Source organism: Lolium perenne, chromosome 2, assembly GCF_019359855.2.
Source record: "Lolium perenne isolate Kyuss_39 chromosome 2, Kyuss_2.0, whole genome shotgun sequence".
NCBI classification, from domain to species: domain Eukaryota; kingdom Viridiplantae; phylum Streptophyta; class Magnoliopsida; order Poales; family Poaceae; genus Lolium; species Lolium perenne.
Genome location: NC_067245.2, coordinates 229,235,669 through 229,306,715, shown reverse-complemented (window position 1 = coordinate 229,306,715; position 71,047 = coordinate 229,235,669). Strand labels below are relative to the sequence as shown.

Below are 71,047 nucleotides of genomic sequence, written 5' to 3'. Positions count from 1 at the left end.
ATGATAAGGTTCTTGGTGATGTAAGGGCAAAGGTTTCCACAAGAAGGCAATTGGCTAACTTTAGCAATCATCATGCCTATATCTCCTTAGTGGAACCCAAGAAAGTATTTGAAGCCCTTGAAGATTCGGATTGGTTGGAAGCTATGCATGAAGAACTCAACAACTTCAAGCGCAACAAAGTATGGACCTTAGTAAAGAAGCCAAAGGAGTGCCGCAATGTTATAGGCACTAATTAAATGGATTTTCAAGAACAAGCAAGATGAGTTTGGAAATGTTGTGAGGAACAAGGCAAGATTGGTGGCTCAAGGGTTCTCTCAAGTTGAGGGAATTGACTTTGGAGAAACCTATGCTCCCGTGGCTCGCCTTGAGTCCATCCGTATCCTTCTTGCTTATGCTTCGCATCATAACTTTAAGTTACAACAAATGGATGTGAAAAGTGCATTTCTTAATGGTCCTTTGCATGAAGAGGTTTATGTTAAGCAACCCCCGGGGTTCGAGGATCTCAACTTCCCTAACCATGTCTACAAGCTTGATAAAGCTCTTTATGGTCTCAAACAAGCTCCTAGAGCTTGGTATGAGTACCTTAAGGAATTATTGGTAGATCGTGGGTTTGATGTTGGCTAATCGATCCCACTCTTTTTACTAAGAGAGTCAATGGGGAGCTTTTCGTTTGCCAATTATATGTTGATGATATTATCTTTGGCTCTACTAACAAAGCTTTCAATGATGAATTCTCAAATCTTATGACCGATAGGTTTGAGATGTCTATGATGGGAGAGATGAAGTTCTTCCTTGATTTTGAGATCAAGCAATTGAGGGAAGGGGCCTTCATCAACTGACATAGGCATCCCAAATGGGCCTGCCGAAGATAGTACCCAGGGTTTACTGAAGGCCCACTACCCGAAGAATAAGAAGGTTCGGAAGCCCAAGATATTATTAAGGAAAGCTAGAGTTGTAATAGGAAGCATTATTTGTAATCTTGCGGGATGGGTTAGAAACCCTCCTGGACTCTGTAACTTGTACAATACGAATCCCTCGGCTCCGCCTCCTATATAAGGGGGAGTCGAGGGACAAAGAAAGCATCGAATCATTGTCTCTCAAACCCTAGTTTTTATAATCGTCGAGTACTTTTCGGCTGAAACCTTCGAGATCTACTTGCCCTCTACTTCCAACTAAACCCTAGTCTACAACCCGTAGGCATTGACAAGTTAATACCTTGTCAATTGGCGCCGTCTGTGGGAACTAGAGGCGTCAAGGATACGATTTTGATGGCACGTTCAAGATCGTCGACTTCATCAACCGCAAGCAACGCGATGGATCGAGGTAAATAGATCGCAACTGGTCTTGTCGATTTTGTTCCTCACCCGCCCTCCCGTTTGGATGCATATGCGTATCTGGAGGAGCCTATGGAGATGACGTTCGGAAGATTTCACTTTCGCGTCGAGAAAGAGGGATCGTATCGTGTCGAAATTCCGATTTCGTCGGGATCGTCGGCGGTCGATTCTGATTTTTCAAGCTATACATCGTCAACAGAATCAGGAGAGGAAGAAACTTCGTCGTCACGCTTCATCAGCACCAGGCCAAGAGAAAAACTTGCCAAGATCTTCAGCGACATGTCGTTTGAGTCATCTGCGGACTCCTATATAAGCGATGGCTCAAGCAGTGTCGACAGCTACAACTTCATCGACAAATCTACTATAGTGGGCAAGGTCTTCGCCAATCTTCATGATGGTGTCACCAAACCCAACATAGATCTGAATACAAAGTATCATCAGATTTATGTCATTGGAGAGCCAAGTCGTGATCAGGAGGAAACATCTGAGGCTTTCGACGATTTGGGAAATCCATACGTCGATCCCTCTGATTTGCGACGAGGCCTAGGCAAAAAATATATCGGGCCACAGCCGCGAGACAGAGTCCAACTTCCGCAAACAGCATGGGATAGAGCCGCAAGGGCCATGGATGGCTCAGAACCAATAGCCACCACAGCCACGCCAGAAGAATTACAAGCATATCAATATAGGCTCGCACGAGCTGCAAGGGAATTGGAAAAACAGACAGCTGAGCTAAACAGAAGAAAGGAGGCAGCCTCTGCATCAAGTAGGCGAAGGGCAGAGCTGAGTCGACAATCTAGAACTTCGGGTGATAGCCACAGAGAAGCTCGGAACAGAGCAAGATCAAGGTTGCAAAACGTACCTGAAGGAGAAAGAGAGCAATTGGTTCAAAACCTCGACATGTCTTTTATGTCAATAGACACGAGAGGAAACATCATCCCCAAGACACCAGAAGCTGGGTATATGGCGACACAAGCTTTCATCCTTGCATCCAGACCACCCCCAGGAGATCCAAGGGAGGCATTGTATAACATGGCAATGGCAGGAGTTGGAGCCATGGGGACGGCGTTTGTATCAACACCTCCCGAAGGAACAGCAAGGCAAAATAGTCCACGACCTGCGGCAGCAACAGCAGCAGCTCCCGAAGGACCAAGTGTAGCAAGAGACACGGCAGCACAAGCAAGGGTCGACAGAGCGCGACAAAGCAGAAGGGAACATCGGTAGTCCCCAGAGCTAAACGACGAAGATATGTGCGGGTTGCCATGCTTCACAAGGAGAGTTTGAAAAACTCGAGTCCCTTCAGGATTCAAGTTACCCGATAACTTCAAGAAATTCGACGACCTTCAAGATCCAGAGGATTGGCTAGTTGATTATCTCGAGACAGTGAAGCTCACAGGAGGAATCAGAGCAACAGCTATGCAAAGCATCCAGGTACATTTGAGTGGAGCCGCACGATCTTGGATAAAGAAACTTCCCCCAGGATCTATCGACAGCTGGGAAACCTTCGAGGACGTGTTCATCAAGGACTTCCGGTCCACATGTAAAAAACCTGCGTCATTAGAGGAACTAAGAGCGTGCCGACAAAAGCCAGACGAGCCTATGAGAAAATATATCCAAAGGTGGAATATCATCAAAAACTCGGCAGCAAACATATCTGACGAGAGAGCAATAAATGCGTTTGTCGCAGGGATAAGGCGTGGAGATTTTGTCGAGGATTTGTGGAGGACCAATCCAAAGACAGTATCCGTGTTAATGGAAATAGCAAATAGATGGGTAGATGGAGAAGATGCTGTTCACAACAAACGGCATAGGTCGCCAGAGGAAGAACGCGGTAGAAATTATCAACCAAGGCGACGATTTCCTCGGCAGTACTCGAGCTATAATGCTCCAGGACAAATCTCGGCTGGTTTCCGAGCAAGCGCAGGAGGAAACAACAGAGATGAGTACCAAAGAAGCAATGAGCAACGAGGCAACAATAGAGATGACTCTCGAAATAATAGGCAAAATAGCGGGCCAAGGTTCCAGAGGCCCTTCGTGTCTCTCGAAGAGATGATGAACGGGCCGTGTCAGATGCACTTTTTCCTCGACATCAACGGAAAAAGACAGTCAGGACATCTGCAGAAGGATTGTCGCAATTTTCAGGCAATGCTAAGGTATGCAGGGCATGCGAATGCTCAGGCAGCACAGAGAAATCCTCGAGAACCCAGGAGTGAGATTCACTTGCCACCTCCTCCTGCGGTTACAGACGACAATCGACATCAGCTCAGAATAGTGGAAGCACCTCCACCACCGCCTTACGTTGATCCTAATTCTAATGGAGCGGTCTCGATGATTCAGAAGGGAAGGCCATCCAATAGAGCTCAGAAAGTAATCTCGCGACAGGTGTTCATGGCAGAAAAAATGCCTCCACCAACTGTCGAGTATCTTAATTGGTCAGGGCAAGATATTGGCTTCACCATAGCAGATCATCCACAACAAGTTCCTCGACCAGGGCAGTCAGCACTCGTACTACCAGCGGTCATCGCAGGATTTGACGTATCTCGCGTGTTTATAGATGGCGGCAGCAGCTTAAACCTTATGTACGCAGATACATTAAGGAAGATGAACATGTCCCTAGCAAACCTGAAGCCAACAGACACGAGATTCCACGGTATCACACCAGAGAAGCCAAGCTATCCGCTGGGGAAGATTAATCTCCACGTTCAGTTTGGGACCCGAGAAAATTACAGAATCGAGAAGCTGGAGTTCGAAGTCGTCGATTTTCCGTCACAGTACCACGCTCTGTTGGGTCGACCAGCATATGCTAGATTTATGGCGGTACCACATTACACGTACCTGTTGTGGAGGATGCCTGGACCCAAGGGGCCAATCACAGTCAAAGGAAGCTTCGCCCTAGCCGATAAATGTGATAAGGATTTTCATCGAATATCAGAAACCTTCGGGATGCAAGCTGAATATTTGGCGTCAAGGCTCATGACTGACTATGACGTGCTGCCAGACGTGGGAAGACCAAATAAAGAATCAACTTTCAATACTGAGAAAAATTCTAAAGAGGTGCAGATTCACCCGACAGACCCGAAAAAGACGACATCCATCGCAAACAACATGGACCTCGCATAGGAAAGCGCGCTCATCGAGTTCCTCCGTGAGAACTGGAAAATCTTCGCATGGTGTCCAGCTGACATGCCAGGAGTACCCAGGGAACTTGCCGAGCACCACCTAAACTTGGATCCACTAGCGAGACCAATCAAACAACCTTTGCGACGTTTTTCGGAACCAAATCGCAAGGCTATGCTGTCAGAAATTGATCGACTAAGAGAAGCTGGTTTTATTAAGGAGCTGCACACAGAGGCCACATGGGTAGCAAATCCAGTGTTGGTGCCGAAGAAAAACACTAAGGTCCTTCGCATGTGCGTCGACTTTACGTGTCTCAATAAACATTGTCCAAAGGATCACTTTCCCCTCCCAAGGATCGACCAAATTATCGACTCCACGGCAGGATGTGAACGTCTTTCCTTTTTGGACGCATATTCTGGTTATAACCAGATCAGGTTAAAAGAAGAAGATGAAGTAAAAATAGCGTTCATCACACCTTACGACGTGTTTTGCTACAGAACAATGCCCTTTGGTCTGAAAAACGCGGGAGCAACATATCAGAGGATGATGCAGAAGTGTTTGGCGACACAGATTGGGAAAAATGTGCAAGTGTACATTGACGATGTCGTCATAACGTCAAAAAAGGGGACGACGTTGATCGAGGATCTCAAGGAAACCTTTGACAACCTCGACAAGTTCTGCCTCAAGCTTAACCCGACGAAGTGTTCCTTCGGAGTCCCAGCAGGAGAACTTCTTGGGTTTCTAGTCTCACCAAGAGGGATTGAAGCAAATCCCGACAAAATACAAGCTATCGTAACAATGAGGAAACCAACAAAGTTTAAAGAAATACATCAATTAACTGGGCGAGTCGCAGCTTTAAGCAGATTCGTCGCCAGGCTGGGAGAAAAAGCGTTACCGTTTTACGCTTTAATAAAGCAAGGGGAGAAATTCCAGTGGAACGAAGAAGCTGATAGAGCTTTCGAGGATTTGAAACGCACAATCTCGACACCACCAATCTTGGTGGCGCCGAAGGAAAAGGAACCTCTCCTGCTGTACATTGCAGCCACACCCCAGGTGGTTAGCACAGTGCTAGTCGTCGAAAGAGAAGAAGAAGGGAAACTCCATGGAGTGCAAAGGCCGGTATATTTCATCAGTGAAGTTTTATCGCCTTCCAAACAGCGGTACCCGCAGTACCAGAAACTAGCATATGGAGTGATTACAATGGCAAGAAAGTTGCGCCATTATTTTTCGGCACACCCGATAATAGTAGTCAATGAAGCATCTCTCTCAAATATACTGAACAATCCAGAAGCCACAGGGCGTGTCTCCCTTTGGGGAATAGAACTTTCCCCTCGGGACATCACGTATGAAAAAAGAAAGGCAATCAAGTCGCAAGTTTTGCCAGATTTCATTGCAGAGTGGATGGAGCTGCAAAACACAGGACCCCCAGATTTGTCGAGAACTTGGACCATGAACTTTGATGGATCCAAGAGAGTAGAAGGAGCTGGCGCAGGAGTGATACTTATATCACCTGAAGGCGACAAGCTAAAATATGTCCTACGGATGACGTTCCCAAACGCATCCAACAATGAAGCAGAATATGAAGCCCTCTTACACGGGATGAAGATGGCGAAAGCTTGCGGCACAACTCGACTAAAAATCTTTGGCGACTCACAATTGGTGGCTCAGCAAGTTATGAACCAATGTGATGCAGTCAATGACAGCATGATAGCATACAAGGAGGTGTACAACGAGCTTGAGAGGCTGTTTGATGGATGCGAGGTAAATCACATCAGTAGGTTGAGCAATGATGAAGCCGACGTTCTCGCAAACATCGGGTCGCAGTGCCTTCCAATTCCGCCAGGTGTATTTTGGGAAGAAATAGCGGAGAGATCCACAAAGCCGAAGAAGGCGCAGAAAAAAGTAAAGGAAGAAAAAACTTCGGCGCCCCAGAAAGAAGCCGTGGAGGACGAAGAAGACCAAGAACTTGTGATGATGGTAGAAGTTCCTTGGATGCAAGCATACATATCGTATATCCTTCGGAAAGAAATACCCGACGATCCAGTTGTGGCAAGGCGAATTATTCGGCGATCCAAAGCTTTCACAGTGGTTAAAGGGGAGTTATACAAGCGAAGTATTTCAGGCGTCCTGCAAAGGTGTGTCACACCCGAAGAAGGAAGGATAATCCTAAAAGATGTGCATGAAGGAATATGTGGTCACCACGCGAGCAGCCGAGCTATTGCGGCCAAGGTTTTTCGGGCAGGATTTTACTGGCTGACAGCAATAGAGGATGCAAAAGAAATAGTGCGAACCTGCGACGCGTGCCAAAGATTCGCCGCAAAACCTCACTCTCCAGCGGCAGAGCTGATGCCAATACCATTGTCATGGCCGTTTGCCCAATGGGGACTCGATATGGTGGGAAAGTTACATAAAGCTTCGCCAGGAGGATACGAATACATGTTGGTTGCTGTCGACAAGTTCACCAAGTGGATAGAAGCAAAGCCGATAAATTCACCAGATGGAGAATCAGCAGTCAAATTCGTCAAGAGCATCGTTTTCCGGTTTGGGGTACCTCACAGCATCGTCACAGACAATGGCAGTAACTTTACGTCCAAGGAATTCAAGGAATACTGCGCAGAAGTAGGCATTAAATGGCACTTTGCGTCAGTTGGGCACCCGCAAACCAATGGCCAAGTCGAGAAAGCAAACGGCATCATCTGCAACGGTATCAAAAAGCGCTTGCCAGGACCGCTTGAAAAAGCTCGACATACCTGGCCAGAAGAACTGCCGAGTGTTTTGTGGAGCATCCGAACAACACCAAATACGGCGACACAAGAAACTCCGTTTTTCCTTGTCCACGGAGCCGAAGCAGTACTACCAATTGAGATAGAGCATGATTCTCCAAGAGTGACAGAGTATGACGAGGAAACTTCAAGAAAAACTTTGGAGGACGACGTAGACGCACTCGATGAAGCTCGAGATGAAGTACTTTCACGAGTCACCAAATACCAGCAGGACCTCAAAAACTACCACAGTCGACGGTTAAGGCCAAGATCTTTCCAGGTCGGAGATTTGGTCTTACGGTTAAATCAAAAAAGTACTGAAAAGCTCGAATCGCCATGGCTAGGCCCTTACATCATCACAGAAGTAATCGAAGGAGGTGCATACAGGATCAAGGACAAGAAGACAGGGGTTCCCGAGAAAAACCCCTGGAACGTGGCGCAGCACAGGAGGTTCTACGCCTAGAGTCGAAATATAGTCCTCCTCTGTAAAAATACAATGTACTGAAACGCCCGCGAGTTTTCAGACGCACTCTTTTCCTTTTCGGGGCACCGAGTGGGGCCGGAAAGGTTTTTAATGAGGCGGGCTCGCGGTGCTGCAATATAATAAAGATAGTGGAGATATACTTCTTATTCTTCGACACGCTCGGGGGCTCAACGCCTTCAAGTTACAAAATATACACAATATAGATAAACTAGACTTACCGAAATATTTCGCCTTGGTACAAGAATACCTCGCCAAATAGAACATCGGAAGATAATAATTATAAATATAGTGTACTTGTCAAAATTTTACTGCTTTGGTCTGAAAACCTCGCAACAAAAATATAGAACTTCACCACCAAGACACTCGGGGGCTCGTAACCCATCGATGGAAAAATAAATATAAGTTCTTGCAGCAAGAAGAAGAATCTTTGAGATAGCAAAACAGTATAAACTCCAGCCAGAGGCTCGGGGGCTCCAACAATATAAGTTGCTGTACAATATAAACAAATTCTTCGGAACAAAAGAGATCGACAAGATATAGACATAATTTCTCGCAATATAGTACAGCTCAGTTTAGGCCTAATATACTATCTATGGATAAACCTCTGGTTGTCTTATGCTCAGCATAGGTCCCCTTGACGAAGAATTCTGAATCCATCCGAAGAAGTTCATCCATCATCGCCTCAGCCACAGGAGTAACCATCTCATTGATTGAGTCAATGTTATTTTTTCGCCGCGATTTCTTGGCCAAGCAATCAGCAACAATCTTCGTCAGGTCCAACTTGGGATGGCAAATGTGTATCATAATCATGGCAAACCTTGCGCCAGCAGTCAATTGAGCTCGCACAAAGTTATGAATGCGAGGAGCGTCTCTAAATTTCTCCATCAGTCCAAGAAGAGTTTCGGGAGCCTCATCTCGAGGAAATAAAGTCTTGTAAACAAGAGTTAAGGTTCTCGTGCAGAAATTGAGAAATTCGCGCACCTGACAAGCGCGATCTTGGAACCTGACAATTTGCTGGGTTCGCTCAGGGGTGGCCCAGAACAGACAGCCATGGTTAAGAGAAAGATTGACGAGGAGATTCGTCCTGACATTTACTCTTTCATCTTCAGCGGTAGCGTCGAGAACCGAGCCTATTAAGCGACAAAGCAAGAAATCTAAGGGGAGGCACAGTAAAACAAGAAAGAAGCAGTGTGAGGTTGGAAAAACATACCCAGCATATCCGCGCTAGCTTCAATCATTAGCTCGAGCATGCTATTTTCTCGAGTAGTGGCTTTCTCAGCTTCCGACACGGCAACATCCTTGGCAGCAATGGCTTCTTTTGCCTGTTGAAGAGCAATTTTCTCTTTCTCGGATGCTTGTCGAGATTGTTCCATCATCGTAAGAGTTTGTTTCTTCATGGATTGAAGTTGTTGGCGCAGTTCTTGCAAATCTTGCGACAAGTGTTGTCTTGAAGAACCTTCGATGAGGTTATCATTGACTAGTGTTTTCTTCGAGAAGGAGGAAGCAGGAGAAGTATCGGCAGAATGAGGATTGGCAGAGTAGTTATCAAATATCAACTGGAAAGGAAAATTCAAATATCAAAGGATTGCACAAGACAGAATTCCATTAATCTTCAAGAAATTTACATGGATATTACAGAAGGAGTTCTTCAAAAGGACTACTAAGATAATTGTCGCCAAAGCTAATATGGCGACAATAGCTAAAGAAACAGAAAAAAATAAAAAGAAGGGGCATTCAACTAGACCTCCGGCTTTGATGAGCTAGGAGTTGAAGATGGCTTGATCCCGAGATAGGCCAGGATTTTCTTCGTGTTGGGCTTTGCTGCCTTGATCAACGACCGCCATTTTGTTTGCTCTATCTATTCTGTGTCGCCTACTTTCGCCCAGTTGATAGTTTGTTCGCTCTCGGCAACCAAGGCGACAGTATTTTCGACAGCAATCTTCATGTTTTCTTGGCGCATCTTCAGTCCAAGATCCTCTGGTGGGTTGAAGTCCTTGGCAAGAGCAAGGAAAGTCTTGGGTTCCTCTTTCTTCGGGAAGAAGTAGGGGAACAACCGAAACAATCCTGAGTCAGCATGTCCAATGCCTTCGCGAGCTTCGGTTCCATGAAACTCAGGGATAGAGAGTGCGTCAAGAAGAGGATCGTTGTCGGGATCTTCAAGCTCAAATTCTTGGTTTGTTTTACCTATCACAGAAAATATATGTTGGTCGACAGCAAGTAAAGAAAAGCGAGTCTAAGAAAAATAGAATGGATCGACAAATTTACCGACAAAACGTTGATTCTGCGTGTTCAAGCGCTTGATGATCGCCTTTTCACGAGTAGCCTGCGCGGCTTTGTGCTCGTTCAAAGCAGTTTCGGCATCATCAAGTCTTTTTTGCAGATCTTCGATACCAGCAGCTTCTGCTTTGGCCTTATCAGCCTCCACTTTAGCTTTGCTAGCATCAAGTTCAGCCTTCTTGCGAGCCGCTTCACTTTGCTCTAATTTCTGAGCAAGTGTGTCGACAAGCTTGTTGGCTTCTGCAAGTTTCTCTGCCAAAATAGTTAAGAATCGTCAAAATTGCGACAAAACAGGAGCAAGAAGTTACAAACAAGGGCCAGCAAAGAATTATTACCTTCAGTCTTGCTAGCATACTCACGGTACCCAATGAATTGGGCACCGATGCGAACAAGCTCTTTGATCATAGGCTGTCAAAGAAGGACAAAGAAAGAAAATGTCGGTATGGGAAAAATATGATGGCATAAAGGAGCAAACAGAGGAAATATAGATAGTGACAAGAAAATTAAGAACTTACATCATCCAAGAGAGGGCTAGAGGAGCTACCCAATTGGAGGGTAGGCTCCGAGATTGTTTCAACCCTTGTCCTTTTAGGTGAAGGGACAAGAGGGCTTGAAGGAGGAGTAGGAGCACCGACGTTTTGTTGAGGAGGCGACGATTCCTCTCCTTCGACTGGCGTCTCGGAAACAACCAGAGTATGTGACGTACTCGTTCGAGCAGCCACATCAACAGCTGGTACTTCTTCCTCATCATCACTGCGATTAAATGTCGGCAGCATAAAAAGCAAGATAGACAAAAATCTTCGAGTACAAAATAAAGTAAAAAAAAGGTAACTTACGAGCTGATGAGGGACTCAAGGTATGGATCATAAGCTGCCTTCTGGCGTGAAGGAACAACTTCTTCGGCTTTGGAGGTGCCGGAATCTTCGACCTCGTCCCTTTTCCTTTTGTTCCTTGGAGAAACAGCAGGAGGAGGAGATTGTGCCGATGCAGTACGTTCAGAAGATCCCGCAGATTTTTGAGAATCTACGGGTTCATTCACAAATGAGGGGGCATCTTGGTTGTCGTCGGTGCCAATGGCCCTTTCCTCGACTTCTCCACCTTCAGGAAGAGGAGGAAGCGAGACAAGATTTGGATGGTCCTATATAAAAACACAGGGGAAGATGTCAAGAAAGGAGTTACAAAAAAAAAGATAGCAAGGCAATAATAAATCAATCGACAAAGTTTACCTTGGGAAGCGCATTGGTGGCGCTGTACGGTTTTACACGACAAGAAGAAGGGACAGGATCTTTTTTGCTGAGGGAGGAGATTTTTCGGACAAGCTTTTCTAAGTCCTTGACCTCTAAATCCGCCGACAGCCGATCCACGTCCTTGTCGCCAGCGTACTTCCAGAGAGGCTATTTGCGAGCTTGAAGAGGCTGCACCCTGGTTCTAAGAAAATACGCTGTGATCTGAATACCTGACAGCTCCTTGCGGCGAGTATTTTGCAACTCATGGATACGAGTCATCAGGGCCTCTGTCGACATTTTTTCTTCTTCGGTAGCCTCTGCATCCCAGGAACGGCGGCGAAGGATTTTCTCGGCACCATCGAAGGGAGGGATGTTGTCTACAGCACATCCATGGTTCTCTTCCTGAATGTACAACCACTTCTTGCGCCACCCTTGAACTGAGTCAGTGAGTTTGACGTCGAAGTAGTCGACCGTGGGGCGAACAGAAATAACAACGCCGCCTATATTATAGGCGACATTTGGAGAGCCATTACGGCGATAAAAGAAAATGCGCTTCCATAGCGCCCAGTTAGGCTGGACGCCAAGGAAGGCCTCGCAGAGGGTGATGAAAATGGAGATATGGAGGATAGAATTGGGCGTGAGGTGGTGAAGTTGCAGACCATAAACAAAAAGCAGTCCGCGGAGGAAAGGATGAATGGGGGCGGAAAGACCGCGGATGAGATGGTCGATGAAACTTACCCGATACCCCATTGGAGGGGTTGGGTAGCTTTCTTCACTAGGGAAGCACAGCGCCTTCGGCTTCTTGCTGATCCCCAACTTCTTCAAGAGATTGATGTCATGGGTGGAAATTTTGGACCTTTCCCACTCCGCGCTTCCCAGATCCACGCCAGCCATTGATGATTCAGGCGTGCTGTGCTTGATCAACCGACGAGGTGGCATCAACAATAGCACAGGAATGCAGCTTGGAGAAGATGAGCTTAGAAAGTTGTGGGGCGCAAGAGGAAGTTTTGCAGAGGAAAGCAGGGGAACGGCGCGAGCGGAAGTGCTCGAGGAAGAAGAAGGGGATCTTATATAGAGGTGCGGTGAAGCGGCGGACCGTTGGATGAAAAATGTGTGTGGCAGATGATAACCACGTGGAAATAGGGGTAAAAAAGTATTTTAACATTGGAGAAGTTACGGTACGTGCGCCAGGAAAAGCGGAGGACGTGTGTCCCCCACCTGCACGACGTGTCAAGATAATGGTTACTTTGGGCCCGCAAGGCAGCGGGAGAAAACTTCTCGCGATTTTCGGACTCAAAATCGTGGCTATCGTCAGCAATAACGTCACCTTTGCAGGGAAAAATTCGCCTCAACAGTTTCATAAAAAAGGCGACATGGAGAAATATTGGCGAGCCTTTGATCAAATACAAGTTTTTGATCAAATGCTTGGGGGCTACTTTTGAAAAATGAAAAGATCAAGAAAGACAAAATAGAAATGGCGAGAGCCTATGATCAAATACAAATATTTGCTCATAGCCTCGGGGGCTACTCCCATCGGGAGCATTGTTCGCGCACCCGAGAAATTGTAAAACTTCGGGAGAGAAAGAAAATATAGTGGCATAAGGCGTGGAGCCTACAACCAAGCACAAGTCCTTGGTTGTAGCCTCGGGGGCTACTCCCATCGGGAACGCTGCTCGCGTGCCCGATGAAATCATAAAAAAGAAAGAAAGAAAGAAAGAAAGAGAGAAAGAAAGATAGAAGAGCAAAATAGTATATTTTGAGTTATAAATAACTCTAAATATACTCCCATCGGGAGAGCAATATAAGTCATCCGTTGACTCAATAAAATGTGCCATTCCAACAGCCGAATAAGCACTCGACAATATATTCTCAGAACGCCAAAGTTGCGATCAATTTCTGAATGCCGCAAAACTTTGCGAAGGTAAGACCCCAGATCCGTTCTGTGAGGCGTGGCGCCGTCTCTGACGTCGGTTTGCTACTTTTATCCGTATCAACAGATACGAAGAAAAATCCTAACGGACGCGTTAGGTACCCGATAAATATGACTGGGACTCGACAGAATGGTAAGACCTTAAGCGGCACCTGTCGAAGTTTACACCAGTATCCCGAGATCATGTCCAGGGACGTGATCTTGAAGTAGGTTTTTGCGGATTGCCACTAGAGCAGTTAACTAGTACCTGATCCGTCAGATGAACTAGCCCCAACTACCATTATCCCTGTACAATATAGAAATTTATGTGAAGAAATATAGAAAAGTGTTAAGTTGTCGAGTAAAAATAAACAGTGGAGATTTTCCCTGACTCTACGATTCAAGAAAAATCTCGGGGGCTACTGACATAGGCATCCCAAATGGGCCTGCCGAAGATAGTACCCGGGGTTTACTGAAGGCCCACTACCCGAAGAATAAGAAGGTTTGGAAGCCCAAGATATTATTAAGGAAAGCTAGAGTTGTAATAGGAAGCATTATTTGTAATCTTGCGGGATGGGTTAGAAACCCTCCCGGACTCTGTAACTTGTACAATACGAATCCCTCGGCTCCGCCTCCTATATAAGGGGGAGTCGAGGGACAAAGAAAGCATCGAATCATTGTCTCTCAAACCCTAGTTTTTATAATCGTCGAGTACTTTTCGGCTGAAACCTTCGAGATCTACTTGCCCTCTACTTCCAACTAAACCCTAGTCTACAACCCGTAGGCATTGACAAGTTAATACCTTGTCATCAACCAAGCAAAATATCTCCAAGACATGCTCAAGAGGTTCAAGATGACCGAGATGAAGGGTGTAGCCACTCCTATGGTTACTAAATGTCATCTTGCACTTGATCCCAATGGTAAAGAGGTGGATCAAAAGGTATATCGCTCCATGATTGGATCCTTGCTTTACCTTTGTGCATCTAGACCGAACATAGTGTTGAGTGTTGGTGTGTGTGCAAGGTATCAAGCTTCTCCTAAGGAGAGCCACATGATGGCTCTCAAAAGAATCTTTCGGTATTTGGTTGATACCCCAAGATATGGTATTTGGTACCCCAAAGGCTCAAGCTTTATTCTCAATGGATACACCAATGCGGATTGGGCGGGAGACAAGGATGATAGGAAATCAACTTCCGGGGCTTGCCAATTTCTTGGTAGGTCCTTGGTGTGTTGGTCTTCTAAGAAGCAAAATTGTATATCTCTCTCCACCGCCGAAGCCGAATATGTTGCCGCCGCAAGTGGATGCACTCAATTGTTATGGATGAGGCAAACTTTAAAGGAATACAGTGTCATTTGTGACAAAGTGCCTCTATTATGTGATAATGAAAGTGCCATCAAGATTGCCTATAATCCGGTGCAACATTCAAGAACAAAGCATATTAAGATCCGGAATCATTTCATTAGGGATCATGTTGCCCGTGGTGATATTGAGCTTATCTATGTTCCTACCAAAGATCAACTTGCCGATATATTCACGAAGCCTCTTGATGAAGCAAGGTTCACTTATTTGAGGAATGAGCTAAATATCATTGATTCAAGGAGTATAGCTTGACCATCTTGCAAACACACCTTCGTCTCAAAACTTTATTTGGGTTAGATGTGGGCATGGAAATAGGGGGAGTGCGGTTTAAATTATTGAGCTATCCCTCCCCCATAATGCCAACATTAAAGATATCATTCTCGTTATATCATATGTTGATATGTGAGCTTCAATGATGAGTATTGGTTTGGACCCAAGATATATCTTCGCGGTGCCATACCATAACACTCATATATGGTGGCCTAGGCCACCACACTCTTCTTTGTGAAGAGTTGGAGTTATTTGAATCTTCATTGAATTTTATTGACATCTCCTTGTTTATGGGAAATCACTCACTTTTGGCCTTCATTTGCATTATTTGCAAAAATGAGTGATCATGTACCATCTCACAGTTTGGCGCATCTGTCCTAAGCCTATCTCATCTAAGCCATATCCTTTTCCCTCTCCGAGTGCACCACTTTCCTGTTCAAAATCTGTTCCTGGCACAGTTTTCTGTTTCACCAGAAGTTCCGGTCGTTTCGACCGGTACTTCCGGCTGGAATTTATCTGCTAGCTCCTGCCCGCTGTACCTGATCAGTGAGTGTGGTTTCTGAGGGACCGGAAGTTCCGGCTCCAACGAGCGGAACTTCCGCCCTTACGATCCCACTACTTATCTGGTCGGGAACGGGGAGGCAGTTCCTGCCCCCTCACTTTCCCCCACCCAAGATCTGTTTGAAGCACTTCTCTCCCTATGGCGGCTGCTCCTCCTTCCGACTGGATCTCCCTCCTCCGGCGACCCCCGCCGGATCGGCTCCGTGGATCGGCATCCCCTCCCTCTCCTCCTCCATGGCTCCCCCCGGTTTGTGCCCTCTCCCTCTCTATGTGTGGGTAGACCTCACTAGATGAACTATAGGGCATACTCTAGGCAAAGCTATGGTAGAACATCACTAGATGCCTTTCCCTTACTAGATCTTGCATAGGATGTTGTTGTAATGTCACCAAGCCATTGCCGCAGATCTGGTGAGAAACTGCCGCTGTTTTCGAACAGCCGGAAGTTCCGGCCCTGCACGCCGGAACTTCCGCCCGGGCGGAACTTCCGCCGGTTCTCACCGGAACTTCCGGCCTGGCAAGTTTTTCTGCTGTTACTCAATATCCTGTGCAGGCTCTGGTTTTGGCCTCCTTGCTAGTGTGCACTCATTTATCATTCCTATTCTATTGATTCCATCCCAGGTGGTTCCAAGAAGAGAGGCAAGGCTCATGTGGATGAGATTGAGGAAGAACTTGAGCAAACTAGGCCATCCAAGCTCACCGCTCGTCAGCAAGCAGCTCAGAGGCACAAGTCACCCGCTGTTCGAGGCAAGAACATCCATGTATCCGTGAAGAACATGCAATATCTTGAGTACAAGGAGCTCCGTGACATGAACCCTTACCTCACCCCTCGGAGCAATAGGGTTGGGGATAAGCGGTTCCACAACAAGACTCAAGAGGAGATTTTCTATGAAGTCTATGTGCCATTCAAGAAGGGGGTAGCCCCTCAACATGCCATTGACACCGGCAAGATGGCCGCTTCTAGGTACTTTGAAGAAGCCTATGCTATGTGTGGAGAGTTTGGGCTCTATCCCATTATGGAGCTCAACAAGGATTATGATATCGGGTTGATTCAACAATTCTATGCCACCGTTCACTTTGAGCAAGATGAAGCAAGAACATTCCGGTGGATGTCTCATGAAAGGCTCCTTGAGTCTAACTTGGCAAAGTTTGGAAGTGCCCTTGGATACCCTCGCTACCCGGGCGTAGATGCAAATGGTTGGAGGTGCCATGATAGTTCATTTGCTCAAACAAGGGAAGTCTTGGAGCACCTCTACATCAAAGGTTGGGGTATTCCGGGCAAGAGTGCGGATCTTCTCCCTACTTGGGACATTATGCTTAGAGTCTACCGGGAAACCATTGGACCAAAGGGTGGCAACCTTGATGAGTTACATCTATATGAAGTGGATCTAATGGCGAACTCCTTTGCTAAGAAGGGCACCGGTGAGAGGCTTGATGTGATGGACTACATCTACCATGAGATGTGTGAAGGAGATATGCCCTAGAGGCAATAATAAAGTGGTTATTATTTATATCTTTATGTTTATGATAAATGTTTATATATCATGCTATAATTGTATTAACCGAAACATTAGTACATGTGTGATATGTAGACAAACAAAGAAGTCCCTAGTATGCCTCTTAACTAGCTTGTTGATTAATGGATGATTAGTTTCATAATCATGAACATTGGATGTTATTAATAACAAGGTTATATCATTGTATGAATGATGTAATGGACACACCCAATTAAGCGTAGCATAAGATCTCGTCATTAAGTTATTTGCTATAAGCTTTCGATACATAGTTACCTAGTCCTTATGACCATGAGATCATGTAAATCACTTATACCGGAAAGGTACTTTGATTACACCAAACGCCACTGCGTAAATGGGTGGTTATAAAGGTGGGATTAAGTATCCGGAAAGTATGAGTTGAGGCATATGGATCAACAGTGGGATTTGTCCATCCCGATGATGGATAGATATACTCTGGGCCCTCTCAGTGGAATGTCGTCTAATGTCTTGCAAGCATATGAATGAGTTCATGAGAGACCACATACCACGGTACGAGTAAAGAGTACTTGTCAGGAGACGAGGTTGAACAAGGTATAAAGTGATACCGAAGATCAAACCTCGGACAAGTAAAATATCGCGTGACAAAGGGAATTGGTATTGTATGTAAATGGTTCATTCGATCACTAAAGTCATCATTGAATATGTGGGAGCCATTATGGATCTCCAGATCCCGCTATTGGTTATTGGTCGGAGTGAGTACTCAACCATGTCCGCATAGTTCACGAACCGTAGGGTGACACACTTAAAGTTGGATGTTGAAATGGTAGAACTTGAATATGGAATGGAGTTCGAATATTTGTTTGGAGTCCCGGATGAGATCCCGGACATCACGAGGAGTTCCGGAATGGTCCGGAGAATAAGATTCATATATAGGATGTCATTTTATGTGAATTAAAATGATGCGGAAGGTTCTATGGAAGGTTCTAGAAGGTTCTAGAAAAGTCCGGAAGAAACCACCAAGGAAGGTGGAGTCCCGGTGGGACTCCACCTCCATGGCCGGCCAACCCTAGTGAGGGAGGAGTCCCAAGTGGACTCCCCCTTAGGGGGCCGGCCACCCCTCCATATGGAAGGGGGGAATCCCACCCCAAGTGGGATTCCCACCCTAGGTAGGTTTCCTTTTCATATGGAAGGTTTTGGTTTCGGGTCTTATTCGAAGACTTGGAGTCCAACACTTGGGGTTCCACCTATATAATGAGGGGCCAAGGGAGGGGGCCGGCCACCCCAAGACCACAAGCTAGCCGCCCCATTGAAGTGGCCGGCCACCCCCTCCCAAACCCTAGCCGCCCCCCTCTCCTCCATATCTCCCGCGTAGCTTTAGCGAAGCTCTGCCGGATTTCTCCACCGCCACCGACACCACGCCGTCGTGCTGTCGGATTCAAGAGGAGCTACTACTTCCGCTGCCCGCTGGAACGGGAGGTGGACGTCGTCTTCATCAACAACCGAACGTGTGACCGAGTACGAAGGTGTTGCCTGTTCGTGGCGCCGGAAGCGATCGTGATCAAGATCTTCTACGCGCTTTTGCAAGCGGCAAGTGAACGTCTACCGCAGCAACAAGAGCCTCATCTTGTAGGCTTTGGAATCTCTTCAAGGGTGAGACTCGATACCCCCTCGTTGCTACCGTCTTCTAGATTGCATCTTGGCTTGGATTGCGTGTTCGCGGTAGGAAAATTTTTGTTTTCTATGCAACGTTATCCTACAGTGGTATCAGAGCCGTGTCTATGCATAGATGGTTGCACGAGTAGAACACAATGGTTTGTGGGCGTTGATGCTCTTGTTATCTTTAGTTTGAGTACTTTGCATCTTCGTGGCATAGTGGGATGAAGCGGCTCGGACTATCTTTACATGACCGCGTTCATGAGACTTGTTCCTCGTTCGACATGCAACTTGTATTGCATAAGAGGCTTTGCAGGTGTCTGTCTCTCCTACTATAGTGAAGATTCAATTTACTCTTCTATTGAAAACATTAGTATCAACGTTGTGGTTCATGTTCGTAGGTAGATTAGATCTCTCTCGAAAACCCTAAACCACGTAAAATATGCAAACCAAATTAGAGACGTCTAACTTGTTTTTGCAGGGTTTGGTGATGTGATATGGCCATAATGTGATGATGAATATGTATGAGATGATCATTATTGTATTGTGGCAACCGGCAGGAGCCTTATGGTTGTCTTTATATTTCATGTTGAGTAGTTTTTCAAAGTAGTTGTAATAGTTGCTACATGGAGGACAATCATGAAGACGGCGCCACTGACCTTGACGCTATGCCGACGATGATGGAGATCATGCCCGAAGATGATGGAGATCATGTCCGTGCTTTGGAGATGAAGATCAAAGGCGCAAAGACAAAAGGGCCATATCATATCACATATGAACTTCATGTGATGTTAATCCTTTTATGCATCTTATTTTGCTTAGATCGCGATGGTAGCATTATAAGATGATCCCTCATTAAAATCTCAAGATAATAAAGTGTTCATCCTTAGTAGCACCGTTGCCAAGACTTGTCGTTTCGAAGCATCTCGTGATGATCGGGTGTGATAGAATCAACAAGTGCATACAACGGGTGCAAGACAGTTTTGCACATGCGGATACTAAGGTGGCCTTGACGAGCCTAGCATGTACAGACATGGTCTCAGAACACGTGATACCGAAAGGTAGAGCATGAATCATATGATTGATATGATGAACACTTTGAGTGTTCGCCATTGAAATCACACCTTGTCTCGTGATGATCGGACATAGGTGCGGTGGATTTGGTTCGTGTGATCACTAAGACAATGCGAGGGATATTGTTTTGAGTGGGAGTTCACCTAGATTTTTAATTATGTTGAATTAAAATTTGAACTCAATTTGTCATAAACTTAGTCTAAACTTTTGCAAATATATGTTGTAGAGATGGCGTCCCCAATCAATTTTAACCAGTTCCTAGAGAAAGAAAAACTTAAGAGCAACGGTAGCAACTTCACCGACTGGTTCCGTCATGTGAGGATCTTCCTCTCTGGCGGAAATCTGCAATATGTGCTTGATGCACCGCTAGGTGACCCTCCTGCAGAAACTGAAACCGATGAAGTAAAAGCTGTTTACAAGACTCGAAAAACTCGGTACTCTCAAGTTCAGTGTGCCATCCTGTGCAGTCTAGAATCCGATCTTCAAAAACGTTTTGAGCACCACGATCCTCATGAGTTGATGAATGAGCTGAAAGCTATATTCGAGACTCATGCGGCCGTGGAATGCTATGAAGCATCGAAACAATTCTTCATTGTATGATGGAAGAAGGCAGCTCCGTTAGTGAGCACATGCTCGCCATGACCGGGCATGCGAAGAAACTATGACTTGGGAATAGTGATTCCTAACAGATCGGGATTAATCGTGTCCTTCAATCACTACCACCAAGTTACAAGAACATTGTGATGAACTACAATATGCAGAACATGAACAAGGAGTTACCTGAACTCTTTGGCATGCTAAAAGCTGCTGAGATTGAGATCAAGAAAGAGCACCAAGTGTTGATGGTCAACAAGACCACCAGTTTCAAGAAACAGGGGCAAGTCTAAGGAAAATTCAAGAAGGGTGGCAAGAAAGCTGCCACGCCTCCTATGAAACCTAAGAACGGCCCTAAGCCCGATGCTGAGTGCTATTGCGCAAGGAGAAGGGACACCTGGAAGCGTAATTGCTCCAAGTATCGCTGATCCGAAGAGCGGCCTTGTCAAGAAGAAGAAAGAAGGTATATACGATATACATGTTATACATGTTTATCTCAACGGTTCTCGTTCTAGTACACGGGTATTTGATAATCGGTTCGGTTGCTCATATTTGTAACTCGAAACAGGAACTAAAGAATAAACGAAGACTACTGAAAGATGAAGTGACGATGCGCGTTGGAAATGGATCCAAAGTCGATGTGATCGCTGTCGGCACACTTCCTCTACATCTACCTTCGGGATTAGTTTTAAGCCTAAATAATTGTTATTTTGTACCCGCGTTGAGCATGAACATTATATCTGGATCTTGTTTAATGCAAGACGGTTATTCATTCAAGTCTGAGAATAATGGTTGTTCTATTTTTATGAATAATATCTTTTATGGTCGAGCACCACAAAAGAATGGCTTATTTCTGTTAGATCTCGATAGTAGTGATACGCATATACATAACATTCATGCTAAGCAAATTAAATTGAATGATAATTCTACTTATATGTGGCACTGTCGTCTTGGTCATATTGGAGTGAAACGCATGAAGAAACTCCATACTGATGGATTACTTGAATCACTTGACTTTGAGTCACTTGATAGATGCGAAGCATGTCTAATGGGAAAAATGACTAAGACTCCATTTGGTGGGATGATGGAGCGAGCTACTGACTTATTGGAAATCATACATACCGATGTGTGTGGACCAATGAGCGTAGCATCGCGCGGTGGTTGTCGTTATGTTCTAACCTTCACAGATGATTTGAGTAGATATGGGTATATCTATTTCATGAAACATAAATCCGAAACTTTCGAGAAGTTTAAGGAATTCCAAAGTGAAGTAGAAAATCAACGTAATAAGAAGATTAAATTTCTACGATCTGATCGTGGAGGTGAATATCTGAGTTATGAGTTTGGCATGCATTTAAAGAAATGTGGAATACTTTCACAATTGACACCGCCGGGAACACCTCAACGTAACGGTGTGTCCGAACGTCGTAATCGAACTCTCTTAGATATGGTTCGTTCTATGATGTCTCTTACTGATTTGCCGTTATCATTTTGGAGTTATGCATTAGAGACAGCTGCATTCACTTTAAATAGAGCACCATCAAAATCCGTAGAAACGACACCGTATGAATTATGGTTTAATAAGAAACCTAAGCTGTCGTTCCTGAAAGTTTGGGGTTGCGAAGCCTATGTAAAGAGGTTACAACCGGACAAGCTAGAACCCAAAGCGGAGAAATGCATCTTCATAGGATACCCTAAGGAAACTATAGGGTATACTTTCTATCACAAATCCGAAGGAAAAATCTTTGTTGCTAAGAACGGAACCTTTCTTGAGAAAGAAGTTCTCACTAAAGAAGTGACTAGAAGAAAAGTAGAACTCGATGAGACTGATGAATCTATACTCGTTGACGAGTAGCGCAAAGATCGAAGTTGTACCTGTACCGCCTACACCGGCAACAGAGGAAGCTAATGATAATGATCATGAAACTTCGAACGAGGAAACTACTGAACCTCGCAGATCGACAAGGGAACGTACCACTCCTGATTGGTATGATCCTTGTCTAAATGTCATGATTGTGGATAACAATGATGAGGACCCTGCGACGTATGAAGAAGCGATGATGAGCCCAGATTCCAACAAATGGCAAGAAGCCATGAAATCCGAAATGGGATCCATGTATGATAACAAAGTATGGACTTTGGTAGACTTACCTGATAGCCGAAAGGCTGTCGAGAATAAATGGATCTTCAAGAGAAAAACAGATGCTGATGGTAATATTACTGTCTATAAAGCTCGACTTGTCGCAAAGGGTTTCCAACAAATTCAAGGAGTTGACTACGATGAGACTTTCTCACCTGTAGCGAAGCTAAAATCTGTGAGGATTTTGTTAGCAATAGCTGCATTTTTCGATTATGAGATTTGGCAGATGGATGTCAAAACGGCGTTCCTTAATGGAGACATTGAGGAAGAGTTGTATATGGTACAACCCAAAGGTTTTGTCGATCCTAAAAATGCTGACAAAGTATGCAAACTTCAACGTTCAATCTATGGACTGAAGCAAGCATCGAGAAGTTGGAACCGACGCTTTGATAAGGTGATCAAAGACTTCGGGTTTATACAGTGTCATGGAGAGGCCTGTATTTACAAGAAAGTGAGTGGGAGCTCTGTAGCATTCCTGATATTATATGTAGATGACATATTATTGATCGGGAATGATATAGAACTATTAAGCAGTGTTAAAGGTTATTTGAATAATAAATTTTCAATGAAAGACCTTGGTGAAGCATCGTATATATTAGGCATCAAGATTTATAGAGATAGATCAAGACGCCTAATAGGGCTATCACAGAGTACATACCTGGACAAGATTCTAAAGAAGTTTAGAATGGACGAAAGTAAGAAAGGGTTCTTACCTATGTTACTGTGCAAGGTCTTGAGTAAGACTCAAGGACCGGCTACTACAGAAGAAAGAGAAAGGATGAGTAATATCCCCTATGCCTCGGCAGTAGGATCTATCATGTATGCCATGCTATGTACTAGACCGGATATAGCACATGCTGTTAGTTTGACTAGCAGATATCAAAGTGATCCAGGAATGGAACACTGGACAGCGGTCAAGAATATCCTGAAGTACTTGAAAAGAACTAAGGATATGTTTCTTTGTTATGGAGGTGACCAAGAGCTCGTTGTAAGTGGTTACACCGATGCAAGTTAGAACACTGATCCTGATGACTCTAAGTCACAGTCTGGGTACGTGTTTATATTGAATGGTGCCGCAGTAAGCTGGGCAAGCTCGAAGCAGTGCACGGTGGCGAAGTCTTCAACAGAATCAGAGTACATAGCGGCTTCAGAGGCTTCATCAGAAGCGGTATGGATGAAGAGGTTCATTGTAGAGCTCGGTGTGGTTCCTAGTGCATTGGACCCATTAATCATTTACTGTGATAACATGGGTGCCATCGCCAATGCACAAGAGCCAAGGTCACACAAGAGGCTGAAGCATATCAAGCTGCGTTACCACTCGATTCGCGAGTACATCGAAGATGGAGAAGTAAAGATTTGCAAAGTACACACTGATCTGAATGTAGCAGATCCGTTGACTAAAGCTCTCCCTAGGGCAAAGCATGACCAACACCAGAATGCCATGGGTGTTAGGTATATTACAATGTAATCTAGATTATTGACTCTAGTGCAAGTGGGAGACTGAAGGAGATATGCCCTAGAGGCAATAATAAAGTGGTTATTATTTATATCTTTATGTTTATGATAAATGTTTATATATCATGCTATAATTGTATTAACCGAAACATTAGTACATGTGTGATATGTAGACAAACAAAGAAGTCCCTAGTATGCCTCTTAACTAGCTTGTTGATTAATGGATGATTAGTTTCATAATCATGAACATTGGATGTTATTAATAACAAGGTTATATCATTGTACGAATGATGTAATAGACACACCCAATTAAGCGTAGCATAAGATCTCGTCATTAAGTTATTTGCTATAAGCTTTCGATACATAGTTACCTAGTCCTTATGACCATGAGATCATGTAAATCACTTATACCGGAAAGGTACTTTGATTACACCAAACGCCACTGCGTAAATGGGTGGTTATAAAGGTGGGATTAAGTATCCGGAAAGTATGAGTTGAGGCATATGGATCAACAGTGGGATTTGTCCATCCCGATGACGGATAGATATACTCTGGACCCTCTCGGTGGAATGTCGTCTAATGTCTTGCAAGCATATGAATGAGTTCATAAGAGACCACTTACCACGGTACGAGTAAAGAGTACTTGTCAGGAGACGAGGTTGAACAAGGTATAAAGTGATACCGAAGATCAAACCTCGGACAAGTAAAATATCGCGTGACAAAGGGAATTGGTATTGTATGTAAATGGTTCATTCGATCACTAAAGTCATCATTGAATATGTGGGAGCCATTATGGATCTCCAGATCCCGCTATTGGTTATTGGTCGGAGTGAGTACTCAACCATGTCCGCATAGTTCACGAACCGTAGGGTGACACACTTAAAGTTGGATGTTGAAATGGTAGAACTTGAATATGGAATGGAGTTAGAATATTTGTTCGGAGTCCCGGATGAGATCCCGGACATCACGAGGAGTTCCGGAATGGTCCGGAGAATAAGATTCATATATAGGATGTCATTTTATGTGAATTAAAATGATGCGGAAGGTTCTATGGAAGGTTCTAGAAGGTTCTAGAAAAGTCCGGAAGAAACCACCAAGGAAGGTGGAGTCCCGGTGGGACTCCACCTCCATGGCCGGCCAACCCTAGTGGGGGAGGAGTCCCAAGTGGACTCCCCTTAGGGGCCGGCCACCCCCATATGGAAGGGGGGAATCCCACCCCAAGTGGGATTCCCACCCTAGGTAGGTTTCCTTTTCATATGGAAGGTTTTGGTTTCGGGTCTTATTCGAAGACTTGGAGTCCAACACTTGGGGTTCCACCTATATAATGAGGGGCCAAGGGAGGGGGCCGGCCACCCCAAGACCACAAGCTGGCCGCCCCATTGAAGTGGCCGGCCACCCCCTCCCAAACCCTAGCCGCCCCCCTCTCCTCCATATCTCCCGCGTAGCTTTAGCGAAGCTCCGCCGGATTTCTCCACCGCCACCGACACCACGCTGTCGTGCTGTCGGATTCAAGAGGAGCTACTACTTCCGCTGCCCGCTGGAACGGGAGGTGGACGTCGTCTTCATCAACAACCGAACGTGTGACCGAGTACGGAGGTGTTGCCTGTTCGTGGCGCCGGAAGCGATCGTGATCAAGATCTTCTACGCGCTTTTGCAAGCGGCAAGTGAACGTCTACCGCAGCAACAAGAGCCTCATCTTGTAGGCTTTGGAATCTCTTCAAGGGTGAGACTCGATACCCCCTCGTTGCTACCGTCTTCTAGATTGCATCTTGGCTTGGATTGCGTGTTCGCGGTAGGAATTTTTTTGTTTTCTATGCAACGTTATCCTACAATGTGGTCATGTGTGATGGAGAAGAAGCTTCCCTCGTTTGCTCCGTACATTATGAAGCTCATTGAGGACACTTGGGTTGATACTTATGAGAGTACCCTCATTCACTCTATTCCTCTCAACATCACATCCCATGAAGTGAAGGTACTGAGGACCAAGTGCCACACCCCCCCCCATAGAAGATGTTCCCCCCATGGATGAGAAGCCACCTAGCTGGGCCTCTAAGCTTGCTCGCTGCATGAGACAGATTTTTTGCCTCACCTCTGCAGTCAACCACCGTCAGTATCAGCAGCATGCAGAAGCCAAGAAGTCTCGGGTTCGTCAGAAGAGCATCATGAGGGCTCTTGAGGTGGAAGTGTCTCCTCCCGGATCCGAGGAGAATATCACTCCGGAGGCTGAGTGGGTTTCTCGGCATGGTGTTCCTCTTCCTCCGGATGGTCTTGAGATCGAGTCTCCTCCTCACACTCCTCCCTACCCCGGCGCTACATCGAACCTCCCTCCCGGCTGTGCTAACGCCGACCCTTGGGACGTGTAGTTTCTCCTATCCCTTTTTGGTGCCTTGGTGCCAAAGGGGGAGAGTGAGAACCTTATTAGGTTGCTCTCCGTTGGGTATTTGCATGGGGGAGTCACAAGCTCGTGTTGGATTTGATTTTTATCGTTTGTGATTCTATTTATCCTTGTGGTGTCGAACTATGTTCTTAGTTTATTTGGTTTGTAAACTCTATCTATGTGTTTGGAACCTTATCTATGTGTATGGTAAACTCCGTATGTGAGTCTTCCATGGTTATCTATGTGTGCATGATCTTATTATCCATATGCTTATCACTATGTTGTATTGCTAACCCATGGAAGACGGATGCAAGATATAGGGGGAGCTTCTTATGTACCATTGCTCATATCTAGGGGGAGCTCCTCTATATCTTTCACATTGTTGGTTTACATTATTCATTCCTTGCAAATACTTGTGTTGTCATCAAACACCAAAAAGGGGGAGATTGAAAGAACATTTCCCGCCCTTTTGGGTTTTGTGTGTTTGATGTCAACACTAGGTATATATTTATGTGTGTTGATGTAGACAGGTACAAGTTTTCGAGAAATATATTTGATCGGTGATATGGTATGGCTGTTCTGAAGTTATGAAGGCTTTTTATCTCTGGCGGAAGTTCCGGCCTCAGCTGGCGGAACTTCCGCCCTGGTGCATCCAGCAGAAGCCTCTCAGCGCAGTTATGTGTGCAGTTTTTATTCCCTGACCGGAAGTTCCGGTGGAGTTGGCCGGAAGTTCCGGTCAGCGGAACTTCCGCCCAACTTCCGGACAAGTTCCGGAATTCCCGAAATGTGGCTCAGTAATGTCCAGTATGGTTTTCTCCAAATTCCGGAACTTCCGGTCACCGGAAGTTCCGCCCTAGTTCCGCCCAAACATCTTCTGAACTGGTTGTCTGACAAAGGCGGAAGTTCCGGCCCTCCTGGCCGGTACTTCCGGTGGAAGCCGGAACTTCCGGCCCTCCTGGCCGGAACTTCCGGTGTTAGTGGATTTCGCCCCAACGGTCAGATATGAGAGCTCCAATCATATAAATAGCTCTCTTCTCCAAAGGGACAAGTTGCTCAATCATTGCAAGAAAAATCTGCCAAGCTTCACCACCATTAGAGCCACCTCAAGAACACAAGATTTGCAAGATCTCCTTCCTCCCCCAACCAAAGCTCTTGATCTTTGGAGATTCGAAGGAGAAGACACCGATCTACATCCTCACCGAAGCGTTTTCCATTTCCCCCTCATTTGTTTGAGGGATCTCATGCTAGTGTTCATATTTGGTTCCCTAGTTGATTTGTGTTGATGTGTTGTTGTTGATTGTTGTATTGTTACAGATTTGGGAGCCTCCAATTCAGTTGTGGATGTGTGCCCCAAGAACCTTGTAAAGGCCCGGTTTCCGCCTCGAGGAAATCCCTTAGTGGAAGTGGGCTAGGCCTTCGTGGCGTTGCTCACCGGAGATCCGAGTGAAGCCTTCGTGGCTGTTGGTTTGGCTTTCGTAGCAACCACACTCCTCCAAACGTAGACGTACCTTCTTGCAAAGGAAGGGAACTACGGGAATCATCTCCGTGTCATCGCGTGCTCCACTCTCGGTTACCTCTATCCTATTCTATCTCTTATATTGCATAGTTATATCTTGCTTAGTTGATTGCCTTGTCATATAGGTAAATTCACTTAGTTGCATATCTAGAGAATTTACCTGTGTGTCAAGCCTAAATTGAAAAAGAAATAAAAATTGGTTAGCACCTATTCACCCCCCCCTCTAGGTGCGGCATACGATCCTTTCAGCGTGGACGACTTGCACGAGAAGCGGAGCTTCCGCAAGGCTGCCCACCATCAAGGTCAATGACCGTGGGATCTTTGGCGGTCTTGTTGCCAGTCAAGGTCGCCATGTACCTGTCGTACCCCTCCTGGAACTTGGGGGTGCCTTGGAGTTCCTTCCAACAATGAGGGAAGGCAAAGGTCTTTTCTCCATTGTTGCTTTTGTACCATTCCAAAGCTTGCCACACCTAGAGCAAAGCAAGCCAACAACGGTAAACATATGTGCAAACATTGGATGAATAAGTTGAGGTTAAGAATCATACCAAGTCCTTCACACCCATGCCACTAGCGGGGATCCGCTTCACGTGATCATACGCCGCCTGGAACTTGTTGCATTCCGTTTGAATTGCTCCCCACCTCTTTTGGAGCGATGTCTCGCTGCGGTCGCTCTCAAATGGCTCCAGTCTATATTTGCGATGTTCATGAAAATAATCATAGATCCGGCGCCAGAATGCGGTCCCCTTATACTCGGCACCCGTCAATGCATCTTGCCCGATGGTCAACCATCCTTCGACCAGCACCTTGTCCTCCTTCTCCGTGTAGTTGGCGGTTCTTTTGCTTACCCGGCGAGCTCGAGCTTGTGCAGTTGCGTCTTGTGTGAGCTCCCGAGTGAACAACGGCTCCTGTGTGTCCTCCTGTGTGTCAATGGGAGGTGGCTGGGGAGCCTGCTGTGTCGAAGGATATGGCATGGTCGTCGGCATTGTCTGCGGGAACGGAGGGGCCTGCACGGTGGACGATGCCTGCAACGGTGGCTGCGCGCGCTCGGCCGGCAAATCGTCGAGCAGGTTGCGTGCACCGGCCATCGCTGCTGCTCCCAAGTGCTTGGGGCCTTTGGAGTTCGCCGGCACACGGTTGAGGTCAATGGACGAAGGTGACGGCCCCTTCATGGACTCGCCCACCTCCGGTGACCCATCCCGTGACGGGTACGCGTACCGCCCTGACTGCGCCCCCATTTCGTGCGCGCCGGGCATGTACGCAAACGGGGCAGTCGGCGGGCCAGTTGACCTTAGAGGAAGGGGCAGGGTCACGGACGAGGCCGAGCTCCCCCCCCGAGGCCGTGCCGGTGCCCGGGATGATCATGTGCTGGCCGAGCGCTGCGTGGCCGTAAAAGAGCATGGCCTGCGCCTGCTCTTGAATGACACGAGCCTTCGCCTGCCTTTGGAGTTCGAGGAGCTGCTCCGCCGCCCGATTCCGCTCCTCCACGGCGGCGGCCTCCCTCTTCCGTTGCTCGAGCGCCCTGCGCCGGTCCCCCCCGCTTCTTGGTTTCCATCGCCCTCTGCTCCGCGGTGAGGTCGGGCTTCGCCTTCTTCGCCAGCGGCCCGGGCTCCACAACCACCGGAGCGTCCAGTTGAGGAGCCGCGTCTCCGATGGTGGCGGTGGTGGCGGTGGCGACGGCAGTCGCTTCGTCAGCCATCTCTAGGTTTTGAGAGTGGAGTGGAGTGTTTCTTTTTTGGGAGACAGACAGGCGGGCCAGGGGCGGACAAGGGAAGGACGCGAGCGACCAGCCTTCGACATCCGCGGCCACGCAAACTCGTCCCAGATTTGGACCGGGTTTGGGTCGTCCCGGACGCCGTGGCCATCCGTTTTAGGGATGGGTCCGCGCGCTGGACCGCGTTTTTGTGCGATTCGACCCATCCAGACGCGCGGGCGAGGGATGGGTCGCCCCGTTGGAGATGCCCTAGAGGACTCAGATTTCCACTCCGCCCCATGTCAACTTCACGAATGCATTTCCGCAGTTGGGATGGTAATGTCTGGGCTGACCCGGGCTCCAAACATACCCTTTTTCTGATATCCATTTAAACAAGTTTCCTATACAGACAAGGAAACGGAGTATAGCTAGAGAGACAACATGGGAGGCTGCAAACCTGCAACAGTTGCTAAATTTGATCAGACTGAATCAGTCTGAGATGGCACGATTGACGACGCACATGTAGATGTCACTTGGGTGAGCAACGTGGGGCGAGCGTGTGTTCTTATGTATGAACCATAGAAGTGCTATCATTGCGCAAAGCATGCAAATTCCCGTCTATAAAATAGATGCATTGTTCTCTGTATAGTATGCAGTCTACTGCACACATAAACAATGGAGCTCAACCGGGAGCAGCACATCCTCGATCAGGGCTTGCTCGATGCTCAGCTCGAGCTCTGGCACAACACGTTCGGCTTTGTCAAGTCCATGGCGCTCAAGTCCGCCCTGGACCTTGGCATCGCTGACGCCATTCACCACCACGGCGGCGCGGCCACCCTCTCGCAGATAGTCGCCAAGGCCACGCTCCACCCGTCCAAGATCTCCTCCCTGCGCCGTCTCATGCGCGTGCTCACCGTCTCCGGCGTTTTAGGGACAGAGAACTCTGCTGACGGAGAGGCTGTCTACGCGCTCACTCCGGCGTCCCGTCTCCTCGTCGGCTCGGCGAACATGGTCCCTATCATAAACATGCTGCTCAACCCCATCCTCGTCTCCCCGTTCACCGACCTTGGGACGTGGTTCCAGCTTCCAGCACGAGCTGCCGGACCCGGACCTGTTCAAGCTGAAGCACGGCATGACCTTCTGGGAGCTGGCTGACCACGACCCGTCCTACAACAGGCTCGTCAACGACGGCATGGTCTCCGACAGCCGCTTCCTCATGGATATCGCCATCAGGGAGTGCGGCGGCGTCTTCCAGGGGATAGGCTCTCTGGTGGACGTTGCCGGCGGGCACGGTGGAGCGGCCCAGGCCATCGCCAAGGCATTCCCGGACGTGAAGTGCAGCGTGCTCGACCTTGAGCACGTCGTTGCCAAGGCTCCGAGTGGTACTGACGTGGAGTACATCGCCGGCGACATGTTTGAGAGCGTTCCACCGGCAGACGCTGTCTTTCTCAAGGTAGTACATGATGAGAGTGATGTTTTGGCACCCATATGCTCCCCGTTTAGATCTCGTTTTAAATACACTTTCAAAATGTTGAAAAATTCGGATATAAAATTTAATGGGTACATTTTGAAGTTCTACACACTCACAAAGTCGTTCCATGGAAAACCGAAATTTTTAGTGTTATATGTAAAAAGACGAATTTTGGTGTATAAAAAGGTTGCCTGACTTTTTTTTTGTCTTTTTCACACAAGTCACAAAAAGTGTAGGTTTTTTCCAAAACTTGATGTGCGCTGATAGGATGTAGATATGTAACTACCGAAATTTTCGTTTGAATTATTTAACATTTTTTTAAAAAATTCCAGTGGCGGGAGCATATGCTTCCATGTGTCGAATTGAATTTCTGGTACATGATATCCTAGTTCGCTCGATCGTTATTTGGTTTTGATAAATCTGTTGACATGAGACGTCGATCCTGATCGTGAAGACAACATGGCGTTGATCCACACCAACGAAAAATAGTCTTCTTACATAAGATAGAAGTTCTTATAGCCTCGACATCTCCACGTGCGGGAGATGCCTGGAGTCAAAATAAACAAATAATGCGAACCCTATCAATATGTAAAGTGATGGAAAATGAGGATGATATACTGTGTAAAAATCGGAGTACAATGTCATGTCGCTAAAATGGACTTGCTAAACATACATGGACTATTTTATTTTGTTCTTCAGGAAACAGACAATTGAAACCAGCATAAAGCAAGAACAAGAATGTTGTATATCCTCATTATTAATTCAATGCATAATTTGTGTTCAACTTCAATTGTACAGTGGGTTATGCATGACTGGAGCGACGGAGACTGCATCAAGATACTAAAGAATTGCAAGAAAGCTATCGCCCCAAAAGATGCCGGAGGGAAGGTGATAATCGTAGACATTGTGGTTGGAGCAGGGCCGCAAGACCTGAAGCACAAGGAGACACAAGTCATGTTCGATCTTTTCATCATGTTCATCAATGGCGTCGAGCGGGACGAGCAGGAGTGGAAGAAGATCATCTTCGAGGCAGGATTCACAAACTACAAAATCACACCGGTTCTAGGTGTGCGATCAATCATCGAGGTTTACCCATGAATCATTTGATCCTTCGTTGGTGCAAATATGCGTGTATTTCTCTTTTATAGTCCCATAAGACTCGACATTGCCGTAAAATTCAAGCATTTTGATCGTTGTTATTAATTAATTTGTGCATCTATGTATTGTGTTACCAAAAGGAGTGTAAGGTTCTATAGTTGTTGGACTTCAAGGAGCATTCCACTTAGCTAGAAATTCTATGGCCTGGAAAATATACAGAAAACTTATGCAAATTGTACATACAATATATCATTGTTATTGTCTTAGCACGTCGCACTTAAAGATCTAATGTACGCGATATGAGGAAAAGCGGTAAAAATGGAAAAGAACTTTTCTAAGAACTGATTTTGGCCCTCTTTTACTAAGTTCTGTTTCAGGGATTTAAGCAGTTCACAGTACGGCCCATATAGTTCTTCGCCCACTGGGTAGGTGAGGCCCCAATGGCCCATTTTCCCTAGAAGACACGAGCTTGTTTCTTCTCCCCCAATCTGAACACTGACACAGGACCCCACCACTGTCTAGCTTCTTCTTCTGTCCCAAGAAATAAACCCACACAAAACCCACTAAAATCACACAAACACTCAGATCCAGCCGCCCCCATCCCATTCCCCTTCCCCAAACCAAATCCTCCGCTAGGGTTTTACTCCCGCGCCGCCGTCCCAAAATCCCCATCCCCGGAAGGCGACCATGGCCGGCGGCAGCCCCGCGGCGGTCACGTTCCTGACCAACATCGCCAAGGCGGCGGCGGGGCTGGGCGCCTCGGCCTCCCTCCTCTCGGCGTCGCTCTTCACCGTCGACGGCGGCGAGCGCGCCGTCATCTTCGACCGCTTCCGCGGCGTGCTCCCGGAGACCGTCGGCGAGGGCACCCACTTCATCCTGCCGTGGCTGCAGAAGCCCTACATCTTCGACATCCGCACGCGCCCGCACAACTTCTCCTCCACCTCGGGCACCAAGGACCTGCAGATGGTGAGCCTCACGCTCCGCCTCCTCTCCCGCCCCGACGTCGTCAACCTGCCCACCATCTTCACCTCCCTCGGCCTCGAGTACGACGACAAGGTGCTCCCCTCCATCGGCAACGAGGTGCTCAAGGCCGTCGTCGCGCAGTTCAACGCCGACCAGCTCCTCACCGACCGCCCCCACGTCTCGGCGCTCGTCCGCGACTCCCTCATCAAGCGGGCCCGCGAGTTCAACATCATCCTCGACGACGTCGCCATCACCCACCTCTCCTACGGCATCGAGTTCTCCATGGCCGTCGAGAAGAAGCAGGTCGCGCAGCAGGAGGCCGAGCGCTCCAAGTTCCTCGTCGCCAAGGCTGAGCAGGAGAGGCGCGCTGCCATCGTGCGCGCCGAGGGAGAAAGCGAGTCTGCGCGCCTCATTTCTGAGGCCACTGCCATCGCGGGGACTGGGCTCATCGAGCTCAGGAGGATCGAGGCTGCCAAGGAGATTGCTGCGGAGCTGGCGCGCTCACCCAATGTTGCCTACATCCCCTCCAGTGACAATGGCAAGATGCTGCTCGGCCTCAATGCCACCCGGTGATTTACCACTTGCATTTCACTCCTTCAGTTGCTTGCCCGAGCATCATTTTGCGTTATGATGAGGTACTAAAACTGTGGAACTATTATATCTGTTACTGTAGGCCGGGTTAAGTCTGAATGTCTTGGGACTAAATGTGGTAGCCTCTGAACAAAATAAGGTCTGGGTCTGGACATTTATGATTTGTCACATTAAGCTTTCTGGTGTTGTTGAATTTGTGTCCTAGTGATACTTGTGCCTCTTGTTTGAGTGATTTCATTGTTCTATCACATCATTCGCTTCATAACTACTTATGCCTCTTGTTTGAGTGATTTCATTGTTCTATCACATCATTCGCTTCATAACTACTTATGCCTCTTTCATGTATGCTATCTTTAGGTGTTGACAGTCCTATGGCTCCTTCTATATTTGCTCATGTACTATGTCTTTTAGCAGCTTTAGCTCCTCAGATTTATTTATCCTTTTATCTTGGGGTTTGCTTCTCTAGTGTTATAGAAGTCAATTCTGGATATGATTGGCCAGTGGCTGGTAGGTTGATGATGTGATGTTTGATTTAGCTCATCAGTATTGCTAAGGCATGGTTAAATGTTAGCCCTTTTGGTGTTCCTTTTTGGGAGCTCATGAATTGTTGTTTGGAAGCTATTCAGCTCATCTTGAGTAATGCATCCATTTAACATTGTCTTTGCTTAATTGAATGCTACAAGATCCAATTATGGATTTGATATGCGAGTACGCAGTAGGCTGATACTGCGATTTTTGATTTAGCTGAATACGGTTTAGGCCTGCACTGTCGGAGTTAGCTCTACAGGTGGTCTTAAGAGTAATAATCCTATAAGGCCTGAATTGGTTGCATCATTCGCTTCAAGATTACTAGTGTGTTCTCTGTATTTCCCTGATGTATCTTTAATAGATCCCCCCTTCAATAACTATGAGTGATTAAGAGAGATTAAGAGTTGACAGTGTTGTAGCTTGTTGTTTATTAGCCTGTATGGTCGATATTTTCTGCTGTTCATGTACTATCATTTAGCAGCTTTAGCTCCGCAGAAGTATACATCCTTTTAATTTGGGGTTTGTTTCTCTAGTCCTATGGGTCAATTCTGGATATGGTATGCTGGTGGATGATAGGTTCATCATGTGATGTTTGATTTAGCATACTCACTATAGGCATGGTAGATATTAGCCATTTTTGTGTTCCTTGTTTGGGAGCTCGTGAAGCGTTCTTTGGAAGCTATTGAGCTCATGTAGAGTAATGCATCCATTGGTCTTTGCTTAATCGAATGCTACAAGATCCAATTATGGATTTGATATTGAGTAGGCGATGGTTGATACTGTGATTTTGATTTAGCTGATTTGTACTGTATGGTTTAGGCTTTCATTGTTTGGTTTTAAGCTTTACTTTTCGTCCTAGAGTAATCCTATAAGGCCTGCATTGTTTCTCGTTTACTCAGATACATGTAGAATGTTGTGTTATTGATCCCATACTTGCTCCTCATGATGGATGTTAATTCTTGTTTAGTTTTGCTTAATTGCTTTTCGGTTTAACTATTATCACACTGAAGTTACTCCTGTCCATAGCACTTTGAACTCAATACATGGTCCAGTTCAAGTTTCTTTTATTGATTGCAAACCGAACAACCAAGTAGCACAATTTATTTTATGAAAAGATTGTATCCACATTTGAAACTCAAAACTTTTTCCTAGCAATCTATATATCAGTAAACAGTTGTTGAATGTTGTTATTTTCACTTTTTGCTAAATGAGTCACATGGTATGGTTTTTGTGTGGTCGAAACAGGTCTAGTACATTCCAGGAGTTAGGCTCTACAATTGTGACCTACTCTGTAGGTAGGAATGAGACTGTCCTGCTCTTATTGCTTATGCCCATGTACTCATATTTCATGACTTTGTAGGAGGGTTATTAATTCATGTTGGAGTTCTTCATATACTCCCTCCGGACCAGTTTAACTGGCACGCACGCAGTTTAAGACAAAGTTTGACCATCTATTTGGTCAACAAAATATAAATTTTATGTCTACAAAATTTATACCATTAGATTCGTGTTCAAAAGAGGTTTCCAATGATATAATTTTCATGATATATAATCTCTATTTTATTGACTAAAATAATGATCAAAGTAATTTTTTGAACTACGTGCGTGCCTGTTAAACCGATACGGAGGGAGTACATGTGATAGTGTGATAGTACTGTGTCATCCGTAGGCTCACATGTTAATACTGTGTAATATAAGCTTCAGGGTCTATTTGTGTAATGGTTTGGGCGCTTTTGTGCTGTAGGCAATGCGTTATTAGCAGTAGCTTGTTGATATTGGAATATCATGTTCAGTTTGGCTGCGTTTTGATGCATTGCTATTACTTTGACGGCTTCTATGAATTACACCTCTTTTTTCTCTGACCATTGTTTCTTTGCAATGATTATGCACAATAGTTGGGTTTACTTTTACTGTGCTTGTGGGGAGCTTCTGTAATTCTGGTGTATATGTTTTTGGCTAGTATATATTCTGACTCTGTTTTGTTTGTTCCATTTCCGTTTCTCTCTTTCATATCTGAAGAATCGAGTGTTCAAACATTAACATTACTTGCAATTCGTATGCAATTTCCTGGTGAAGTTCATCGTAGCAAATGCAAATGTTGTAGTGCAGTGCTCTGTGCTATTGGATCTCAATGGGTTTCTTTTGATGCTTTGAAATTCTCATTCTGCCATGATCTGCGTGTTAATCTTGTTCCAGTTCAATATTGAGTTCCATTACGTCTCTTGGAAGCGGGGTCGTTAACAATAAGTAGCTGACTCTTCTCTCGGAGTTGAAGTAGAGGAAAACCTGAATAATGTCTTAGTATCTCTTGTCACTGATTACCTTTAAGACGCTTATATTGTTGACTACTCCTACTTCATACTGTACATTGCATGCCTGTAACGTCGTTACTGTACCTGATGCTCTCCAAACGCAATGCCATAGCTTGCGAGACGTATGTTATGGCAGTTCGTGACTATCCAATTCCAACCCGGTCAAGCTACGAAAATGATCTAAAATTTGACGCCTTCTGGCTCAGCCAGGCCCTTGCGACTTCAAAATTGGGGAATGCGGCAGTCGTGCGATCCGTTCTTCACTGGGGGGCTGGTGGGGTGACGAGGGCAACTCATGTGTGGGTGGTGTGTGGAGACGTGTAGTAGGCCGACCCGACAGTTCGTCAAACACCCTGTGCACAAATGGACGGACAATCGAGTCTTGGGTCCACCTGCGGAAGTCTACTTTCTACAGCCATCTTGCTCTTCCCTTAAATCTGGACCAGATAAGCTAATCCCAGACAAAACAGCAGTGGTAGTATAAGCTTTTACTCCCTTTGGCAGGTCTTGCACTTACTGTCCAGTAATTACATTTTAAAATTCTGAAAATTCTTTAAAAATATACGGGGTGTATATCTAGAAATTTTTGTGGCTTGTGAAAAAGATAATTTTCGGTACTTTAGATTAGCTTTTCAGGAGACTTATTTATATTTTTTGACACAAGCCGCAAAAAATAAATTCCCACAAAATTTATGTGTGAATATAGAATGTCCAGATGCACACCATGATTTTTTCCAGAACATTCTAACTTTTGTCAAAAAAGTCTCATCTGCTTATTTAATAAGATGGGACAACATTAGCACAAAAACTTAACAAAAAAGGTCCTTACGAAAGGCGGTTGCCGCCTCTTCCAAAAACCTAGTCGTCCCTCCACCTTCTCCATAGACCGGTTCCTCCGCCTCTGGTTGGCCTCACCGAGGTGGGGTTGGAGGGACCCGATCTACGCGTGAAGTTTTTAACAGAAGTAGTCCCTTCAATAGATTATGTTAGGGTTTTGGTAGCATCTTCCCTTTCGCCTATGCGCTAATGGGGGATTAAAGCATCTACAATAAGTGATCTTCGGTCCTTCGGACAATATCTCCATCCCAACATCAATGGTGGTACTGGAATACTCCCTCTGTTCCATTCCATAGTGCCTATAGTTTTTTGGCACGGAAATTAGCGCAAGAGTATTTTTTACACAAGGTCCCTAGCTAAACGATTTGAGATCAACGTAAAATTTGGGAAATCCATATCTTTCTAACTTACCATAATAAATTTGGGAGAGGGTAATTGAAAAAAAGCTTAGCTACAACCTTATATTCTGAAACAAATGCCAAAAATCTATAGGCACTATAGAAAGAAACGGAGGGAGTATTAAATTTCTTTAGGTATATGGTCCTTTAGCGAGGAGGATTGTCCTTGCAATATTTGCCCGCTGCTACGTCCTCAACAATGGTGCTCGTTTTCCTAGCGACGTTGCCTAAGCTGTTCGGTTGCTTTTCCCTGGCATACTGGTATTGGTGTTCACAAATGTTAATTGGCTAATTTAATGATTACGCGTGTGCATGTAATCTTAGCATTGCGGCTCGGATTAAAATTATGAAAAAAACTTTCATGGTATTTACAGGTTTATGGTTTATTAGTTTTCGTCGTGGTAGAAGAAAGTGTTTGAAGATCTCGAAAATTTGCTCATTTTTTTCTAAACTTGATTTTACAATCGTTGGAGACAAATCATATATCTCTACCATATACTACTTGCTACTATAAATATATGTCAGTGATTATAAAAAATGAGGCAGTATTAGCCGTTTTGTATTTTTTATAATTTTTTTTTGTAGGCCCTCGGTTCCTACTGATGAGTGATGGCTGATCCCTCGAGAAGAAAAGAAAACGAAAGCTGTGTCTCAAAAGTTGCTCCCACGAATTCCAGGAGCGGCAACCAAGCTCGCACTCGCACCCCCACTCCAACCGGCCAAACCCCCGGAAACCCGAGCCCAACCGGCCACCACCACCACCACCACCCCCGTCCCCAGCTCCGAGACAAAAACGCAAACACCTCGCACTCGCGGCCATGCCCCCTTGCCACCGCCGCTGCTGACCAGCCAATCCGACCCGCCTGCGACCCACCGGTGCGCCTCTCGCCGGAAAAGCCCAGGCGCCTCCATGGACCCGGCCTACGACGAGCTCGAGCGCCGCAGCCGCTACCTCAGCTCGCTCGTCCGCCGCACCAGGCTCGCCGACCCGCCCCAGCCGGAGCCGGAGCAGGAGCAAGAACCGGAACCTAAGCTGAAGGTGGTGCCAAAACCGGCGGCGGAGCCCAGTGACGGGGACGGTAAGGGCGGCAAGGCGGAGGTCAAGGAAAGGGCGGTGAAGGCCAAGGGGCAGGGGGCCACGAACGGGGAGGAGAGGAAGGTGGCGGTGCGGGTGCGCGCCGCGGACATGCCGCTGCCGCTGCAGCGGCGCGCGATCTGGATCGCGCGGGAGGTCGTCCTCGCCACGCCGCGCCTCGAGAGCAAGCGCCTCGCGCTCGCGCTCAAGAAGGTACCGCCCAGTCATAATTTCTTCCTCGCTGAATTTGTTTTCTAGCCGTGTTGATTTAATCAGACACTTACTAGATCAGTATTCAGTACGTAGTTCTCTCGGGTCCACAAACTTGTGTTGATCATTTATTGCGGTGAACTACCGGAGCGGAGACAGATGTGTGATATAGAACAAAGAATCACTGCTAAAATGGCTGCGAGTAAGATCTAGCTATAGCGGGATTCTAGTAAAGTTCTTAGCAGAATAGCTGTGTACCAGAGAGTCTCAGGAAATGATCTCGGGTGTTCTTTGCTGCTGAGTGTGAAGTCTAGTGCTAACGTTGGTTTGACCTTGATGAAATGGAAGGCAGAATGCTATTGCTGCCAGATCAGATAGTAGTTCAATGTGTTCGTTTATGAGATATGGTCCACTACAGCACTGTTAGTAGTACCTAAAAATAGTATTTGTGAGATATTGAATGCTTGGAGGACAGTTGTAGTTTGCTGCTGGACGTAGTTTGGTAGTGCTTTCATGGCTTCAAGTTGCAACCGTCTTCGGAGTAGAACATGTAAGCACGATCTACAAACTGGAGGGTACACCAATGCAAAATGGTTGACTTTTCCTAACAAGGGAGATGCAATCTTGTGAGCTAGCCTGGCAAATCGGTTTTGTAAAATCAAGCGCTGTGTGTTGACTGACTTGATAGTTCTTTGCTGGATGAGGATTATAGGTAGAGAAAAACGTGTTTTGTGGCTGGTGGCTCGAGTAGAATCTTCAATGTTCTAGTCAGTATGTTGTTCCAAGGTGAGCAATCTAGTCAAGAAAACAAACAGCCGAGAAATTTCTTGTTGGTACTTGATCTCAGCTGTAGATTTCATGATCTGATGGCTCCTCTAAACTCAACTGAGAACTTATGTCATTCGTCATATTCCTTGGAGTTGGAGCACCTATGCTGAAATAGGAAAATCTTGGAGTTGGAGGACTGATCCTGCAATTAAACCTTGACATGAGCATATGACTACTGGGATTTATTGTTGTCGTGTCCGCCATTCATTTTCGGTTAGTTACTCATTGTTCATGACCTTAAAAGGTTTTCTTCATATAGAATCCTTCAAAGGGGGCAATTTAGACACTTACATTGCAATACTGTTGTTCTAGACTTGGGTGGGCTGTCTACTGTTGCTTCCATAATACTAAAAAGATTTGTCTTCAATGCAAGCGCAAACAAACTTTCATGCATCATCTCCCCATTTTGAACAAACTAATGTTGTTTTACTCTCTGGGCGTTTATTTCTTCCCCTTTTTTATGTCTCAATATCAGATGGGACTTGTCTATGGACATAATTTTGAGCAAAAGTTTCTCATACTATTTATCTTTCATCAAACTACGTGTGGCCTTTGGTTTCTATGGTTATTCTTACCTTTACAAGTAGCTCTATTTGAAACTACTATGGATGTAATACTATCAATAGTCCTCGTTCTCACAATCTCACTCTTCATAACAATTAATAGCTGGACATTGTTTTCGTTTTACTTGCAGGAATTTGATACGACATACGGGCCTGCCTGGCACTGCATAGTCGGCACAAGCTTTGGTTCCTACGTCACTCACTCCTTAGGAGGTTTCCTGTACTTCTCTGTCGACAAGGCATACATTCTTCTCTTCAGAACCGCTGTCGAGCCACTGAGCCACCCTTGATGAGACCTGGAACCTCACACACAAGTGTTGTAGATTCAGAGAAAATCTGTAATTTAAGCAGCTGTATTAGGTGCTCAGCGGGCAGTAAGTTTAAGCAGTAGAGAAGGGTCGCCTCTCCGCATACAAAAATGTAAAACAAACATGGCTCTATTGAATTTTAAGTATGTACCAGGCGGTTGCTGTGTAGCCTTCTCTGTACTGCTGACTGCTGAGTATTGTTGACCTACGATTCTACAAAGCTCATCGTCCGAGTGTGTTGATATCATGCCATGTAAACTCCAGAAAATTTGCAAACGTGAAACTAGACCAGCTTATTACTAGTCAAAAAATTCGGTTGGTTTACTCTGTTGCTTTGGGCATTTGCCCTTGGACTCGGTCATGCACTTTGTGGCAGAAACTATTTCACATTCGTCGGGTCTTTGCAGAAAAATCCATCAGCGCTGAAAGCAACAGAAGACAATTTGTGCTGGCAGAATCGCTAAGTTGCACGTGATGTGACCCAGAGTTGAAATTTCAACTATAGTTGGTGTAAAGGGCTACATAATGCGAGGTAATGACCAGGTATTACTGAAACACGGTCCATTTCAATCTCTTTACTAAAACACGCTAGTGACACTTTTGACATATTTGGGAGTAACCTGCAATGGTCGCGTGGCACATGGGATAAGCTATTCAACCCAACCAACAGTATTTGTCTGCAACAAACCGCTCATTTCAAAAGCGTTGCGTAGTCAAACTGAATTATTGATGGAAAGCAAAAGCTTACCTTAAACGAACCATTATAAAATACTTGCAAGACTGACTTTGGTTGAAACAAATCAGGACTGGCTGCCAGTTGGGGACTAGAGAAAGGATTTGTGATGCTATTTAAACCCAGCACAGAGAGCAATTACAGCACCTATCCCCAGTGAAGCCACGGCGAATTTTTCAGGACGGGAGGTACCCTGCTTCTGTTCGCCGGCTTTGCATACATTTCGTTTGATATTTACATCTTCTTCTTTGCGAGTATGCAACAGGGAGGAGGGAGCAGGTGAAGATGTGAGGTTTAAGCTATCCTTGTTTGTATGTCTCCTATATGTAGATAACTGAATATGGGCGGTGTGAATCAAGACATGGAAGAACTCCACAAGCTCATTCCCTGGGTTATAATTCTACTATTGTCGTATGGAGCTGGGAGCATCAGCTGCGACGGGAACTACACGGATCTCGCCTCCCTCCTCGACTTCAAGCGTGCAATATCCAACGATCCAATGGAGGCTCTGAGCTCATGGAACACCACCGTCCACTTCTGCTTGTGGGAGGGCGTCGCCTGCAGCACGACGCGTCCCGGCCGTGTTGTGACGCTGAGCCTGATAGGCCGAGATTTGGCTGGGAAGATCTCTCCTTCTCTAGGAAACATGTCGTACCTCGTTTCCCTTAACCTCTCTGCAAACAAGTTGTCTGGTCAGATACCTCCTCTTCTTGGCAATCTGCACAACCTCAAGATTCTGGACCTGAGGGAAAACGCGCTGCATGGAAATATCCCTGATGCGCTCACAAACTGTTCCAGCTTGATTGCACTTGACCTTTCAAGAAACTTGCTCGTGGGAGAAATTCCCAGGAAAGTAGGCCTCCTCTCCGCCATGTCATATTTCAGGCTTAACGGTAACGGTCTTACCGGGACTATTCCACCTGGTCTAGGGAATATCACAACCTTGCAGAACATCTTTCTTCACGGAAACCAGCTCCATGGAAGCATTCCTGGGGAGCTTGGGAAACTACCCAATATGTTAAACCTGTTGCTTGGTGTAAACAGTCTGTCAGGCAGAATCCCAGAAGCACTCTTTAACCTCTCTTCGCTGCGTCAGTTGGCCATGGTAGAGAATATGCTAACTGGTCCGTTGCCGTCTGGAACTGGGGACTTCCTCCCTAACCTCACTCGGCTTCTTCTGTCTGGCAACATGCTGGAAGGTCAGATTCCAGACTCGCTAGGCAATGCATCAGAGCTGCGGCACATAGCATTGGGAGATGAGCTTACTGGGCAGATCCCAACGTCACTTGGTAAACTTCAGAAGCTCATTTTGCTAATGCTTCAAAACAATAAACTTGAAGCAAAGGATAGCGAAAGCTGGGCCTTCCTAGACGCATTGGGCAACTGCACTCTTCTGGAGGGCCTTTCACTCAAAGGAACTCTGCTACAGGGGGTACTGCCAGATTCAGTCGGTAACCTTTCCTCGAATCTTGACACGCTCTTGTTCGGAAGCAATATGCTATATGGATTGGTTCCGCCAAGCATAGGAAACCTTCATGGGCTAACTAAACTAGGGCTGGAGCTCAATAGCTTTAGTGGTCACATCGATGGATGGATTGAAAATCTGGTTAATTTAGAAGAATTATACATTGGGGGAAATAACTTCACTGGGCATGTTCCAGGTTCCATCGGCAATATTTCAAAGTTGTCAAAACTATTTCTAGAATGGAATCTATTCTCTGGTCCCATACCGTCAAGTTTAGGAAACCTTTCGCAGCTCTCTCTTTTAGACCTTAGATATAACAATCTTCAAGGTGGTATACCAAAGGAGGTTTTCACCGTAGCCACACTTGTTCGATGTTCTTTATCCCACAACAATCTCGAAGGCCAGATTCCTTATGTTGCTAGTCTTAAACAACTCAACTATCTTGATCTTTCATCCAACAAGCTTAGCGGCCAAATTCCACTTACTTTGGGCACTTGCCAACAATTGCAAATCATCCTAATGGACCAAAACTTTCTAAGTGGAAGCATCCCCGTAATTTTCGGAAATTTTAGTATTTTGACCATGCTCAACCTTTCTCATAACAACTTCTCAGGTTCTATCCCAGTTCCTCTTAGTAAACTACAACTTCTCACATATTTAGATCTGTCTCACAATCATCTTGAAGGTGAAGTACCAACAGAAGGGATATTCAAAAACACTACAAGAATTTCTCTTGAAGGCAACTGGCAGCTTTGTGGCGGTGTACTGGATCTACATATGCCTCAGTGCCCCAAAGCTTCTCAGAGAAGAACTACATGGCAACACTATTTTGTAGTCCCCATATTAGGTGGTGTTGTGTCCATCACATTACTGATTTATTTCATCATCTCAAGAAAGAAGGTGTCAAGAGTACAACTATCCACGCCTTTTTCCAGTGAGCAATTTCCTAAGGTTTCCTATAAGGATATAGCTCAGGCCACAGAATACTTCGCAGAGTCTAATTTGATTGGGAGAGGAAGCCATGGTTCAGTGTACAAAGGAAGGTTAATAATTTCAGAACCCATGGTTGTGGTTGTGAAGGTTTTTAAGCTTTTTATGGAAGGAGATGATAGCAGTTTCATGTCAGAATGTCAAGCTCTCAAAAATATTCGGCACCGCAATATTCTTCCAATTCTGACTGCATGCTCAACAATTGATAACAGGGGCAATGATTTCAGAGCTCTTGTCTACAGCTTTATGCCCAATGGCAGTTTGGATACTTGGCTGCACCCATCCAGCAATAGAGACGCTAACAGTAAGTTGGATCTGGCTCAAAGACTGAAAATAGTTGTTGATATAGCTGATGCATTGCAATATATCCATCATGATTGTGAGAGTCCCATTATTCACCGTGATTTGAAGCCCAGCAATATTCTTCTAGATGATGATATGACTGCTCATCTAGGAGACTTCGGCATTGCAAGGTTCTATCTTGAAACATCACCAACAGTTGGAGATTCGAGATCAGTTGGTACTTTGACGGGAACAATTGGATATATTCCTCCAGGTAATTTTAAAAAGACTATCTACAACTTCAATTGATGTGATAACAGTACATCTCATAAACTGTAGTACCATTTTTTTTCAATACTCAGAGTATGCCGGAGGTAGCTACATCTCTAAAACTGTACCATTTTTTTCCCTTCAATATTCAGAGTATGCCGGAGGAAGCTACCTATCAACGTCTGGTGATGTGTACAGCTTTGGAGTAGTGCTACTGGAGATATTGACGGGAAAAAGGCCAACTGATTCTTTGTTCTGCAATGGACTCAACATCGTCAACTTCGTCGAGAGGAACTTCCCTGATCAGATACTTGATATGGTTGATGTTTATCTACTAGAATCAAGTCAGGAGTATTCTCGAGCAAATCCAAAAGAAGAAAATAGAGTTTTCTGGTGCTTGTTGGCCCTGGTAAAATTGGCACTTTCTTGCACACACATGGCCCCTGATGATCGACCTAACATGAGAGAAGTAGCTACAAAATTATGCGAAATTAAAATTCCACATATAGGCTAAGCATTACTAGCAATATAGTGCAATTCTTTTTCTTTCATCAATGACTCACTAGACCAGTGTGACCTAGTAGTATTACAAGGCAAAAACATAAGAAGGGTTATCCATTATTTCACATAAAGACAGCTACTCGCGAGCATGGTCTTGACATGAACATCGCCATGTGGCTAAAACCTCTGCTTCCGCAAAGCACGCTGTCATGCTACCACCGTCGTCATTCCGGCTTCCATGGCAGAAGGTCGACGTGTTGATGGCGCCAACGAAAGGCACGGGGCCGCAGCTCTCCAGTTGCTGATCTTCTCCACACTTCCATGGAGAAGCCCCGGCGCGGCTGATCTGCAGCGACCGGGTGCAGATCGGAAGGCTATCTGCGGCCAGAGCGCATGGCCGGCGACGGCGGCAGCCAGTTCACGACTGACGAGTTCGGCGACTTCTACTATTGATTGTTAGCCTCCACTGAACCCAGCGCGCATTCCTCAGCCTCTGTTGGGCCCATAGGTACCAGCAGCAGCCAAGAGATAGGAATCCGGATTCAGAGAGCACTAGTGACAGACTACTGAGGCAGTATCAGCAAGATGCGTCGTTTTGGGATTTAGGTAAGGTAAGATTTTCCGATATGGCCATATCCCATCGAATAATCAACCCAGTCATATCGCTTAGATCTTATCCAGGGTAAACAACCCTTCCTACTGAGCCAGGCTGAAAGACTTGCCAGGTGCAAGAAGCCAAGAACCCATTAACCTACCACAAACCACAAAAAAACTGTAGAAGAAGCCAGGCATTGACGCAGGACCAATCACCATAAAATACGAACTGACACCACCAACATTGTAAGAGGGACTCTCCCCCCAAGCCAGTCCAGTCTAGTCCCTCCAAGCGGGAACCGGAACCTATCCCAGCAACATCACATATGGGGAGCCCCAAATTTTGCGACAATAACCATAACACGGCTAGGACATGATCCATAACACACTGCAGTGCCAATAGACAGTACCAAACACTATGTCATGGGATGGGTAAAGCCAGCTTTACTCGGCGGCTCCCTTCGGGGCCTCCCTGATCTCATCCTCCGCAGTGTCCTCCTGAAGCCAAGAGAGCATCGGGTTACGATTGTTCAGGAAACGGGACGATTTTCTAAGAGCACCAGAAGGAAAGGGTGTGTTTGAGAAATTGACGGTACCGTGATGTCTGAAGTCCACAGGGTCAAGTTGTCACGAAGGAGTTGCATGATCAAAGTGCTGTCCTTGTAGGATTCCTCGCTCAGGGTGTCCAACTCCGAGATGGCCTCATCGAAAGCCTGAAGTTAGGAACATCATAATGATGAGAAGTTGCAAAGTATGTCTCAAGAATGATGCAACAATTACTAAAAGAAATACGATAGGAGACTGAAGTAAAAAATGCGCCTGAAGAATTACTTCTTGGAATTAACTACGACAAGTTACTACAAAACGTGTTGCCAAGTACTCAAATTTGTAGCAACGAAAAGATTACTGTGTGTGATTATTAAGAACTTTGGAACTTCATGATGAATAGTTAGCCAAGTTTTGCTACAGATGCTTTTATTTTTTATCCAGCATTCTCTAGAAGGCACTACAATATACCTAATACAAAAGGCATTTGGAGAACAGGTCAAGAACAGAATCTCATTCATGTGTCATGACAGCTAACAGAAACACTGGGTCAACCAATAATAAGAGGGACAGATACTTGATGATAATAATCATTTGAGATTAGGTACATGAGTCACTGCATGTTTCTTTTTCTGGGCTCACTCAGCGCCTCAGTTGACAAGCAATGCAAGGATTTTGCTGTCTCCCAAATCACAGCTAAAGATAATGGAAGTTCCATTGGTTCTACAAGTCAATGACCGAATAGTAAGGAAGGCAACTAATCTGAAGTATCATGTGCTCTGCCCATGATACAAGCAAAAAGTGGTCACCAAAATATAGCAAGGAAGAGGTATCAAATTAGCAAGTCAAGTAGCAGAAGATCAAATTGCTTTCTTTTTCAAGTAGTGAAATTAAAGTGTGATGAATACTCCTGATGGCTGCTGCTCTAGCAGTGATACACTGATCGTAAGGCATGCATCTATTATGACATTTACATTCTGTAACTAGCAGTTGACTAAACCAAACAAGAAGGCTTCATTAAGAAAAAAAAATTCATTCACCACATGTATTGTGTACCTAGCGGCACAAACAAAAAACAGAGCATTCTAGCTGGTGCAGAAAAACTAACCTGCTTTGCGAGGTTGCAAGCACGATCAGGCGAGTTGAGGATCTCATAGTAGAACACCGAGAAGTTGAGTGCCAGCCCAAGCCTAATGGGATGAGTTGGAGCCAGCTCAGCCAAAGCAATATCCTGAGAGATTGTAGACAAACCAAACCATTTAAATAAGGGAAGTATACAGCATGCTAAACAAATCACAAGGACATGTTTACAAAAATTACAGAAGTAAGAATGATATTCTTCAGCAAGAAATCAATATAGTTAGATATATATATGGAAACAAAATATCCAACCTGAGCAGCCTTGTATGCCACCATTGTATTCTCAGCAGCATCCTTCCTCTCAGCCCCACTCTTGAATTCCGCAAGATACCTATATTAATGACAATTGATTGATTCAGGTCAATGAAAATTCGCAATCCGTTAATTAATTAATTAATTAATGCAGAATCTCTGCTTGCTGGAGCCGGCCATCATACTACTATTATTGTTACCTGTAGTAGTCACCCTTCATCTTGAGGTAGAAGACCTTGGACTCGGGGGCGGTGGAGGAGGGGACGAGGTGGGTCTCGAGCAGCTTGAGGATGCCGTCGCAGATCTTGGTGAGCTCGGTCTCGATCTTGCCGCGGTAGTCCTTGATGAGCGTGACGCGGTCCTCGTTGCCGCGGCTCTCCTCCTTCTGCTCGATGGAGGAGATGATGCGCCAGGAGGCGCGGCGCGCCCCGATGACGTTCTTGTAGGCGACGGAGAGCAGGTTGCGCTCCTCGACGGTGAGCTCCTCCGAGTCGACCGTCTTGGCCACCTTCTCCATGAACTCGACCATCTCCTCGTAGCGCTCGGCCTGCTCGGCCAGCTTGGCCATGTACACGTTCTCCTCCCGGGAAAGCTCGGCTGGCGCCGCCATCTTGGTGGTTCAAGACTTGTTCCGAAATCTGCAGGATCACAGTTGAGAATAGCGGTCATATACTAGAGTCATACAATTGGACACCAGCTGTGCTAGTTTCTCTTTCTGGCAGAATCACGAGAGAGGCAATTCTGCCAGTTTCTCTGACTGAGAGGTCAGGGCCAGAAAAAATAAAGGTCTGAACTTTGAATTATGTAGAAGAACTGTATACTAGAGGTGTTAAAATAGAGAAATTTGGATGTACTAGTGTGTCCGTTGAGTTGGAGCTTAACTAAATCTCCCCGTATCAGAGCATATCCTCGGATCTAATACGCTTTAGGGGCCAAATCAATACACGAAGCAATCACCAGTTACACAAGAAACGTACACCTGAATCAAACGATTCCCCCCCCCCCCCCCCCCCCCCACAGAAAACGCAGGGCTCGACGGGATCCGCGCGTGCCACAACTCCTAATAAAATAGATCACGGCGATATAGTGGCATCCAGTAAGCGCGGCTACAGCTTCGCGCAGAAGGACATGTTTGGCTGAACATTAATCCAGATGGAAACCAAAAAAAAAATCGCGTGAAACAAGCGCAGATCGGGACGGGACCGGCGGGAGATCTAGCAGAACAACGATAAACCCGAGGCGAGGTTCGGCGGGCGAGGGAGCGGTACCTGTGTTTGCGTGCGTCGGCGCTTGTCTGCTCTGCGCCTCGGTCTGTCGTTCGAACTTTGGGGAGAGGAGGAGGCGGCGGCCGGAGGGACTAAAAAGAGCAGCCGCACGAGCCCTATGGTCTCCGGACGCGTGTCCCGCGTGGGGTCGGGCCCGCGGCGCAGCGGGACAACCTAGGGCTGGCGATGGGGACGGACGGGCGGGGTGGCCCACATGTCAGTGGCGGTTTCTGAGGTGTCGGTGGGGCCAGCGGCGCGTCGTGGCTGGCGATAAGCACGACCACCGCCGCGACAGCCTGGAACGAGGCTGATCGTCTTGGACCGGATCGGCGCGGCTGGAGATTTACTCGGCGGTCGCTGACCGGTGGGCCCCGGGAGTTGTTGGCGGGTGGGCAGGGCGGCGCGCGGGGGGCGTGGAGGTGACGAGGCGGGTGGCGTCACGTGACGCGCGTGTGGACGGACGGACGGCGGCGGCGCGTTCGGCGCCTCCGGCTGGGTTGGTGGTTGGGTTGGGTTTGTACTGGCGCGGCCGGGTGCTCGGCTCGATCCAGTGGCGGCTCCGCTGACGATTTCTTCGCCAGCCTTTGGGGAGGTTTCGTGTGGGCTGGACTGGATTAGCTGTCTCCCGCTCGCTCTCAACGACCACAGCCGTGACTTGTGCCAGCCTCGATTTTTTCGCAGTAAGATCGCTTCTGTTTCCGCGAGGAACAGCCAGCGACAAGCTCGATGTCCCGCGCCATACATAGTGGAATGCCACCATGGGAATTGCTCGGAAGAAGATGAACTCTTTTCTACGGTACAAACAAATAGACACCACGGTCAACTACGATACAAATAGTTCATGGCTCATGTTAGCATCTGATTACGTTCAGCTTAATTACTAGAACTCAACCCCAGTCCCCATACTTTTTTTTTTTCTTCTTCTTTTGAAACACACTATATTACACAAGCAAGCTACCTCATCCCCTTAGGTACGTGCTAACGATAAGAGTACGTAAGCAACTTGCTGCTTTGAGTTTAAATGATAGTTACATCATTCGGGAGGAATTGCTAGGTGGCTCGTCGGTCCAACTACAAGAAGAGTTAATAGCGAAACAGTTCCTAGGTGATTCATGCGCCACCACATTTGCTTCTTTGGGACAATACTTGAAGAAGACCTTATGAGACAAGCTAAATCCACGCAATCAGCAAAAACAGCAGAAGATTAACCCCCACCATGCTTCTTCTCCTAAACAGGCGATTCAGTGGAGTCAGATTCCATGATCACATTAGCAAAATCCTACCCTTCACTCGTAGCCATTGCTTCCGCCACCGTAGCAGAGGCTACGTACATTCAGAAGAAAGATGGTTGATGCCGCGAGGAATCAACCCTAGCCTGGAGTCTCGGATCACCACAGCCACCGAACTCGCATGAGTATCTTGGTGAAAAGAACCATCTACATTTACCTTAATTTGACTTGAGTTTGGCTTCTCCGAACGAGGCTGATGACTAGATAGCTTGGATCCCACCTTTGGTGCATTTGTAGTAATAGACATTATTGACATTTAGTGGTATCTCCCACACTCCTACTAGAAGGATTTGTGTTCGAGACCCCTCTTCCCCTTAAATAAACGTCCTTACGTAGGAATCCCATGAAGATATTTATATTTAGTGAGACCTTTAAAATCCAAATATATTTTGTAAATAAGGATCTATGATCATTTATTAGATCATGGTACACAGACTTGATGATATGGAACCAATAGCACTGAGACCCCCATTTGAACTTATCCAGTTCTTGAGTTAATTATACCTCCATCAAGCTTTGAAGTTTGGACCAAGTGTAACCAATGTGTCGACTTATTCATGATCAATGCCCATCGAAATCGAGTATTTAACAACAGTACCGACATAACACTGGACACAAAATCATCTTTCCTCCGTGTAATATTATACAAGGATGTGTATTGATGGGAAAATGATATGTCACCCAACCAAATGTCTTCTCAGAACCTGATGTCCATACCGTTCTGCGCCACAAAAGAATCACACTAAAAGAATCCTCTTTGGTGTGCACGAATTCTTTACAAAATGGACAATTCGTGAAGTTTATTTTAATAGAGTTTTTCTAGTGAATATTTGTTCTTGAGCTCAAAGACATCAATACCCAAATCAACCTTGTCTTTGGGCTTATAAGTTATATACTACATCTGTTTCAATGAATATGATACACCTATTTAAGATGAACTTTGACTGAAAGAAACGAGCCACAAAATCTGCGTTACATTGTACACAATTAGTATCGTTGGATTCGTATTGAAAAACATTTTCTAACAATGCTAATTTTATACCAGTAATCTTTATATATTTGGAGTAATTCTTAGTCAAAGGAAAACAAGATGTCTTGTGCATTGAAATAGAGGGAGTATTCCACTTAATGAGAGGGTATTTGCGTTTGTTCTCTTTGCACTAGGTACCAAAATTTTGGACCTATAGAAGTTTAACATTTTCATACTTTTTAGTACTTTGAGAAAAGAAAAGAAAATGCAAAACGGAAAATATAACATTAACATCGGTAAACTAGCCAGCACATAATTAGTAAGGTCAAGTCGACCTCCATATGGTTACAACTTTCCTTGCCAGCAACTGACACCAAATTATTTTTATTTCTTGTATGTATTGGTCTAGTTATTATATGGCTGATAATGGAAGGTTAGCGATATTTAATCCTTGATGGTGGATATAGCACACCGTTTAATTTTGTATTCCCCCCTTTGTCACACCACGCGGTAGGACTATCAGCCGCATCGTGTCTGCTGGATCGCCAAAACAAGTTGCAGACGATTGTTTCTTGTATTCCCACTTCATCCATCAAAGATCAAACCAGATTCTTTCTTGCATACCTATTATCTAATCATGTGTTCTAGAGAGGTTAACTGAGTCACCCATCAGAGATCAAACCAGATTCTTTCTTTGCATACCTACTATCTAATCACGTGTTCTAGAGAGGCTAACTGAAGTAATTTTTATTGCTACGTCGAGGAACAAAAGAACAAATCTGGCGTCAACTACAGCAGATTTTATTACTATAACTTCATGGGACTATGCACGACGGCTACTGACGAAGAACACTACCTTTTTGTCGAGGACGACGGCGACCGATACTACCTTTTCTTAGCTACCAGGACGATGATAGCAAGGTATAGTAATTCTTTTATGAGGAAAACGTATACTGTAGTAGTGTATATTTTCTTTGTCCCAAAATAAGTGACTTAACTTGTGGTTTAATGACGTTTTTTATAATCTTTAGGCATATTTATACTGCTGTTGATGATTATTAATAGATTGGTAGAATCCGTAAAAAAACTTTTTTTTCACCTAGATAGACTGATATCCAAACAAAATTGACTCACTCATTTAGGGATGGAGGAAATTTTATTTTTCTGAGGGCATGATGTGTAATACTACTACTTTTTAGTGGGTAAACAAGCGTAATGCTATTTCCGTAGGGTAAAAAACGTAATACTCCTTCTTTGTAGTAATTATCAGTACTATACTATATAACTGATTTCTAGTTTTTCTAGGATTACTGTTAGAACTACAGCTTTTTTACTCCCTAGGTTTTTTATCGTGCACTTTTTGGGCCAGTCCTCGGTTTGGGCTTTTCGTCCATCTAGACCTAGCCTAACTAAAACTCGTCCTGATCATTGTTGGGCCTGCTTTGCATTTGCTTTCGTCTACCATTACACATAGCACATTATCCGGCCCAGTTCTTTTCGTGGTTGAGATACCACGATTTTTTTTTGCGGGAGAAAATACCACGACTTTAATCATGCTAGTAGATCAGCAAAATGGAAGATTACGAACAAAGAGGAAGGTAGAGAGTGGACTGCTGCTCCCCTTCATGAATAAGTCTCCAACGTGCGTACCAAATCGCCCACATAGTGACGATCATTTTCTATAGGTGTACTCAATGTTCCTGACCGATGGAATATTTTACCTACGGACATTTTAGTTTTCAACGTACACTGTTGTCTAACTACTAAACAAAATAGACTTAAACGGACAGTACGGGCTACTCTAGGGCTTGTACTTATGTCTTTTTATTCACTTTTAATCATTGCGCCCCATATTATAAAGAGGTATGAAGAGATCTTGGCCATTCATGTGTTTCAGTTAACTAAAATTTGAATGAAGGGGGCAACACCGAAGCAAAAGTGACCTCCTATAGAAATTGTTAAGTTGAATGTTGATGCGGCGGTAGCAAAGGCAGGGAATGGTGGAGCGCTTGTCGCAGCGAGACAAGCAAGTTCCTGGGAGCGTCTTCCCTCACGCTGCATGTTGGCTATTCGCCTCCTACTCTTGAGGCAATGGTGTGTCGTGACGCTCTGGCATTAGCGCAAGATCTTAATATCTAGAATATTTATGTTGCAACCGACTGCCTGGAGGTGATCAAGAATTTGGCGCAGCCATATGATGAAGAATATGGTGTGGTGATCCGAGAGATCAAAGATACGACAACTCTGTTCGGTCTGACGTTTTTAAGCATGAAGTAAGGGCTTCCAATGGGTGCAGGTCCATCAAAGCTAATCATCTTTCTATGGAGATTAGCAAGAAAATCTTTACCGACGGCTGAAACAAGGTATAGGAGAAACATGGCCCATGACCTTGTTGCGGTCTGTGGGGCTCAGCCTTAGATAACTGGAGGCATCTGCCTTAATTGACTGTCATATGGCAAAATGTGTTTGGGCTTTAGCTGAAGATGAGTTTAGCTAAGCACGTTTGTCAAAGTTCAGAAGAGGATGCTAAGTTATGGATTCTTGAGATGATGGACTCGGTTAAGCATGAGGATTTCATCTCGATTCTGGTGACTATGTGGGCCATTTGGTATGCGAGACGCAAAGCTTTATTTGATGCAGAATATCAAAGCCCATTGTCTGCACATAGTTTTATCAGCAGGTTTACGGAAGATCTGAATGTGGCAACAGGATGTGATTCGCAGGTGTGAGGCAGGACCGAAATGGTTGCCACCTCCTCAGGGTGCGGTAAAGATCAATGTTGATGCATCACCTGCAAAGTCTGAAGCCAAGGGAGGAGTTGCTGCAATTGCTACAGATTGTCAGGGTAAGTTCCTTGGGTGTTCAGTACCGACAGTCGCGGGGATAACTGATCCGACAGTAATCGATTTTGACTGCCGCACCACCACCACTAGTCCACTTTTCTGCCCTTGCAAATTGTTCAGACAGATGTTGTGATACGATCTGCTGCTGGAGATAACGTGTTACTCTTGTTCGTACGAAACATCGGCCTGTGAAATCCTTAAACAATGACGCAATTGGTGACCTGCATGTGCAACATTGGGAGTCCCTAAAATATAAAATCAAAGCTCCTTCTAGTCTCACGAGAAAACTTTCATGGCGGCTTCACTTGAGTAACCAACCAACCTAGAGCAATTTTCCGTCTAGATTCCGGTGATGGAGAGTTAGTGCCTAGCAAATTAGTCGTACTCGATTGACGGATTTAGGTTAGGTACAACAACCAAAAGAGGAGGCAGACGCAACTGGACATATGGCCAAATAATCCACTGACACAGGCGATCAAATCATCATCACACTCCTACAAACAAGAAACCAAATATTCGTTTTGAGGATTTTTATAGTACTGTACATCGGCTTAGCCTGAAATGAGGGCACCGAGATTCCTTAGGATCTATTCTGCGCCTCTTCTGAAGCCGCGATAAGCTTTGATATTTGCCGGGTGAACCGAAGCCGCTCCTTTTGTTTGGGCACCTAATCATTCTTACTGACTGATGATCTGCATCTAACTTTGTGTCCGCATCGCAAGTTGCAGGCACTGACATTCTGGAGCGCTTTTCCAACATTTGTTGATAGTTTGATGGACAGTTTGATACTGCCAAGCACCCACTGACTATGCTAGTACCGGTATAAATATGGGTCGCGCGGGAATCAACCTTTTTGAACAATTATAACCGCTGCATTGTTATCATTGCGGATTTACCATATTCAAATTTGAACTCTTTACATCTGAGCATGTCGCTGATTACCAACAGCTCCTATGATTCAAACACACATCAATTTTTTAGCTCCACTACTATCTGCTGCATTAAAAAGGGTCTGGGGTTCAATGCTATTATTTTGGTTTCAATTTGTTATTCGAATCCAAAAGAATGAAAGAAATATTGTTTTTTACTGGACATTTTGTTATTTTATCTTCAATGAGGAAAAGTCAAAACCATTTATTTTCAAACATTCAGAATTCGTATTTTAAAGTTTCAAAAAATGTTAAGCAAAATTCTACATGTGGCCATTGATGTACACTACAAAGTGTAAAATCTAAATAATAACTACTTTGTATTCTAAGCTCCTGGACCACTTAGCGATGACTAAAAACACTAAGGCGAGCTGACGGCACACTGCCATCCTTGCGTCTTCGTCACCGGGGCTAGGAAAAGTTTGCCGTACTAGAACTCTTTGTAGTACACAGATGGAAAGCCATCGTGCTAAGGCCACAAAAGACAGACACACAAGAGCAGAAACCATCGCTAATGATGACAACTGTAGATCGGAAAAGACTAACCTAAAACCACACCAACAAACACAAAACTGATCGGATCCTAAGAGATCTGCTTGGCACGCTACTCCACTCGCTCTTCGCCGATGCTAGACGCACATCAGAGTGAGGGTAGGGCGGGAAGGACTTATTCTAACTTCGGGATATAACCACCACCTCACCATTCCAAAAAAAAAACTCAAAAACAACCTAAACAAAGAATGGAAACCCACCGCCGGCGAGGGGCCATGGCATGCCACACCTCGAAGGCCCTAAGGCCACTGGAGGCGGAGCACACATGCAGCATCACCGACGAGGGAAATAGAACCCTAGATTGGTTTTGTGGGTTGCCACCTCCTGGCCTTAAGTACCTTTTTGGTATAGTGACTATGCGACCAGTTTTAGTTTTAGGGGTTCTATATCTCGAATCAAATAAATTGACTAGCTATTTCCATTAGACATGACGTTTTCATGGGCTGCTGCGATTGCGTCATGGATTTTCAAGCTGGTGGAGCCCACACGTTGGAATGTTAGCATGAGAGCTACTAAATTCATTGATCAGAAGAAGATTGTCCCAATTTATAAGGAAAACCGAACTTAAAAACCATACAAACACCCACATGGCGCATTTTGGATTGCAACATACCCCCTCATAAGCTCACAACTGGACTTGCCTTGCCCAACCTCGACCATGAGTGGCGAGGGGTTGGACACGTAGCTACTAGACCATGTCACCACCAAAGCATGACATCTCGAAAGAACGACCCTGACTCTAGAAAGGCATGCATCGACGTACAACCCGCCCATAGCGCCTAGAGGAAGCCGGCGAGTGAAATACCAGGACCTGACCAGACCTGATGAAAGCATCGTCCAAAGAGATGCATACACCAATGTGCATTGCGCCAGAGAAGCTCATGATCCGAGTAGCGGCCAACTTGACTCCAACAACCGTCATGGGACTCCACAAGCAACTCGAACAACACATCCAAGAAGGGGACGACGCCGCAGCGCCACGACCTGAACCATATGGATCTAGGGTTAGAGGAAAGACAAAAAGGACCTAATTAGCCCCATTGTCCCCCGCGGGCCTTCAAGAAGGTGATGTCCCCCGCGGGCCTGACCGTTGTCCATAATCGTATAGGGATTTCTCCTAGCCCTAACATTAGCCCCATTGTCTACCAGAACAAGGCACACTAGAGCCCATGGCCGGACGCACCACAGTCGAGCGACTAACACCTATCAATACCAAGGGATGCGATGACCACATTGAGCATCACCTCGACCAGCCCAAAGAACCATCTTCCTGTTGCCCCTCCCCGCACAAGCCGAGAGCGTGCAACAATGCTCCCACTTGACCTTCAACCTTGATGCATGCCGCATACAGATTGGACTTGACCTTCAACAATGCTCCCACTTGACCTACCGGAGCCGAGCTACCACAACTCTCCCTGACCATCGCATGCATGGGTCGCATGGCCCAAAGCAGGCCCACAAGAGCTCGGATCTAGCATGTGCGCATGGGCGCCGCCAACACGATGCACCACTTGCCCTTCTGTTGTTGCTACACAACATTGCAAGACGCCTCACCGCGACATCTCTCTCTCCGTGGGAGCTTGTGTCCACATTACCCTGATCCATCCGTCACCACGTGAGCCTCCACTGCCTCTCCGCACGATGAGGAGACGAGGGAGTTTGCCTTCCATGCCATGTGCCCTTGCCGGCCGGGTGCCTCCACCACCGTTAGCGGCAAAGGCCAAGGGAGCTCTAGACCTAACACTTTTTTCTAGGGCTGGGGTTCCCTCCGGAGCCTCCCGCGTAAGCGACCGGAGAGGGAGAGGGGTAGTCTATTCTCCATGTTTTTAGGTGTGTGAGACTAGCTAGCCTAGCTGCTAGATTATGCCTCTGCCTCACAGAGTGTTGCCAGCTGGCCAGTCCATTAACTGCACAAAAATATTATTGCTATTGTTCCACTCATAAACTACACATGATATCTGACGGGAGAAAATAAATTAAAATCACCAACCGAATGAAAGAAGCAAACATCTACAACAAGAGAAAAGAACATTGTAACATAAATACAATATGTTTTTTTTAACATAAGTACAACATGTTATACATGCTCCTTGCTGAAGTTCTGCAACAAAAGGCATCACTGCAAGTTGTAGCATTACATCAAAAGGTCACAACGATGACCGAGCGAGTAAAAGAAAAATAGTCGTATGTTTCTACCAAAATTTATGCACTTTAAAAAAATGAAATTGCACTTATGCAACATTGCAACAAAAACATCACAAGAAATTCTAAAAATGATCGAAACAAAATAGTTTTATGTATGTAGCATAATTTCTGTACTTTTCCAAGAAAATGCATGTAGCATTACAATAAAAATCTCACAACAAATACCGAAAATGATCAAAGCAAAATGCATGTATGTTTGTATCATAATGTTTTGTGTTTTTACAACACATACAAATCACGCATGTAGAATTGCAGTAGAACCTCACAACAGAACTACGAAAACTATTAAAGCGGAAACGATGTATATTTGTAGCATTTATTTTGTACTTCTACAACAAGTAAAAAAACAAGATTGTAGCATTGCAGTAAAAGCTCAGAACAGAAGTACCAAAAACTATTGAAGAAAAATCATGATATGTTTATAGGATATTTTTTGTATTCTTACAACAAAAAAGAGCACGTATGCAAATAACAAAGCAAAATCATTGTATGCATAAGACTTGTAGTATCGTCGCGGACCCCTTGAAGCGTCAGTGCAGACTTCCACCATCTGGTTTTGAGAGGCGACGCCAACTTGCGGGAAGCAGCGCACCACCTTGCGGTGAACGACGATCATGGGAGGACAATGGAAAATAAACAAAAATGCATAATAACATAAAGAATAGCTATGTGTGGACATATCAAAGATCAACCCTACATGCACATTGCCACGACATGGAGAAACCGTAGCAACATGTGACCATGATAGAGATTTATAGTAGTCCTTTGCCTCAAACGTCACCTCTTAGGTAGAAATGTTGGGCATAAAGCAACAAAATATCAACATTGTGTAATCCACTACCATGAGGAAATGGATCAGAAAGAATACTACAAATACATATTGCTAGACCTCAAATCAGCTACAACCGTAGCTGCAAGCGATTATTTGTGCTACTGCATCAATCAACTACGATGTGACGGTCTTCTTGTCCGTCAACAATCATCTTCTTTGGTGGAAACCTGAGCTGCAAGATGCATAAGAGGGGGTGTAATCTATTTCTGCGGGGAAGTAACCGCAACGATGTAATTGAGCAGCCCACAAAAACTTAATCGGACTGCTACCAAGATGGGGGCCGCGCGTTCTGATCCCTCAGAGGACGTTCACCGTAGCAAAAAAGAATTGAATATCGTATCATGAATACAACATGTTATACAAGCCTTGCGGAAGCTTTGCAATAAAATGCACCATTGCAAGTTGCAATAGATGGTCACAACGACGAACATGAGATTATAAGTAAAATATTTGTATGTTTGTACCAAATATTATGTACTTTTACAATAATGAAAGCATTACAGCAAAAATCTCACAACAAATTCCGAAAATGACCAAAACGAAATATTCGCATGTTTAGCATAATTTATGTACTTCCCTAACAGAAACATGTACGTAGCATTACATCAAAAAGTTCACAACAAATACCGAAAACGATCTATTTTTGTAATTTTACAACAAATAAAAAGCATGAATGTAGCAACGCAGTAAAAGCTCACTACAAAAATACGGAAAACAATTCGAGCAAATTTATTGTTCTTCTACAATAAATAAAAAGCAAGGCTCACAAAAATACTCATAGCTACCAAAGAAAAATTGTTTTTATCATATATTCTTATTTTTAAAACAATAAAAAGCATGCGACACTGCAGTAAAATGCTCATAGCAAAAAATGCCAAAAAAACCAAACAATTAAAAATCAAATTAATGGCAGACTAACCCTACCTCACTGTCGCACCCAGGCGACACTGCCTACCTCCCCCCTCACCTTGCCCCTGTCGCCGCCGCTGTCGCCAGCCCTTGCCACGACGGAGGGCCTTTCTGCCCTTTGCTCTGGTGGCGCAAGCGGATGGGTGAGGCGGTTGGGTCGTCGTCGGCCGGCCCATCGGCCCATATGACGGTGGAGCCCCCCTGCTCTACGGCTGCAGCGGAGGAGGACCGACATGCGTCGGTTGCCCGTGGGCTTCCGCCCAGATCTGACCGGCCCGCCGATGGCGTGAATGTGCGGGTACGCGCGGCCAGCCTGTGGGCACGAGAGGTTGCATCTCCTCCGGATTTGGTCACCTATAGCGCGGATCCGTCGTGTTGGCCTCCGTCTAGTGGAGGTGGGGGTTTGGTGCCAGCGAGGTGTGGTACTCGTGCGTGCATGGAGGCCAGGGTGGCGGTCCTGGGTGTTGTTGTATTGTTGTGGTCGGGCGGTGCCCTGACCAGTGTGTAGCCAGCATGTGATGGTTGTGCTACATCTACGGCTGTGTGGATTCTGGTAGTCGGAGAAGAGCATGTCCTACCGGAGAAGAGGATGTCGGGACGGAGGTCCCAAGGCGACGATCATGACAGGGCACCACAACTTGAGGCGTTCTGGTGGGAAGCGGATGGACGCCGGGGCAGCGGTTCCGGGATGGTGGGGCTAGGTGGGAAGCACCACAGTGTGAGGTGCCATGGTGGGTTCCTCCAGCGGTGGCATGTTGCTGGGCAAGTTTGGCTGCTATGACTTGGCGGCCAAGCTTCATGGACTCCGGGTATGGTGAAGTCTACGTGAAAGCATTGCACCAACCTCAGCCGATGTCGTTGATGTCAGCGTCCTTGGACGTCGCTCACCTCATTGGAGGTATCATCAAGGAGCTCCTTCACCTCCCATGTCGTTTCGAGCCTCGTACTCTCCGGAAGAAATCCTAAGCTTTGACTCTTGCTGAAGCGGGCGTCGGTGGCGTCATCATCGCTTCCTCCTTAGGGGCGTCTCCTTTGGAGGTCCGATACTCCGCTAGTCTGTGTTGGCCTCCTTTGTTTCACAGCTTCGTTCGTTGGCAAGGCGTGTGCGCGGTCTCGAGACCGGTGTGGACGTCGGAGCAGCAGCTCCGAATATTTCGTGTTTTGAGTGTCGCGCCTTCTTGCTTGGGCGGAAGTGGCGTTGGCGTGTGTGGTGCACGGCCTCGTGGCCGGTGTGTGGCGTTTGGGTTGTATTGGTTTTTGCCAGTTTTCCTCAGAACTGGCCGTGTGAGTTATGGGCATGCCCCTTAATATGTTCCTCCTTGGTTTTCGGCCAATTTTCCTCTTCTTAATGAAAATGCAAAGCTCCTGCGAGTTGCTCCAAAAAAAACCAAAAACTATTGAAGCAAAATCATCGTACGCATCTGCCTCGTAGCATCGTCGTGAACCCCTTGAAGCTCAACGCATACTTCCACCATCCATCCTTGAAAGGCGACGCCAACATGCGGCAGGCCGGGCACCGAGGCAGCCGTGGGAGGACAATGTAAAACACATCAAAGAAAACATAACAACATGAGTAGCAATAAGTGGACATAGCAAAGATGAACCCTAAATGCACATTGTCACGACATGGAGCAACCGTAGCAACATGTGACCATGAGGCACTAGAGAGACACTTTTATTAGGCCTTTGCCTGGCACGTCACCTCTAGGCAGAAAAGCTGGGTATAATAAAGCAACAAAAAAAATCAACAGTGTACTCCACTACGTGAGGAAATGGAGCAGGCGGGCCAGATGCTGTCTAGTGAGCGCGCGCGAGTCGACTGGAAGCGTTTTCCTATAAATATAGCATCCCTGCACTTGCAAGTTGCACATGTTCTGTAGTTGTAGCGAGGAGCCGGTGCCGTCCGTGCGTGAGTGCATCAATCTTCGCTGACCATGGTCTCGCCTTCAGATGTTCTTCCCAAGGTGTGGGAGTACTTACTCACTTGGTGGTTTGGACACTCCTGTTGCTTTTCTTACTACTACTAGTATCTGACCAAGCTTATCATATCTGGTGTCTTTTCCTGATCATCAGGTGGTGGAGGGCGAGAACGAGGCCGCGCCCCGCCGCGCCAAGTGGTGGTACGTGACGTTCCACAATGTCACCGCCATGGTCGGCGCCGGCGTGCTCAGCTTGCCGTACGCCATGGCTCACCTGGGATGGTAATCAAGTTTGTTGTTGTACTTAGTCACTCGCGTGCCATGACTGTCGATGGTAGTATGTGTATGCTCAGTAGCGTTTCTTGTGCTGCATGTCTCCAGGGGTCCGGGGATCGTGGCGCTGCTGGTGGCGTGGGTGATGACGTTGTACACGCTGCGGCTCCTGATCGAGATGCACGAGTGCGTCCCCGGCGTACGCTTCGACCGGTACCGCGACCTGGGCGTGCATGCCCTTGGCCCGCGGCTGGGCATCTGGGTGGTCGTCCCGCAGCAGCTCATCGTGCAGGTGGGCTGCGACGTGGTGTACATGGTCACCGGCGGCAACTGCCTGCAGAAGTTCGCGCAGATCGTGAGCCCGAACTCCACGCCGCTGCACCAGTCCTACTGGATCTGCATCTTCGGCTCCTCGCAGTTCCTGCTCTCCCAGCTCCGGGACCTCAACTCCATCACCGCCATCTCCCTCGCTGCCGCCGTCATGTCGCTCAGCTACTCCACCATCTCCTGGGCGGCGTGCCTCGCCAAGGGCCCCGTCGCCGGGGTGAGCTACGCGTACAGCACGGCCGGCACGGCGGCGGACGCGGCGTTCCGGGTGTGCGGCGCGCTCGGTCAGGTGGCGTTCGCGTTCGCGGGCCACGGCGTGGTGCTGGAGATCCAGGCCACCATCCCGTCCACGCCCACCAAGCCGTCTAAGATGCCCATGTGGAAGGGCACCGTCGCCGCGTACATGGTCACCGCCGCGTGTTACTTCCCCGTGGCGTTCATCGGATACTGGGCGTTCGGGCAGGGCGTCAGCGACAACGTGCTCGTGGCGCTCGAGCGACCGCCCTGGCTCGTCGCGGCGGCCAACATGATGGTTGTCGTTCACGTCCTCGGGAGCTATCAGGTAGGACTTTTCTTTCGATAAAGACAACATAGTGGCACGCGCATCTATTCATGCATGGATAAAGTGGCTACACATGGCCATATAAAAACAAAATAGAAGTGATCACCACAGAACCATCACGATAATCATCATCGTCAAAGAAGCCATCCATTTCTGAGAAAGAAAGGCCTCTATAGTGGCCACCGAATCTTTCGGCCCCAACAATGTACTTTAGCAGGTTGTTAAGTCAAGATGCACTAAGCCCCGGCATCATGGTACGCTGACTGAAGCACCGAGCCACCGCTGAACACTCGGAACTGACCGACGTACCTCTTGGCAGGTGTACGCCATGCCGATATTCGAGAGCATGGAAACGATTCTGACCACCAAGTTCAGGGTTCCTCGAGGGGTGCTCCTCCGCCTGGTGGCTCGATCTACCTACGTCGGTAAGGTTCAACAGCACACCTCGTTGACACATAATCCATCATATGAATCTGTTCATGGACCAGTCGAGATCGTGCATTTGCAGCGCTCACCCTGTTCGTCGCCGTGACCTTCCCGTTCTTCGGCGACCTCCTCGGCTTCTTCGGCGGCTTCGGCTTCACCCCCACCTCCTTCTTCGTAAGCCCACATCGATTTCACCTTTCCATGTGACGTAACCATGCCACCGTTCCAAAAGCTCATGGATTCTTACCCCCTGCAGCTCCCCTGCATCCTGTGGCTCAAGATCAAGAAGCCTCGGAAGTTCAGCGCCTCGTGGTTCGCCAACTGGGTACACACAAACTCACAAAGTTCAGCTTCCAATCAGATAATTTTTTTTGCCAATCGTATAGGTTCTTTTTTGCTGCAGGGGTGCATCGTCGTTGGCGTGCTGCTCATGCTTGTGTCCACCATCGGCGGGCTAAGGAGCATCATCCAGGACGCCTCCACGTTCAAGTTCTACTCTTGAAAGCCTAATCTTATCTTACGGCTGTAGCTGCATGTAAGATCGTTCGGTGTCAACTAATGGTGTGGTAGCCTCTTACCTGGTTTTGGTTTAGAGGGTGACCTGCTTCTGCAGAGTGTCAAAACTAGTGTCGTCCCATACGGTGTTGTAACTTGCAACACAGAAGAATAATGATAAGGGGTGGTCCGATCTTCTCACTAAGCAACGGTGGTGATGATGATCACGGGGTGATTGCAGCGGAGGTAACTTGATGAAGTGGATGATAACTTGTATGACGCAATGAGATCTCTCGATTGGTCCATGTCGCCAATGCAACAACTCTCAACCCTGCAAGATATTCGCAACTCCACACACTTGCGCACGTAGCCGCGACCACGAAGCGGTAAGTTACAACCTTCTAATTTCCAATGGAACAGCAGATCACACAAGACTTTCAGATCTACACAATATCAAGCAATATGGTGTAGGGAATTCAATAGTTTTGCAGAGCAAACAACTAAGAACTAGGGTTTATCTTAAACGTGGTCTAAAGCAGCTAGGGGGGCGTCCTGGGCACTTATATAGGCGTCCGGGACGACTTCTGGTCGAAAAGATACAAGAATAACCGACCCAGAATAGATTTGGTCGAGACAGACTCGGACACGGCCGGTCTGGGGGCCGGTCGACCGGGCCTGGGACGGGGCTGGCCGGTTCAAACCGGGTCAGGGACCGGGTTGCAACCGGGCGCTGGAATTGTCGCGCAGTAACGCTCCCGGTTGGCATCAGCGTGGCGCCCGGTTGGCGCCGGGGTGGATCCGACCTGCCGCCCGGTTGGACCGGGCCAGGGACAGGGCGCGCCGGCGTGGCGGCCGGTTTGACCGGGTGTTGGGCCGGCCTGGACTTCGTCTTATCCTCTCGCGCATGCCTCCCGCTCCTCCCTCGCGCGTCCATGAGATATCTTCATGTCCAGCTCTTTGTCCAGCTCCACGTCCATCTTCACGTCCAGCTGCTCCTCTCCTCCTCGTGCGATGCTTGTCTCCTCGTCATACCTGATGATACATAAGTAATAGGACTTAGGTAGTATAAAGTTCTGATCAATCAAAGTATCGTTTAGGAACAAGTTCACCTGTTGTTTAAGTAGCTTCGCACGAGCTCTTGTAATAGGTCCAATCCGAACTTCATTGGACTTGAGCTTCACAGCAGGTTCATCTTCATTTGGTAATGACGAAGGTAGTAGTGAGGTAGGGATGTCCTCATCATCTCCCCCCTTCAAAAGGGGTCGACCTCGACGTTCCAATGTCTTCTCCGTCATACGGTGTGAAATCAGCAACATTGAAAGAATTACTGACACCAAACTCATCAAGTGGAAGATCTATCGAGTATGCATTATCATTGATCTTGGCAAGCACTTTGTAAGGACCAGCACCACGAGGAAGCAACTTGGACTTCCGTAACTTCGGCAACCTATCCTTGCGAAAATGTACCCAGACCATATCACCAGGCTTGAACAACATCTTCTTACGCTTCTTGTTCATCCTTGCAACATTGCTCTTGCCTTTCTTCTCTATCAACTCTTTAGTCTTCACATGGATCTTTTGCACAAAATCTGCCCTCTTGGATGCCTCCATATTAACTCTCTCATGTATGGGCAAAAGCAACAAGTCAAGTGAAGTAATGGGTTTGAAACCATACACCACCTCAAAAGGACACAGCTCCGTGGTAGAATGTACCGCCCTGTTGTAAGCAAACTCCACATGCGGCAAACACTCTTCCCACTCCTTCAGGTTCTTCTTTATCGTGGATCTCAACAGTTGTGACTAAGTTCTAATCACCACTTTAGTTTGTCCATCAGTTTGGGGATGACAAGTAGTACTGAAAAGTAGCTTCGTCCTCAGCTTTCTCCACAGCGTCTTCCAGAAGTAGCTCATAAACTTCACGTCACGATCAGAAACAATAGTCTTCGGGACTCCATGTAGTCGTACAACCTCCCTGAAAAACAGGTTAGCAATATGCGACGCATTGTCGATTTTGTGGCAGGCAATAAAATGTGACATTTTAGAAAATCTGTCTACTACCACAAATATAGAATCATGGCCTCTTTTAGTACGCGGCAAACCCAACACAAAATCCATACTAATATCCTTCCAAGGTGTAGTAGGTGTCGGTAAAGGAGTATACAAACCGTGAGGCTTCAGCTTGGACTTGGACTTGTTGCAAGTAATGCACCTCTTCACATACATGTCCACATCCCGCCTCATCTTTGGCCAATAAAAGTGGTCAGCTAGCATAAGTAGCGTCTTCTAACGCCCAAAGTGACCCATCAAAGCTCCAGCATGTGATTCCTGCAATAAGAACAAACGCACAGACGATTCTGAAACACATAGTTTGTTAGCTCTAAACAAGAACCCATCATGTATGTAATATTTTCCCAGGCTTTACCAATAGCACACAAGTGATATGGTTCAGCAAAATCATGAACAGTAGCATACAAATCACATAGAACTTCTAATCCAGGAATTTTAACATCAAGTTGAGTTAATAGCATATTCTTCCTAGATAGAGCATCATCAACAATATTATCTTTTCCCTTCTTATGCTTAATAATGTATGGAAAAAACTCAATGAACTCAACCCACTTAGCAAGACGCTTATGCAACGTAGACTGAGCTTTCAGGTATTTTAAAGCTTCATGATCAGAATGTATGATAAATTCTTTTGGCCACAAGTAATGTTGCCAAACCTCAAGAACTCTAATTAAAGCATACAATTCTTTATCATATATAGGATAGTTCAACTTAGCACTAGAAAGTTTCTCAAAAAAATATGCAATTGGGCGACCCTCTTGCATCAACACACCACCAATTCCAATACCACTAGCATCACATTCAAACTCAAATTTCTTATTGAAATCAGGAAGTGCAAGCAACGGTGCAGAAGTTAACAATCTCTTAAGTTCATCAAAAGCATGATCTTGGGCTGCGCCCCACTAAAAAACAACACCCTTTTTAGTCAAGTCATTCAAAGGTGCAACACTTGTACTAAAGTTGGGCACAAATCTTCTATAAAACCCAGCTAGACCATGAAAACTTCTTACTTGACTCACATTCATGAGAGTAGGCCAATTTTGAATAGATTCAATTTTAGACACATCTACTACTCCATGCTGAGAAACAACATAACCTAGAAATATGATCTTATCTTTGCAAAATGTGCACTTCTCAAGATTACCATAGAGTTTATTATCACGCAACACTTGCAAAACATGTCGAATATGTATAGTATGATCAGATTCGGTGCGGCTGTAAATTAATATGTCATCAAAATACACAACCACAAACTTGCAGATAAATTCATGCAGAACATGGTTCATCAATCTCATGAAAGTGCTAGGTGCATTAGTCAAACCAAAATGCATTAGTAACCACTCATATAAACCAAATTTTGTTTTAAAGGCTGTTTTTCATTCATCCCCTTCTTTCATCCTAATTTGATGATAACCACTACGCAAATCAATTTTAGAGAAAACAGCAGCACCACTCAATTCATCTAGCATATCCTCTAAACGGGAAATAGGATGACGATATCGAATAGTAATGTTGTTTATCGCTCTACAATCTACACACATACGCCATGTACCATCTTTCTTAGGAACTAGAATAACATGAACGGCACAAGGACTAAGGCTTATGCGGATATAACCTTTTGTCGAGTAGCGCTTGTACTTGCTTCTGTATCTCCTTCGTCTCTTCGGGGTTCGTTCGATATGGTGCCCTATTGGGTAGCGAAGCTCCGGGAATCAAGTCGATTTGATGCTCAATACCTCGCAATGGTGGTAGTCCCGCAGGTACCTCCTCCGGAAACACGTCGCCAAATTCCTGCAAAACATTAGAAACACCAAGAGGAAGAGGGGTCATGTCATTAGAAACCAAAACCGTACCCCTGTACAAGAGCACAAGAGACATGGCTGTAGGATCCTCACTAAATTCTCTCATGTCTTCTTTGGTGGCTAATGAGACTAAGGAATTCACTCTCTCACTTTTCGTTATATCACGCACGACATTACAATTCTCTCGCATATCTAAAGAAGCATCCTCCAAGTTTACTTCAACTTTTTGACGAGATTCATTGACAATTTGCTGTGGTGACATAGGCTGTAAGTTGATTTTCTTGCCCTTGAACTCCAAGTGATATGTATTGGCACGGCCATTGTGTTGCATAGAACGGTCATAGAGTCAAGGCCGACCCAATAGTAGGTGACACACCATCATAGGAACCACATCAAAATCAATGGAATCCTTATACGATCCAATCGCAAACTCAACACGCACCATGTGGTTTACGTTCATCTCACCATTGTCGCTCAACCACTGAATATAGTATGGATGCGGGTGCGGTAGATACTTCAACTTCAGCTTGGTACACAACTCCTTGCTTGCTAAATTACGGCAACTCCCACCATCAATAATGACATTGCAAGCCTTGTCAGGACCAACTAAAGCCTTTGTTTAAAACAAATTGCAGCGCTGAGTAGATGCACTAGGCAACACATTAAGAGCACGCTGAGACACAACTATAGTGCGAGCTTCAAACGGATAAGCATCTTCATCATCAGTGTCATAGTCATCATCTTCTGGAGCATTAGGATCAACATCATCTCCAGTCTCATACTCATTGTCCTCATTGATAATCATGACTTTACGGTTAGGACAATCCCTCTTGAAGTGACCCTTGCCACCACATGTATGGCAATTCATATCGCGGTTGCGCGCAGTAGACATGCTAGAACCACTTGTACTTGCAGCAGATTCGGACTTCTTTGTGTTGGACACATTGGAGACCGGTTTGCTAGACGGAGTAGAATAAGGGGCGGAGCGCGTAGCTTGCGGTGGCGCCGTTGATGGGGACGCCCGAGGCGTGAAGCGCCCAACTCCCGTAGTACGGCCTTTAATCTTAGCTTCGTCAGCCAACTATGATTCAGCTTCTCTTGCATGATGTAGCAACTCATTCATAGTGGTGTAACTGTAATGACGAACAATGCCTTTGATATCATACTTCAAACCATTGATAAAACGAGTCATTGTCATCTCAAATGATTCTTTAACACGACCACGCTGCATTAGCATCTCCATCTCCATGTAATATTCATCAACAGTCTGTAGGGATTCGTAGCATAGAAAACAAAAAATTTCCTACCGCGAGAACGCAATCCAAGCCAAGATGCAATCTAGAAGACGGGAGCAACGAGGGGATGATCAAGACTAACCCTTGAAGATTTCCAAAGCCTATAAGAGTAGGCTCTTATTGCTGCGGTAGACGATCACTTGCCGCTTGCAAAAGCGCGTAGAAGATCTTGATCACGGTGCCATAATCGGGCAGCACCTCCGTACTCGGTCACACGTTCGGTGTTGATGAAGACGACGTCCTTCTCCCCGTTCCAGCGGGCAGCGGAAGTAGTAGCTCCTCCTTGAATCCGGCAGCACGACGGAGTGGTGGCGGTGGCGGTGGAGATCTCCGGCGGAGCTTCGCTAAGCGTGCGGGAGAAGAGGAGGAGAGAGGGGGCGGCTAGGGTTTGGGAGAGGGGGTGGCCGGCCACCTATGGGTGCGGCCAAGCTATGGGCTTGTGGTGGTCAGCCCCCTCTCCTATGCCCCTCATTATATAGGTGGAAGCCCCAAGTGTTGGACTTCAAATCTTCGAATAAGACCCGAACCAAAAACCTTCCATGTGTAGGGAAACCTACCCAAGGTGGGAATCCCACTTGGGGTGGGATTCCCCCCTTCCATGAGGGAGGTTGGCCGGCCACCCTTGGGGAGTCCACCTTGGACTCCTCCCCTTTAGGGTTGGCTGGCCATGCAAGGTGGAGTCCCTCCGGGACTCTACTTTCCATGGTGATTTCTTCCGGACTTTTCTAGAACCTTCCAGAACCTGCCATAAATGCACCGGATCATTTCCAAACTTGGAATATGACTTCCTATATATGAATCTTATTCTCCGGACCATTCCGGAACTCCTCGTGATGTCCGGGATCTCATCCGGGACTCCGAACAAATATTCGAACTCCATTCCATATTCAAGTTCTACCATTTCAACATCAAACCTTAAGTGTGTCACCCTACGGTTCGCGAACTATGCGGACATGGTTGAGTACTCACTCCGACCAATAACCAATAGCGGGATCTGGAGATCCATAATGGCTCCCACATATTTGATACGTCTCCGACGTATCGATAATTTCTTATGTTCCATGCCACATTATTGATGATATCTACATGTTTTATGCACACTTTATGTCATATTCGTGCATTTTTTGGAACTAACCTATTAACAAGATGCTGAAGTGCCAGTTGCTGTTTTTTGCTGTTTTTGGTTTCAGAAATCCTAGTAAGGAAATATTCTCGGAATTGGACGAAATCAACGCCCAGGGTCCTATTTTGCCACGAAGCTTCCAGAAGACCGAAGAGTCAACGAAGTGGGGCCACGAGGTGGCTAAGAGGGCAGGCGGTGCGGCCCCACCCTTGGCCACGCCGCCCTGTCTCCTGGGCCCCTCGCGACGCCCCCTGACCTACCCTTCCGCCTACTTAAAGCCTTCGTCGCGAAACCCCCAGTACCGAGAGCCACGATACGGAAAACCTTCCAGAGACGCCGCCGCCGCCAATCCCATCTCGGAGGACCTTGATCGCCGCCGCCGCCAATCCCATCTACGAACCCCTGATCTTGCAGGAGATCGCCTCCGGCACCCTGCCGGAGAGGGGAATCATCTCCCGGAGGACTCTACGCCGCCATGGTCGCCTCCGGAGTGATGTGTGAGTAGTCTACCCCTGGACTATGGGTCCATAGCAGTAGCTAGATGGTTGTCTTCTCCTCATTGTGCTTAATTGTCGGGTCTTGTGAGCTGCCGAACATGATCAAGATCATCTATCTGTAATTCTATATGTTGTGTTTGTTGGGATCCGATGAATAGAGAATACTATGTTATGTTGATTATCAATTCATGTCTATGTGTTGTTTATGATCTTGCATGCTCTCCGTTATTAGTAGAGGCTCTGGCCAAGTTTTTGCTAGTAACTCCAAGAGGGGGTATTTATGCTCGATAGTGGGTTCATGCCTCCGTGAATCTGCAGGAAGTGACAAATCTCTAAGGTTATTGATTTTCTGTTGCCACTAGGGATAAAACATTGATGCTATGTCCGAGGATGTAGTTATTGATTACATTACGCGCAATACTTAATGCAATTGTCTGTTGTTAGCAACTTAATACTGGAGGGGGTTCGGATGATAACCTGAAGGTGGACTTTTTAGGCATAGATGCATGCTGGATAGCGGTCTATGTACTTTGTCGTAATGCCCAATTAAATCTCACTATACTCATCATAATATGTATGTGCATGGTCATGCCCTCTTTATTTTTCAATTGCCCAACTGTAATTTGTTCACCCAACATGCTGTTTATCTTATGGGAGAGACACCTCTAGTGAACTGTGGACCCCGGTCCAATTCTCTTTACTGAAATACAATCTACTGCAATACTTGTTCTACTGTTTTCTGCAAACAATCATCATCCACACTATACATCTAATCCTTTGTTACAGCAAGCCGGTGAGATTGACAACCTCGTTGTTTCGTTCGGGAAAAGTACTTGGTTTGTGTTGTGCAGGTTCCACGTTGGCGCCGGAATCCCTGGTGTTGCGCCGCACTACATCTCGCCGCCATCAACCTTCAACGTGCTTCTTGGCTCCTACTGGTTCGATAAACCTTGGTTTCATACTGAGGGAAAACTTGCCGCTGTACGCATCACACCTTCCTCTTGGGGTTCCCAACGGACGCGTGCTGTACGCGTATCAAGCTCTTTTTCTCGGCGCTCGTTGCCGGGAGATCAAGACACGCTGCAAGGGGAGTCTCCACATCCCAATCTCTTTACTTTGTTTTTGTCTTGCTTAGTTTTATTTACTACTTTGTTTGCTGCACTAAATCAAAATACAAAAAAATTAGTTGCTAGTTTTACTTTATTTACTGTCTTGCACTC

General features: G+C 46.1%; 5 protein-coding genes and 1 pseudogene across 6 annotated transcripts; 5 read left to right on the top strand and 1 right to left on the bottom strand.

The window, feature by feature from the left end:
• Positions 1–29,948: 29,948 nt before the first annotated feature.
• On the top strand, positions 29,949–31,917 carry LOC127335145 (O-methyltransferase ZRP4-like; annotated as a pseudogene).
• Positions 31,918–32,450: 533 nt separating this feature from the next.
• On the top strand, positions 32,451–33,608 carry LOC127335144 (prohibitin-3, mitochondrial-like). The gene has a single exon (XM_051361734.2). The coding sequence runs from the start codon at positions 32,549–32,551 to the stop codon at positions 33,395–33,397; it is 849 nt and encodes a 282-aa protein (XP_051217694.1). The 5' UTR covers positions 32,451–32,548; the 3' UTR covers positions 33,398–33,608.
• Positions 33,609–38,153: 4,545 nt separating this feature from the next.
• LOC127335143 (dynein light chain 1, cytoplasmic) lies at positions 38,154–40,718 on the top strand. The gene is made up of 2 exons (XM_051361733.2): positions 38,154–38,778; positions 40,298–40,718. The coding sequence occupies exons 1-2, from the start codon at positions 38,401–38,403 to the stop codon at positions 40,454–40,456; spliced, it is 537 nt and encodes a 178-aa protein (XP_051217693.1). The 5' UTR covers positions 38,154–38,400; the 3' UTR covers positions 40,457–40,718.
• A 559-nt stretch (positions 40,719–41,277) lies between these two features.
• LOC127335141 (uncharacterized) lies at positions 41,278–44,821 on the top strand. 2 transcript variants are annotated; one of them, XM_051361731.2, is made up of 3 exons: positions 41,278–41,395; positions 41,538–44,218; positions 44,367–44,821. In XM_051361731.2, the coding sequence occupies exons 2-3, from the start codon at positions 41,548–41,550 to the stop codon at positions 44,726–44,728; spliced, it is 3,033 nt and encodes a 1,010-aa protein (XP_051217691.1). In that variant the 5' UTR covers positions 41,278–41,395; positions 41,538–41,547; the 3' UTR covers positions 44,729–44,821. The 2 variants fall into 2 exon arrangements, with proteins under 2 accessions (XP_051217691.1, XP_071682622.1); XM_071826521.1 differs by having other exon boundaries at positions 41,281–41,395; positions 41,473–44,218.
• A 685-nt stretch (positions 44,822–45,506) lies between these two features.
• LOC127335142 (14-3-3-like protein GF14-B) lies at positions 45,507–48,634 on the bottom strand. The gene is made up of 6 exons (XM_051361732.2): positions 48,516–48,634; positions 47,448–47,885; positions 47,248–47,326; positions 46,964–47,086; positions 45,906–46,022; positions 45,507–45,807 (listed from the first exon to the last, which is right to left on the bottom strand). Exons 2-6 carry the CDS (start codon positions 47,855–47,857, stop codon positions 45,754–45,756), a joined length of 783 nt encoding a protein of 260 aa, XP_051217692.1. The 5' UTR covers positions 47,858–47,885; positions 48,516–48,634; the 3' UTR covers positions 45,507–45,753.
• Positions 48,635–60,920: 12,286 nt separating this feature from the next.
• Positions 60,921–63,200, top strand: LOC127335140 (lysine histidine transporter-like 6). The gene is made up of 7 exons (XM_051361729.2): positions 60,921–61,005; positions 61,115–61,242; positions 61,342–62,122; positions 62,442–62,547; positions 62,631–62,722; positions 62,805–62,873; positions 62,952–63,200. The coding sequence occupies exons 1-7, from the start codon at positions 60,976–60,978 to the stop codon at positions 63,048–63,050; spliced, it is 1,305 nt and encodes a 434-aa protein (XP_051217689.1). The 5' UTR covers positions 60,921–60,975; the 3' UTR covers positions 63,051–63,200.
• The last annotated feature ends 7,847 nt before the right edge of the window (positions 63,201–71,047 follow it).

Coding starts and splice junctions, on each gene's coding strand:
- LOC127335141 (XM_051361731.2), top strand. CDS start 41,548: ATGGGCGGTGTGAATCAAGACATGGAAGAACTCCACAAGCTCATTCCC. Junction 44,219..44,366: donor AATTGGATATATTCCTCCAG/GTAATTTTAAAA, acceptor TTCAATATTCAG/AGTATGCCGGAGGAAGCTAC.
- LOC127335143 (XM_051361733.2), top strand. CDS start 38,401: ATGGACCCGGCCTACGACGAGCTCGAGCGCCGCAGCCGCTACCTCAGC. Junction 38,779..40,297: donor TCGCGCTCGCGCTCAAGAAG/GTACCGCCCAGT, acceptor TTTTACTTGCAG/GAATTTGATACGACATACGG.
- LOC127335144 (XM_051361734.2), top strand. CDS start 32,549: ATGGCCGGCGGCAGCCCCGCGGCGGTCACGTTCCTGACCAACATCGCC.
- LOC127335140 (XM_051361729.2), top strand. CDS start 60,976: ATGGTCTCGCCTTCAGATGTTCTTCCCAAG. Junction 62,123..62,441: donor ACGTCCTCGGGAGCTATCAG/GTAGGACTTTTC, acceptor ACCTCTTGGCAG/GTGTACGCCATGCCGATATT. Junction 62,874..62,951: donor CCTCGTGGTTCGCCAACTGG/GTACACACAAAC, acceptor TTTTTGCTGCAG/GGGTGCATCGTCGTTGGCGT.
- LOC127335142 (XM_051361732.2), bottom strand. CDS start 47,857: ATGGCGGCGCCAGCCGAGCTTTCCCGGGAGGAGAACGTGTACATGGCC. Junction 47,327..47,447: donor ATGAAGGGTGACTACTACAG/GTAACAATAATA, acceptor TCATTAATATAG/GTATCTTGCGGAATTCAAGA. Junction 46,023..46,963: donor CTTGCAACCTCGCAAAGCAG/GTTAGTTTTTCT, acceptor TCCTAACTTCAG/GCTTTCGATGAGGCCATCTC.